Genomic DNA, 63,336 nt, shown 5'->3' on the forward strand with positions numbered 1-63,336 from the left:
AGTGTATCATTTCATAAATAATTCATTTCTTATATATTTATTTTTTTATTAATAACCGACTCACTTAATTATATCAAAATCTGTTTTAGAGTGAGTTTTGGATTTATATATCCTATAAAAATCTAATTACCCTATGAGGCATGCTAGGAAGCATCCGTGATTAGTTTAGGTAAAAATTTTAGAAAAATAATATAAAATTTAAAAAATAAAAAATAACAAACATTTTTGCTTGTAATTATATGGATAAAATGACAAAAAAAAAATTATTATTTATATTTAAAATAATATATATTATATTATTAATTCGTATTCATGCTTGATTTGTGTCCTATTGTTTTTAGATTTGTCGTATTGCCTTATTTGTATTATGTCACATTTGTATCTAGTATTCGTGCTGCTTATTATGAGGCATGTCATGGAAAAACACTTATTATATTATATATATATAGCAAGCATGGCAGGGCCAAAATTTCAAATCATGAAGACATAGTGTAAAAAATAAAAATAAAATTACTAATTTGTTGGGCGAAGAAGAAAAAAAAAATTGCAAAATATATGCAAATCAATGATTAGTAGTATAAGGAAGATAAACATTTGATCAATATAAAAACTAAAATATTATTGGATAATATTCCTACTAAATACAAATGTGGGTATTTGTATTTTGAAAGTCCTACATGAAATTACACCCAATTGACTTTATAAAATTACAGTGACAACAAAAGAATAAAAAGAGAGAAAAAAAAGTTATATACTATATACATCATACATAAGTACCAAAAAAAACAAAGGATTTTAAGAAGAAAAAAAAAAATTAGAGTTAAATAGAATAAGGAAAATTTAACTCTTTTATTTAAAAAGAAGTTAAAGAAATTTGAAGAGAAAAAATAAAAGAAGAAAAAAGTTAAGAGATTGCTTGGATTATAATTCTGAAAACAGTCTAAAAAAATTCAGAGAACAATCTTTTATAATTCTTTAAAAACAGAAATTTTATAATTGAGTTTTCAGAAAATAGTTTTCTAAAAACTGAACCAAACAGAGATTTTTGTCTTGTTTTCTCATAAAACTGTTTTTATAATTACAAACCAAGCAGATCCTAAAAGTTTTGAGGAAACATTATACAGAAAAATTTCATTTATATATTAAAAAAAAATTACCATATACATAGTGCCAAGTGAATCTAATGTAAGAGCTAATTTTAGCTATAAAGATAAATATTTCTTAAATTTTAATATTTAATTTTAGCTATAAAGATAAATATTTCTTAAATTTTAATATTTATTTTTGTTACAATTAAGGACAATCTCATCACAAAAGATTATTTTACCCTTTCTTATTAAATTTGTCATTTTTTCTTAAATTATTAATTATACCACTTACCTTAATTTTATAATTAGTATCTATCTATCATAAATTACTTTTTAAAGTTTTTAATTCATCATTCATTCAAAGACAATCCGAGCTAAATCTAATGTATTGACCAACTCCAATTCATTACTAGGATTAATTATTTGATTAACATTTATATACACTAATAGTGATACAAATCTGAGTACATGATAGCATTCATAAAAATCGTACTTTTGATTACATGTAATTCCAATATTGTGAATTGTCTACCTTAACACAATTTAGTGCAATAATTACTTTTTTGCAAATGCAACGTGGTTGCTAAAAATGTTCAATCAGTCTAGGAAATATTAACCATACCATTGTTATGAAATAGTTTAAACATGCATGTTGAGTTGAGTGATTTTATTTATGCTTATATTTTCTAATTTTAATAAGTTTTTGTTTCTTTTAGAGATTAGTGGTCAATGGGTGGTTGATCAAGCATTGAGGTAATGTGTTTATCAAGAAGTGTATCTAAGAATTTTATTATATGCTATTCGTGGCTTCATGCTTCAACCTTCACCTCCCACGTAGAAGGAAAAATTCTCCAGTCTTGGAAAGGAAAAAAAAAAGAAAGTATAATTTCTCATTTGTTACCTTTTTTTTCTTAGTTGATATTCTCACACGTATACTTCTATTAAGGTTTGAACCTTTGATCTTTTTTTGAAAGGTAGGAGTTTGGTACCGTAGGTCACTGTTGGTACTCATTTGTTACCTTAATTGATGGAATAGATACTTTTTATTGCATATGTATGAAAAACTTCAAAAAAGTAATATCCTTAACTTAGGTTATCATCAAAACAATAGATATTGAATTAGGAAATCTATCACCAAAAGCCTTGTGGCCAGGGGCAAAGTTAGGATTTAATTTCGTCCGAAGAGGGAGGAAATTCAAATAACATGATAAATGTAGTTTTATTTTGAAAGCTATGCATGAAATTAAACACAATTGAATTCATAAAATTACAATAACAAATGTAATTAAGAAGAGAAAAAAAAAAAAAAAAATGTTACATACATCATATATAAGTACAAAAAGAAGAATTTTAACAAGTGAAAAAAAAAAAAAAAAAAGAGAGAGAGAACTTTGAGAGGAAAAAAATTAGAATTTGATTGACAAAAGGGAAATAGGGATGTAACTTTTTTTTTAAAAAAAAAAAAAAAGGAAAAGAAATTATAAGAATTTGAAGAGTAAAAGAAGCAAAAAAAGAAAAGAAAAAAAATAAGATATAATTTTAATAAATAAGAATTTTAGGGGGGCATACTATAAAATTTCTCCTGCATATATGGTAAAAAAAAAAAAAAAAAAAAAAAAAAAAAAAAAAAAAAAAAAAAAAAATTATGCATATATAAGGGAAGGGCCAGGGCCGAGGGGCATGTGCCCCGAACATGCATTGGCTCCATCCATGCTTGTGGTTTAGTAATATATTTTTTACCTTTTAAAAATATTAAAAATGAATGGTGAGAGTTTGAATTTTCAAAAAAAACAAAATAGTATGTGTATCGGTGAGTTTGAATTTCCAAAAATACAATTATAGTTTTGGACGTAATATATTTAAAATGGATGGTAAGAGTTTGAATTTCCAAAATGACAAAGTGATTTGTCTCTTTCCTCATTGAAAAAAATAAAATAAAAAAATAATTGAGGGAAAGAATAGGGACACTGGTGTCCCAAAGAAAATAAATTAGGTTTGCTTCTAGATTTGAAGCATTGAAACAGTCAATAAATTATAAAGGTAGCTGCTTGGTCCGTTACTAGATTGTGTACAAGGAACAACTCAATCCATACTATTATTAACTTGCATTTGGTTGGACTTTGAATACATGATTTGGACTTTAAAGATACATGAAGAATTCTTGTCAACCACTGCATGGCCTCATGAGATGCCCCATCTCTCTCTCAGTTGACCCATTCAGAGATTGTTAATGGTTATTTTTTTAAATATGTAAAATTAAGTAGTGAGATTTTAATTTTTTTCTTTTTTAATTGCTATTTGTGACTTCATGCTTCAAAATTCACCAATCTTGGAAAAAGGAATACTTTTATTTGTTACCTTTATCTTATGGGAATAGATATTATTTAGTGGATATGGTTATTGTCAAAGGAAAAACAAGATATATAATTTAAGGATATTTCTTAATTAATTAACAATCTTGCTAAATATTCACTAGGATAGACAAGACTTGCCTAACTCACTAGCGAATAGCTCATTTCTACTTATTGTTGATGTAGTTCAATTACAAATAAAAGGGCAAAACTTACTTACTTACCGGTAAGTGGTCTAATCACAAATGCACAAATAATTCATAATTACAAAATCAAGAAAGTGATAAATAAGGAAATCAGGGAAGGTAACTAGATTTATTCAAAAAAAAAAAAAAAAGTTATTGTCCTTTTTTTTTATTACTTTTCTGATATTGTAATTATAGACATTTGTGCATTTGTGATTAGACCACATCAATAGTTAGTAGGGATACTCATCAGTGAGTAGGCAAGTCTTTGTCTATTTAAAAAATAGGAGGAAAGTGACAATAATTTTTTTTTGAAATAAATTCAGTCACCCTATTTGATTTCCTTTTTTATCATTTTTTTGATTTTATAATTGTAATTGGACCACATCAGCTGTCAGTAAAGATAATCTACTCACCGATAAATAGACAAATCTTGCCCATTGATTGAATACACCAATGCCATTGTTGACCAAAAGTTGGATCAATATAATTCTGATTTGAGATCATCAATGGCTATGATGTATTATAGATGTATTTAGATCAACAAAGTTCTGATTTGAGATCATCAATGGCTATGATGTATTATAGATGTATTTAATAAATGAGCTAAAAAAACATCTATATGTTTGGGTTAAAGAAAATTCTTATTAAAGGAAAAAAAAGTATGTGTGCTTTTAGTGAGAGTGTCCCAAAGAAATCAAGTTAGGTTTGCTTCTAGTTTTCTCTCCCTTTTGAAGCTCTGATTGAAAGGGTCAATAAAGGGTTGTTGCTTGATTCGGTTACAATATTTGTGTAAACAAGTCCGATAAATAGAATTATTAACTTGCATTTGGTTGGACTTTGAATATATACGTGATTGAACAACTCAATGCAATAGAATTATTAACTTGCATTTGATTGGACTTTCAATACCTCATTTGGACTTTAAAGATTCATCAACAATTCTGGTCAACCACTGAGATGACCTCATGTTAAGATGCCCCCTATCTCTTTCTCTCTAAGTTGACCCATTCAGATATTTTTATTGGGCAGTGGCCAAATATCTTTCTCAATGGACAAGTTGTTTTTTTTTCCTTGGGAAAGTTCTCAGTGGAGACGTTAAAGACACTATATTATTAGTATCTTCAAAGTCGCTATTTGTGACTCGAATGTCTAGTCATGAAACATCTATATATATATATATATATATATATATGAAGTACAGGCTTTATTTAATTTATTGAAAATTTGAGGACAATCTGCAGGGTCCATCACAGTTTATGAGCTAATCAAATTAATCACCAATTCTCTTCCTAATAAGTTTTCAGATAATGTTCGAGAGAGTAAGTCTTCGTTTGGAATTGGAAAAAAAAGAAAAAAAAAGAAAAAAAAAGAAGGAATATTGTTTTTTATATTTATTTTGTTAATAGGGAGAGAAAAGAAATAATTTGAAAAGATTTGAAGTAATAGCTTATACGATTTTTTTTTTTACCATCATTTTAATAAAAAAAAAAGATTTAGAGAGAAATGACAACCACTTTAAAATAGCCTTAATATTTTAGTAAGGACAATTTTAAAGACATTTAAGTCTCGCCTTTACATTAGGTATAATAATAGTTAATTGGTTAATATATATATATATTTTTATTTCTCTCCTTTACCCATTCCAAGAACTTTCGTAGGAATGGCATTAGACACGGTACAAAAATGTATATATATATATATATATATATATATATATATATATATATGGAATTTGTTGGAAATGAAACAGCATAGAACTTTCGTACGTATGGCATTAGACACGGTACATAATAAATGTCCAAATACATGGATATCTTGGTGCAAATGAAACAGCCTAGAACTTTCGTAGCAATGTTTCATAAAGCTATAAAATATATGTAACTTGGTGGAAGAAACAATAGTGGTCTTCTTATAGCCTTTTATTTAATATTAATCTTAATATATATTTATTTATGTCACTCTCTTCATCAATAAATAATAATAATAACCCTTACTGGTCTACTTAGAATTTGGTTTCCTATTCAACTGACGTCCATTTAGTCAACAAGTTTCTCTTTATCAATAAATAATTATAACAACCCTTACGCGGAGGACATGTATCGAATATGATGGAATATATTTTGTAATTTGTTTTTTAAAAATGAACTAAAATTTTGAAAAAATTAAAAAAATAACTACACAAATAATGAACTGATAAATGAAAAATGTTAAATATGTTGAAAATGTATTTGATCTTATTTGTCTAATTTTGTTAATAATTTTGCTTAGTTATTAATTGTTTAGATTATGAATTGAAATATTTCTTTTATTGTAATATTTTTTTGGGAGGTTAAATTTATCGTATTGTGGATTTTTAATATATAATTTCATAGGCGTATCCTTGCCATGTCCGTATTCAATTTTTTTAAAATTTGCCGTGTCGTATCGTATCCGTATTTTGTGTACGTGTCCATGTTTCATAAGAGAACACTTTTTTATGCTATGTTTGATTGGAGGGAATGAGGAAGGGATGAGAGAATGTATAAAATGATTTTTTTTTGATATTTGACTAAAGAGAAGGGAACAGAGGGAGTAAGCAATGAGAGGGATGAAGCATCACTTCTTTATTTGTATTTTTTTATCTCCAAAATTTGGAGGTTGAGGAGAGGGAAAAAAATAACCATTAACAAAGATGTGTATTTTCCATTTCTTACCTTTCTATAAACTTGGAATGGATATAGAATTTTTATATATATATTTTTTCTTTTTAAAAAATCATCTTTTCCTTCTTCCAATCAAACAAAAATAATGTGTTACTCTATCCAGCCTTTTTACTATTTATTTTATTCAACCAAACAAAATTTGAGGAAAACATATTTTCTTTCGGAATGCTTCATCCATCCTTTTTCCTTTACCTTTCATCTATTTTTTCATCCTTATCCTTCTAGCCAAACAGAACATCAATGTTACTCCAAACAAAAGATGTTAACAGTCATGTCTAAGTCTTTTAAAAATTGTTTTAGAAACGTTGGTTCGCCCTCCTTTATCTAAGTATCTGACAATCATTAATTAACAAATAAAGGACATTAGCGTGTGTCTAACAATGTTTTAGGAAGATGTAACAGGAGACAACCTAATTTTTGGTAATGCACATATTTTGCATAAAATGAGTGTTTTCAAACTCAAAACTCACAAGAAAATCAATCTTTTGGTGTCATTTTGTTCAAAGTGGACACTTATTTCACGCCCAAAGTTATATCTTCACATTTGTCTAATGACTTTTTAAGAAGGAATTCTCTCATCACACGCCAACAAATTTACTTAATTATATATACACACACACATATATTTGGTAGTAGGCTACTTGTACAAAATTAAGGTACTTAATACACATCGACTTATGTTCTCATTAATTTTTATTTTTTAGTTGACAGGACTATGGTTTGCTATATCGGTCGATACGGTTTGTAATCTTTTTTTAAGGATCCGATATCGATATATATCTCCATGAACTAACTAGTTCGGTAGGTATGAACTGATATTTATTCAAATCTATTACATCGCGACTGTAAGCGATATTGCGATCGCGACTGTAAGCGATATTGCGATTGCGAACTATGGGCATAACTAATGTTGTTATAAATTTTTATTTTCTAATTGACAAGAGCATTCAGTATAGAATAGTGGTGTGTAATTAGACATACATAAATGGGGTTTACCAGTTCAATTCTTACATTATTAATTGATGATAGTGATGATAAAAGTCCATAGAAAAACAACAAAGTTCAGACATTGTACACCAAATTAAATTAATTACCTTTGACGATGGAAATGTAAAAATGTTGGAAAAAATCAAAGTGATGATAAAAGTCCATATAACAACAAAGTTCAGACATCGTACACCAAATTAAATTAATTACCTTTGACAATGGAAACGTAAAAATGTTGGAAAACTTCAAAGTGACTGATAAAAGGTCAATATAAAAACAAGAAGTTCAGAAATCGTACACCAAATTAAATTAATTCTTTAAATGGAAACTTAAAAATGTTGGAAAACTTCAAATCATTGGAGAAGCAAGCAATTAAATTTTCATTTTCATAGATAACACTTGGATCTTCATAGGAGCCCGGCACCGACCTAAGGTAGGATTAGTGGGGACGGATGTCCCGACTAAATTTTTTATATTTTTATTTTATACTTTAAATTTTTTAAAATTTATGAAGATGTCCTCACTAAAATTATAATTCACCCCATTAAATTATTTTTTTTGCATTTTATACTTCAAATTTTTTAAGATGCCCCACTAATATAACAATTTGCACCCACTAATTTATTTATTTTATTTTTTGAATTTTACTTTAAATTTTTAAAAATTTATAAAGAAAATTTCATTGAAATTACAAAAATGGACCCACTATATAAATTTGCTCTCACAAATTAAAAGATCATCCCCTTCACAAAATTTTTTGGATCCATCACTGAAAGAAGGATGTACTTCATCCTAATCGCTAATGTAGACGAATAAGAAATGAATACATCCTCTTTATTTACAAAATCAAAAATAATGAGTTAATCATGTTTTTTATTTTATTTTATTTTTTTATTGCTTGATTTTATAATTAAAGAGAATGAGTCCATTTAATACCGCGATTAGAATGGAGTATCACCAATAAAGACCTGAGTATTGTCCAATTTTCATTTAAATGCTCAAATTACTGAGAAAATGTGATGCACATTTTTTATTCTTTAGTCAAAAGTAAAACATTGCCAAAAAATCTAACTAGATATCAATCAACAAATGAATATTGAGTGACAAACAAAATTTCAAAACTTTGGTGCACGTGGGGGGGGGGGGGGGGGGGGGGGGGGGGGGGTGGGTTTGGGGGAGGCAAGAAAGAGTGAAAAATGGATAATGCATGCCTTTGAACTGATGCCTTTTAAAATGAGGTGTCCATGTGATTCATGTCTGCAACTATACTACATGGAGAGAGAGAGAGAGAGAGATTTTCTTTAGAACTCATGAAAGGGTATGTATATTCACTATTCAAGGACTTGTAATGGACATTTGATTTGGACGCAAGTCTCTAAGTTTGGGATTGTTAATGGGGCAACCAAAGATTTGAGGCCTGATATGAGCCCAAGTCTCTAAGTTTGGGATTGTTAATGGAGCAACCAAAGATTTGAGGCCTGATATGAGCCCAAGTCTCTAAGTTTGGGATTGTTAATGGAGCAACTAAAGATTTGAGGCCTGATATGAGCCCAAGTCTCTAAGTTTGGGATTGTTAATGGAGCAACAAAAGATTTGAGGCCTGATATGAGCCCATAGGCCTTGACTGGCCAACAGCTAGTTTGGGCCACTTGAGAAGACAGTCAAGGCCCGTGGACGAGGTGGACTTCAAGCTATTGGACCAAGTTTAGAATTTTGGCCCAGGTAGATTTCCACCTACAAGCCCATTTTTCTTTTTCCTCTAAGAAAAATACTCTACAATGTGGCTCTCTAGTTTCCTACGTGCCTTGAAGAGATTTAAGGTTAGTGACAGGGACATGCCACCCTAATTACAACGAAATATTCAATTATTATTCTTTTCTGTTCTTTATATATATAGACTTTCCTTTAAAATTTCTTTAAGTTAAAATGTGTTACCTGAATTTAGGAAAAATGTGGATATATGTTTAAATGTAACATTTTTTGAATCATGAACACGGAAACAAGACCAAATAGTTTGTGGTTTTTTTTTTTAGTATTTTCACAGGGAAAAAAAATAAAAAATCATATTGCATATATAAATTGTTCAATGTGTGCACTTATTTTGAAACAATAAGGTAACAAAAGAAAATTAATAATGCTATGTTTGAGAGTATTAAATCAACATATTGGAGAAAATTTAATTAACAATTTAAACTAAAATTTTTCCAATTCAAAATTTAAGGCACCAATTCGGTGCTCACGAACGCAACATAAGAGTAATGACCAAATGTGAGGAAAAAAATAAAAAATAAAACTTAGTCCAGTGCACGAGACTCTCGCCATTACCATTACACGGTACGGGGAAGGTATGGGGAAGGTCACCAATTGTGAGAGCTGCTTACATTTTGTTAATTAAGCTTTTGGGCTAATTAGCCTAACATGGCATAACACATTCCCTTTTTCTTTTTCTTTTTTTATCAGTTTATTCAAGTTTAAATATCATACTAAAATTCTATTTTTTTTGGGCATAATTGGTGCTTAACACAAACTTGCTGAACCAAACATGTTGAATCACATATCTTAATATCCAATACATGAGTATTGTCTATGTAAAACACATCTTTAATTAGACATTTTTATATATCTATTACAAATGAATCAAAGAGAGACATCAATTTTCTTTTCAATAACAATGTCACACACATAATCTGTGGTTTAATTTCCACTTCTTGGTATAACAAATTGCAGACTCTTCATGTGTTCACAAATCTGCAACTCTTCCTAACCTCACCATCAACAAAAGTGTCTGGATTTGTAATGTTTCCCATTTTCACCATTGACTCAGAGAACTGCTCAAAGAAAGCAACGGCACTCTCTGCATACTTCTGCACAAGCTGCTTCGTCTCGATTCCAAGCACACTGGAGTACAGTCCTTGATCAGAGTCCAGTAATCCCTCCCCATTCAAAAGTAGATGGTAGAAAGAGTTGTCGAAAAGGTTAGGTGTGACGTAGTCCATGGCTGTTTCGTTGTTGTCTCCTCCTGCAGCTGGACAAATAGCTTTCAAGTTGCTCAGATGTGTCCCGGAAAGTGGATTCAACCCTGAAGTTGCTCCGAAATCTCCATAGATTCTTTCCCGGAAATTCACACACCGCGCCATGCCAATTGTGTGTGCCCCTGCGGATTATAAGCAGCACACTTTCTTTTAGTGAAGCTCGGAATTAAAGATAACATTTGAATTATCTGCAAATATGTGCACTACTGTGTTTAAGACCTCGAAAATGAAGAGGAAACTTAGGCTCGTTTGTTTGAGGGTAGAATATTTTCGGAAAATATTTTCTGTGTTTTTTGTGTTTGGTTGTAAGAAAAAAAAAATATTAAAACTTAATAAAAAATAGTTTATTCATCAATTTTCGGCAAGCTATTTTATACACCACACTCGATGGACTCGACCTAAACATTTGTCAAATATCGAAAAATAAAAATAAAAATAAAAATAAAAATAAAATATTTTACGTCGAAACAAACAGAAGTCTATTAGTTGAATTTACTCTCGAAAATCATTTTTCTTGGATTTCCTAGAACTCATAGACACATACTCTGGGCCTTCTTGGTTCAATTTTTTATAAATAGTTCTCAAGAATTCAGGTAATAATTTAGAGAACTATAAAAGACATTATATGAAAATAGACCTTTTTATAACAGAGTTTTTAACAAAACAAAATTCCCGAAAACAGAAAACTAATAGCATAATACTAACCAGTTTAAGCATAGTGTTCACTTTGGGAAGTATTCTGATTTTACAAACCCTATTGATGAAAGCACATTGCAGACATATTGGTTCATGTAGTTGAATTTATATATATATATATATATATATATTGCTAGTAGTTGAATTTATATCACGATCCCTATATGATTGATTAATGGTGCTTACCAGAAAGAGCTACCATATCAGTGACAGAGAGACCTTGATAAAGAAACTTGGAAATGATAGAGAGAAGGCTTTCATCTGAAGTGGGAAGATTTTGGCCGACAAGGGCGTAGCCTGCAGATTTAGAGTCCTTTCTTCCTAGAGGAACATCCCAATAAGGTCCACCAACCTGAAAACATTATAGAAAAAAAAAAAAAAAGGATAAGTAATTATCACAAATTAACACCTTTTTTTTCTTTAAGAAACTAACGCATCCATTTGCCCCTACGTGGACTTGAACCTCTGCCCCCGCCCTCCAACGGAACTTGAGTATATAGATATACATATATACAAACATACATAAGATATTAATAAGTTTAAACTTGTGTATTATAAATTTTGCATACCAGAATAACAGCATCTCTTGCAGCAACTGTGAGGATATCGGCACAAGAGACTATACCGGGGCACTCTGATTCGAGCTTGTTCTTGATCCTATCAATGATTCTGAACCCTTTCAAGGCATGTATGTTAATGGGGGCTTTCTTCTCTCCTAGTAGTGTAATTGTGTCATCTAACAAAACTGAGCCATCACAACCCTGTACCAACCACATCAACAAACTTCAGTACCATTGGCCATAAATTGATTCTAAAACCATATAATGTAGATTACTAAACTATGAAAAATGATATGTAGTCTGACAGTCAATGATGGATCCAGAAAATTGTTTGAGAGGGGGCGGACTTGAACAATAAGAATATATAGTGGGTTATTATAAAAAATTGAGCAGGGGCATTTTAAAAATTTTAACAAAAATTATAGGTAATTTTAGAAATAAAAAAAAAAAAAAATTTAGTGAGGACATCGGCTGCCCCCACTGAGTCCTTAATAGGTCCGTCCTTGCCAACAGTCAGACTAATCTGACTATTTTATATGAGTAGGGGCTAATGTTATGATGACATCAGTAATAGAGTTGACATCATGATAACGTCAACCTTACTCGTATAAAAACAGTCGGAATTGTCACTGCGTATGTTTCTAATGATAAGAGACATGTATGTTCACCTGAACAAAGCAATCATGGAAGTGTAAACGAAGGATCAAGGCGGCGTTTCGGGGATCAGAGAGCACTGCACACTCCATCTCTTTCCTCACAATCTCAAGAGCAGTTGGGCATGTAGATGAGTAGTAGTCTAGGGTCAAGGGAGGGTCAGTTGCACGCAAGGTGATGCAAAAGATGGAGAAAACCAAAAGCATGAGTTGCAGCAATGGAGGTGATGATCTTGAGTAGTGAAGTGAAGGTGCCATTTTTTTTTTTGCTGTTGTGCTTTCTTGGATGGCTTAGAGAGAGTTTAATTTGGAGGTGATGGTTGGACTATGAGATATATAAGTGAGAAGAGTGTTGGTTATTGCATGTTTGTAGTACTGGTCATTGTCTCTTGAGTATTTTTATGAAAGATGTTTGTAGTCAATAGAGGATGTAACTAATATTGGTCTGGTTGGTGATTATTTCCAAACCAAAAATCCCAAGTTTGTGTGTGTGTGTGTGTGTGTGTGTGAGAGAGAGAGAGAGAGAGAGAGAGAGAGGTGTTAAAAAACTTGTGTCCTTCCAATATATAATTCTTAAGATTTGGGCAATCGACCAAACCAAAACTAGGCTTCTCTCATTACAGCTAATATTTAACCCTTCTACTTTTCTCTCGAAACCAAGTTTCTCTCTCTCACACACACACATTTTTAGAACAGAAAATTGATTAGCCTAATGTGAGGCGAATTTTTTTAAATAAATCAACTATTAATTCAATGACTAGAATCATTACATAATCTAATTTTGTCTAACTGCTCATTAACACGGGGTTAATTGGTTGGACAGTTTGAGCTAAATGAATTATTAAAATAATTAACCACTTTATATAGTAGGTTAAGATCACAAGCTAAACTTTGTTTGCTGATTTTCTTCTGTGATGTGTTAAATTGATATTTTTTTAATGGTTTGATCGTTTGGTTGGCAAATTGTGGTTAAGATATGCAATTTCTAAACGTACCCATATAGATGAGTGCTAGCTTTAGTCAATTTTCATGCACATTAATAAAGGTCCAAAACCAACACGTCATTTATATATTTATCCTTCTTACAATTTCTTCATTTACAAGATTACATTTTGCTTGCAGAAAATCTAGAATTCTATGTTCAGTAAGTCATGATCTTGAGTCTTGAAACACAAGACTAACGATATCGATTCTTAGAAATAACAACAAAGTGGACTTTGGCTCCGAATAATCCTGCATCCTTGTTTGTACATTTCCATTCTTTTATTCATATATTTATTTATACATGTAGCATCCCAAGTCATCTCGGGAAGACGTTCCCGGGCATTTTGAGGAAAACTATGAGCACCTAGAAGAGAATTCTTGGTAAGAGAGTTTTGAGGAAAACTATGAGTACCTAGAAGAGAGTCCTTGGTACGAGGGTGGGATGCAAGTTCATGCGGGTCAGGCCAGTTTCCTCTGAGTGGGAGTGATTGAAACGTCCCCACATCAATATCTCACACGGGTGTGGGAGTGACCCAAATCAATCCGACATTGCATAGACAATTTCTCACGAGGGTGTGGGACGTACCTGAATCCTCTCCAGTGAAACAGTAGGACTTGTTCCGTCCAATTCAGGATGCACCTTACAAAAAAATTGAGATTTTTAACAAATATCCCAACCTTTTTGTAAAATACATTTCGAACCAGACGGAACAAGATATACTGTTCACGGAAGGGAATTTTCTTTCGGTGTGGGAGTGGGTCATGACAATATATATATGTGGGCTAGGGACTTGGGAGACTTCAAACGGTTTGATGGTGTTTGATGGTTCACAAGTTCAATGCTTCCAAGAGTGAAAAACATTCCTGTGGTTGAATCCATGCCGTTAATTACTCACCATCCTTCTGTTTCCTCTGGTGTATATCTCCCTGCCATTTTGTTGCTTTGAATCTGGTGAATAAATGATTGACATAACCTATTAATCAACAAACACACACACACACACACATTTATATATATATGTATATATCACCATTGATATTTCGAATGAATGCAATGCAACATGAAATTGTAGTGTGAAAAATTCAAGACAAGTTCCGAACAAGAGCTGAACAGAGTCATCCAACACATGCCCGAGCTTTCAGCTGCATAATAGCACACAGTGTCTCATAATATGATGGCTGCTCGGCCTTGGTACGAAGAGGGTTTGACAGAAAGCCACTGGCTGTAACTTAAATAACTTATTAACACTGCTTGGGAGTCCCAAAAAAAGTGTTCAGTAGAATAAAAACTGCCATTAAACATGCAGTGTCAATTCAAATAGAAGAAAAAGTACAAAAGTAAAAGTAGTAGAAATTTTCAACAAAATGTAGCATTGATATTAGAAGCGACTACTATCAGTGCCTGAAGTAGTTGTAACGGGGAAAAGACTATTTGGCCATGTGCGTAATCTAAGAAAGTGTCCGGAGAGAGATACTAGGTATATAATTCGGAATCAAGAAGATGGTTTTTTACTCCGCCAAGCCTTGAACATTCCTCCTCACTGTCACCATCACTATTACATTCCAAGCGGGGTAAGACATCCTTCAGCAGTAGAGATTTAACAAGTGACATCACAGAGCCACCGAATTCAGGCCATGAAACACACAGAGTTCCCTTGATCTTCTTCATCTGACATCGACCCAATAAAGCAGGAGCTAAGCCATCTACCACACTTCCCGATGGAAAATAGTCTAAACCTTTTAGAAGTGTTGGATCCTTTCTCTCTAATGATGTCTCCAGCTTGAAGGCAAATGTTTCATCTGGTGAGAGCTTACCCCGAAAGTTTCGGCTCTGAACTGAATCCAAGATCAAAACCCTCTCTGGAACAATCTGTTCACCAATTAGCAACTTTGCAACAGCATGAGATCTCTCTGCAGGAACTGGATACTGAATGGAGACAACATAAATCAAATTATCAGCATCATTGAGGGCATAAATGTTGCAGGATTTGTCTCTGAGAGATGGTTCGACAAAGTTGCCAGAGAAGGGGATCTCAGGGAGGACGAGGGTTCCTATTAAGGTTTTAGAGGACACATGGTGGAAGATATATAAAGATGGAGAAGACACGGTAATGATGAGGAGAGAGGGGCAGAGGGGATTTTTTGCATCAGGGGTAGATAACAACAGGAAGGGAGATGGAAGGGGCGGTGATGGAGCAGTGAAGTTGTTGAGATCTTCCGAAAAGAACCTTGAAGGCAGGGGAATGTCTGTCAGCACATCTTCCATGTCTTCCCTTTATCCGAGTTCCAAATCCTGCTGAATTCTGGAAAAAATAGGTTTCAGTATTCTAAATCTCATAGCTTGGCCACTGGCAATCTGTTAATCTGAGTGGACCAGGAGACTGCCAAGTTAACTCAGAAAATAACAAAATTAAGAGCATGTAGTAAAGATTTAGATTATAACCAATCGTTCTGCCCAATAGAAAGGGAATTATGGAAATTACTCAAGGAGCACAGTAATCAAAATTTCATTCCCTACCAAGACAAGGCATTGTTTAGTCTTATCATCCAATAAAATTATGGTTAATAACTTGGGACACTCTTCAATAGCAAAAATACTTTGAGATCCCTCATCTAAGAAGCACGGACACTCCAAAATGGACGAAGAATCCGTGTCCGACACGTGTCGGACACGGACACGCGTCGGACACGCCCCGACACGTGTCGGACACGCCAAAAAACGTGTCTGGAATTTTTTTTATTTTTTTTTATTTTCGGACACGGCTTGGACACGGCTCGGACACGGCTTGGACACGGCACAGACACGGCTCAGACAGCTCGGACACGGCTCGGACAGCTCGGACACGGCTCGGACACGGCTCGGACACACTTTTCTGGATTTTTTTTTTAAATTTTTAATGCTGATATGTTAATTTTTTTTTTTTTTTTTTTTTAATTTTTAATACTGATATGTTCTATTTTTTGTTTTGTACTACCCTAAAGATGGTGATATATATATATATACTAACCTAAAGATGCCACAATTTGCCGTGTCCGTGTCCTAAAGATGCTGATATATATATATACTAACATATCAGTGATATATATATATATATATATATTCCAACCTAAACATATCAGTGTTTTTTTTTTAAATTATTAATGCTGATATATATATATATATATACTATTTGCCGTGTCCGTGTCCTAATTTTTTTGGATTTGCCGTGTCGCTGTGTCCGTGTCGTGTCGTATCCGTGTCCCGTATCCGTGTCCGTGCTTCTTAGTCCCTCATGATACCAAGTGTACAACTGAATTTTATATTGTAGAAACTCATGTGGTTATGACAACATCACCTGTAAGAGTACTAAAAAAGGATAAAATTTGATACCATAATGCCAACCTATTTAATGAGAAAAATACCCTCCTGACATCTGCACTCATTCTCCAATGAGAAGATTGATGAGCTACTTTGAAAAGAGAGCTAGAAAATATAGGGGGAGGTCATACAATACAAAAAAGACATATACAAAGAAGGACATCTCCAATCTAAATATTGATGCCATATGTTGTCCAAGGTGTTATATAATAAAAATTCGACTACGTCATTATCGAAGAGGTGTTGAAACACCAGACAAAGAAAAGGTGGAGACTTCAGTATACTTCTGAAACATAGACGACACTCAAACTATATATGCCATTCATGAGGTGTAATGGGAAACCATCAAAACATGAAAAAGAAAGTATTACATCCTGTTACACACAATGTAACTAAAGGCCATTTCTTGGTACAATGGTAAAGCTCCAGCTGTCAAGTGTGATAATGATAATTTAAGTTTTAGAGCAGCTACTTTGTACATGTAAGAAAACCTTTTAGGCTCATATCCAATTCTCTCCCAGCACAACATCCCTCATTATCGGAAAAAATATATATATAATAGCCATGCACAAACAACAGAGATTAACAATATGTCATGGACTACACAAGAAAAATCATAAGCCTCGCAAATAAAATCCACATGTTCAAATTGTACTATCTAAATCCATGCATGTCTGTATCACAAATCAACCATGTACAAAGAGAAACAATGGATGGATTGGACATCAATTCAAGTCCCCTATTCAATGGCCCTTAGATATAAGATCAGAAAACTCTTTAACCAAGCAAGCAGAGCCCAATATTATAAACAGCATGATTTTCTTCAATAAAAATGCCTTGCGAAAATCATAAACCATTTTTTACACGATCCAAAGAACTTACCCAATGCCTACACGATCCCCGCGTATTGTTGGTTGTCAAAGAAAATGAGCACTCATTTCCCATACACACTCACCTTTATGCATCTTTACTAGATTTTAGAAGCATCTCTCTTTTTTTGGCAACAACATAGAGCAGATAGTTCTCAAACCTAAGACCTAACCACAAAGTTGAACATACAGTTTTTTGTTTTATTATCCATTATAAGAGCAAAGGAGGGCTATGTATAATTCGAAACTGAATTCGGTTTATAATTTAATTCAAAAAATTCGGTTTGTATTACTTTTCGATCTGTGTCATCAACAATAAGAGTAACCATAAACGATCATCTTGACCTCAACATCTTCTAAACCCATATAGTTCCATTGTTAGAACGATTCAAAACCCAAATTGTTTCTCCATGGAAAGAAGATTGCTTTCAGAAATTCTAATGATCAACGAAACTCAAGAGACCGTTCGATTCGCTATGTAAATAGTACAACATATATTTGTATGGTACTGCAATAATTGCAATTTGTGGTCCAATAGTATAAGGAACTAGCATTAAAAAATGAAAAACCCTAATTATGAGCACAAACAGTTACCAATCGCAACAATTGCCACATTCCTTGAAATGAAAGAAACGTCAAATGTCATGTCTGATAAAGAGAGGTATAAGAAAAAAGCATACCGGTAGTGGCAGCACGGCGGCGGCGGAAGCTGAAGCAGTGGCTGAAGGAACGATAGAGTCGGCGTCGGCGGCACGAGGGGCGGAGAGGAGAGAGTGAAAGCGCTGAAGCTCAATTTCAGATGCTAAAATGAGTAGCAAAAGTACACGCTTGGTTTAGTTTTAAGAATTAAGAAATATATATATATATATATATATTGAAAATTACAAAATACATGTATCGGAAAAGTTTTCTATTTAATCTGAATTTTTAGAAAATATTTTTCAAAAATCGTCAATGGAACAAATTTTTTTTACAGCTTTCAAATTTGAGTTTTGAACCCAAAAAAAAAAAAAATCCGTAGCTCATTTACAAAACTAAACTATCCAAATGTTTATTAAAACTATAAAGTTTTTGAATAATATTAAATTGAGGACCCTGGATATAAAATTGGATTGACAAAATATATATAAATTTGGAATTTTTTTGGTTTATTTTATCTAGTTTTATTTTGTTATTTATTTATTTTTTTTACAGTAACACTAGTCAAACCAAACCAAAACACCTCAAGGTAGGTAGCACATTAAATTTCTGTGATTCTAATTTCTAACCATGGTTCATGATTGTGCAAGCCTCATCTTATGATATTTTCTCTTTAATAATCAAACCCACATTTTAAACTAAATTTGATCTTTTATACCATTGAACAAATATGCCTCCAAAAATTGTTAGTTTATAAATGCTAAAATGTGAACCATATTTTAATGTAAAATTCTAAAATATCATGGATACCGTATCCTTGGATCTCCCATGCGATAGATGTGGCGGTGAAACTCATAACTCCAGAAATACAGTACCTCGGGTGTCGTAAAACTTCTGGTACGGTGGAATTTAACCTAATATGCATGTTTCAAATCTATAAGACAAACATGAGTTTTTTCGACTTTGTGCATGCATACATCTAATACACACACGTAAAATGAATTTATACTATCAACCAACCCAACATTTAAGGCCATAGTTAAATTTCCAGAAATGAATGAACCAAAACATGTGTTCTGAATAATGGTGAAATTTCTTAGAACAAGTATTTTGGCCAATGTAGTAAGTATTACAACACAAGCATTACAACCAACAACAACAAATGTCAACTTTCCTGCAAAAACCCACTCTTAACTTCTTAAGCCAGCAGGGTAGAACCAATGGGGTGAATAAAATGGACCTAAATTTCAGAATCACAAATCAAACCTCTGTCCACTAGCTAACTCCTACAATGACAAATTTAGGGCACTTTTGGAGGTTCAAAGAAAACTAAATAATCCGACACGTTTTATGCAGCATTTGAGACAACTCCCTTCAGATCTCCATAGCAATTAGATGTGTATGGTGGTTTTATGAGCCCAGAATGTAACCTCAACTTTAATTATATTATCGTATTGGTAACTATGATATGACTTCATTTCTTCCATACGGCGTCCAAATGCACACACGAATAAAGGAGTGATCGGAAATCTTGTACATGATCAATCTTCGTGTTCATCTTCACCTTCAGAATCTGCAAAAGGTTTAGATGAATAAACAAAAGATCACAAACAAATGGGTATCTAGTTTTTTTAATTACACTGGACCTAAACATTTTCATATGGGGAATAAACTCCTGTTAAACATGCTAGTTAAAGTGCACAACAGAATTCCCGATTGGGTCAGACAGCATATGCCTGACCTATCATCATCAGCCTCGCCCTGTAAAGGGTTGGGTTGAGTTTAGTTGACTAATACAGGCAAGTGCTAATATCCAGCAGAAGCAAATAATATGTACTCATATATAATAACTGCATATATTAGAAGTTATTGGGTTTAGGAATGCAAGTGCAACAACTCATCATATTGGAGTACACTCGAAATTCAGTCAGCCCCTTCTGTTTCTCACACACTGCATAATTACACGACTTTGACAAAGCCACTAAAGAAGCCAAAACATTCACGATGGTTCCCTTAAAGATGACTTGAAATTAATTGATTTCATGAAGCATTTTAATGCCCTTATTTTAGAAAATCATTAGGAATACTTGCCTAGAAAATAAAGGAAAACCAAATAAAGTCCTAACAAAAAGTGATGAAATAATTAAGAAGAGAAAAAGAAAAAAATTTCCTGATGGACTTGTTCTAATTTCTAAATGCTACGAATAACAAAATGGACAGATTCAATTTCCAGATTTTTGGGGTCATCAGAATGCTCATCTCTCCATTGGTTTGGATACCAATTTATCAGGACATTCAAATGCCTATCTTTTAAGAGAAGAAATACACTTTCCATCGGACACTCAAATCTTTGGTATATTACTGCTATGGTAGGCATCAAGTGACCCAACCCAGCATTTCACCACCCCAATCACCAATGTGGTGAACTCCTACAACAGTGTTTGAACTGGTCGACTTCATAGAGAAATTCTTTCTTATATATCTTTGAAATGTCTGATTGTCATTCATGCATTGTCACACATCAAAAGAGATTGATCCAGTTGATATCAAATTGCAAATAATGCACTTAAAAACTTCCTGACAGAAATAATTGTAAGAATTTGTTCCATTTTTTTCTGATATGCACAGCAGGCCCATGTATATATGTGGGTGTTCATTACCGAACTATCAGAGTTGTTATTGACTTACCAGATCGAACGTCTTCACTAAGTTTGCCTCTTGCTTGGACTTGTTTGACAAGCATCCGGTATATCAATACCCACCAATAGATATGAAGAACAAGCAAGCAAAAAAGAAGCGTGTTGAACACATAATAGTAGATTGGTCCATCAATCCTGTGCTTATCCTTGTCCAAGGAAAGGAGAACTTCATAACTGCCGTAGAGAGAAGAAAACAATGATATTAAAATATATAAGAATGGCATTTATAAAGGTTTTAAACACCCCAACATAATATTTATTATAAAATCTAAATCCTTATCTATTATACTATAACGAAAAGAAAAAAAAAATGGAATTGAATAAACCACATTGAGAAATAAGAACTTCACACAGTATAAGAAATCCTACTGAATTAACATGTAGTTCTGTTACTAATAAGAACTGTTAGTGTCCAAGATTGCAACAAAACTGTATATAACTAAAGAGAAGATGCAGAATTTCTTAAATAATCTTAGTTAAAACTTGTCATAACTAGTGTAATGAGAACAAGTAAATAATTGTACAGATCACAAACTAAGTCAAAGGAAAAGTAAGATATGTTCGCTTCTGGTACCTGGTTCAAGACCAAAGATATAGAAGATGTCATCAGCAAAAGGTGCAACTTTTTGAAGCAGGATACACAGACAAAAGTTTATTAACAAGAAGATAAAGGAAGATTTTATGATAAAACCTCGAATTCCATCATTATGGAAGCATAAATAAAGAAGAAATAGAAAAAATAGTGGGTTTATTCAATCAGTAATGTATTTAACCAACATAAGTAAAATAAGCAAACTTGATTCGTTGCTTGTTATTTGTTAGTAGAGTTCCAACAAAAGGAATTTCAAAAAAAATTATCACTCATTGGAATAAAAAGGTGCAGTTATAATTGGATTCAAACCCGCTATCATAGAGCCAATAAGCACCAGGACAGCAATAAAAAAATTTGATTATTTGGCCGACAGAATGGTTTGCTTGCCTTCAGCACCACAAAGAAACATTGAATTGCTAGTATGATAACAGTGACTTTATGCATCTACAGTTGAAGGCACATGCTTAATGAAATTAGGTTTTTTAAACTTGGTACTTGGCAGAAGTAAGGATGTCAATTATACATATATAAAAGTTTTCACTGTGTCAATAAGTACATGTCTTTCAACATATCACATCTGACTAGGCAGAAGACTGTGTCACCAGAACTCAAGAACAATTGATCTTTAGAGAGAGAAAAAAGTATCATTAAAAAAATTATATTAACCCCAAAATGTGTGGGTGTGTGAGTGTGTGTGTACACGTGTACAGACAATTAACAAAGAATAAATCATTGTTGTTGGCTAATCCATAAATCATACAGCATTTATAGAAAATAGGCTTCATCAAAACTATTGAGTACTTCTAAGGTTGATCATCTGGAGTTCAACGACATTATTGGATGATCTCAGTCTAATAAAAAACTTCATAACAATACCACTGTAAAGATTATAAATTATGAAACGGATTTTGAGATCAAATTCGGATCTCAACCTGAGCTATTTTATATTGGAACCAAGGATATCCCAAAGAATATCATGGCAAAAAAAGTATGTGTCAAAATTTACTCACCTTGTACTCCGAAGGACCCAGAATGGATAGTAAATGAGGCGAAGAAGGATCCAAGATAAAACAAAGAGAATAAATGAAAAGCTAGCAAGAGTTTCTACACCACCGTATTTGGACATCTTCCCTACTTCCAAAAATACATCACTAGCATCATGAAGAGCCAAAACAACAGAACCAGCACGGGCAAACCTGCAAGAAGCAGACACAGGAAGCAAATAAAGTTTTCTTTCAGTCCTTACTTTCTATAAGCCTGATACCAAATTTTCATAAATGCGCCAGGAGATATACCGTAACAAACTCTTCCAAATGAGCATTTATATTCATAGGAATGACAAATTAGTGATTTCATGTAAGGCCATTCGTTATACTTTATGTAGCTAAGTTGGTATTCAACCAGTTACATGTGATTGTAGTGTACAGAAGATAAACAAGCTACAAGCTGACCTCCATTAAAACATACCTCAATATGTAAGACATCACAATGAGCATGACAGTTGCAACATGATGACTCATTGACACCCCAAAGTCAGAACGCCTGGTTTCCCAAAAAATCAAAGCAAAGATGGAGTATGTATAAAATCCAGCAGCATACATATATGCTCCTTTCAATTTCAACCTGAATACACGCACAAAAGTTAACTGATTTGAGAGGGCTTGGATGCTCAATATTTTTAATCAAAGCATGGATAAAACTCAAGGACAGAGCATAACTAATATGGCTGCTGCATAAACAGTCTTTAATGCATAATGTTTTGAAATCTCACTTAATTTTCTGGTCAGGCCAGACCTGATCTCCAGGTCCAACCCAGAAATATTTTGTGTTTGTGAACCAAGACTCATCATAAGTTACAGAAAGCACAAGAATCTCTGCTGAGAGGAAATAAACACATTTCCATGCTGATTCTTTGAATTTCCTTATCTTCTTTTTTCTCTCATTTGTCTCAACGTCCACTAACTGCTGTCCTTTTCCAAATATCATTCGTCTTCCCAATTTCTGCAAAATGCACATTCACAAAGTTTGAACAGAGCCAAGGGAAAGAAGATCTGAGATTCATGGAATGTGATATGCACCACTTAAAAGAAAGATTCTTCACATTCATAACCATGTTAGAAAATCATCAGGAAAGGCTATACATTATGCCCTTTACTCAAGAAATATGGTACAGCTGGGATAGTTTTCTTTGACTCCGTAGTCAGAAGTTTGAATGAGATAAGCTAATTTGAATGTAACACTAGTTTTCCCATCGCAAAAGAAGGTGCACCAAGTTTTCAGTTCTGGAAGTGCGTAAGTTGTGAGTTAATCATGTAAGATTACGCACCACATTTTTCCTATTCGTAATGGTCTCAACACCAAGTGTGGCACTACCTAATTTTGTTTTCCATAAATTGTACATTATATAAGGTATATTTCACTACATATGAATCATATGGTATGAGCTTGAGAAAGTAAATGAAATAAGACATAGTAGGATTGATAAAAATTTGGGGTTCTAGAACAGAATGGACCACATTCCAGATAACATATACAAGGGTAACTGCATTTTCTTGTCCTGTTAATCAAGTGAAGACCAATGGTTCCGCTCAAAGAATAATTATGATTCAAGTTTAATGTCCTAAGAAAAAAGAAGAAAAAGATGAATGGGAGATCGAAGACCATGATAAAAGAACTTAAGGCTTTAAATGGTAAAAGCTTGGGCTATCAAGTGGGTCTCCAAAATAAAACTTTATGCAAATAATGGCATAAGCTAAATACAGTCCCGCATTGACTTGACTAGCACAGGCCTTTTCCTACTTTTTTCCCCTCAAATGTCCGAAATAGAGAAAAAGAGTTTTTTTTGTGTTAACTATTGTTTTTAAGTTAGATTAGAACCCTTAGACCGACCATCATTTTCATCAGCAGTAGTCAAATAGCTGAAGTTTTTAGGTCCCTGCACCAAGTCTAAATAATAACAATGAAATCTCCATTTGATACGTTTAAAGTTACAGTCTTGGTGAAATTTTTATGTGACCACTCTCTTTCTGTAGGAGTGAGAAAGGAGGAGGGGGGGAGGAAGCAAATAGCTGAAGTTTCTGTTTTATATATAATAGTTACTAATTATAAATATGAGGTCGCTTCTAATTATCAGCAAGTGAGAGCTTCATAGGAAGTTGAATTCTTAACTTCATTTGTGGAACACAACTGTTGATGTTGAGGAGACAAAAAATTTAAGGTTTAATAGGGTCCAGAGCACCAATAAAACAAGCAATTGAGTAATTGTCAGATAAAAGAACATCTAAAAGTTACTTATCAAAAAAAAAAAAAAAATGAAAAAAGAACATGTAAAAGTTACCAATAAAATTCTTCAATACAGAAAACTCACAAAATATTGGCCATCTAAAAAAGCCCATTAAATGCTTATTTCAACCAAATCTCTCTCTCTCTCTCTCTCATGAGAGAAATTCCATATAACAGGGGTTGCACTTTGCTTTGGCGCTGTAAGGAAGCATGTGATCAGTCAAATTAAATATCTAGCTTACAGCATGGATGCTTATTTCAATAATCAGAGTTTCTCATCTAATAAGTGGAATTTTAAATCCCTAATAAAATAATTAACATGACTAGAGGTGCAAATTTTTTTATTCATCCTATTTTTTAAAGCATTCTGCCATCAAAATGAGTTGAACATATTGGCTCAAATATTTCACTTCATCTCATAAATGAGAGTGTCATATGGTGGGTCCCAATCGTCAAATTTAACATTCCTTGCCGGCTTGGCGCATCAGATTGCTTGATGTCTGCCTTATATGAATAATCTTCTAAAAATAATATGGGAAGGGATATTTTAAACAGAAATAGATGGTTGGTAGGAAACAGATCTTTTAGTTATAATATTTCATGTTGCATAATTCTAGCAAGACAAACATATAGCAGCCTAGCAGGTATTCTGGATTGACAATTTTTGTATAGGTAAATTTACTCATGCGTTTCTTTTCAGATCAAATAACTTAATGGACTTCGCTATGCCTAATATATATCAAGAAGCATTTGGAACACCAAGGAAAATAAACAATAGATCTCAAGATAAAAGCATTAACTTTACACTTAAAGAAAGGAAAAGGAGGGTTAAAAAAGGAGGAAAAAAAAGGACATTTCATCTCTTGAATTGGCATTCGCTATGAATTTCAAGAAAATCTTGTCATAAATAAAAATAAATAAATAAAAAACCGTTGTAGCACAGTGATTAAGTTCTGATGTGGCATCTAAATGTGGATTGACGTTAGTGGTTCAATTCCTACTGTTGAGAAAGAATTTGTACATACGAGACCTAGACATAAATTATTTTCCCAAGATAATGGTGAAGAAAAATATCAGCACTATATAGCACCAAGAAGGTTATGAAAGAACACAAATTCACTCCCAAAAAATTTCATCATGGAACACAACTTCACTGAAACATCAAATATTACCCAAAATCATTATAGAAGAAGACACCTCCCATTCGGTATCTGCATGGAAACCATGCTGTTGGCTTAAGAACTTATTTGGAAATTGATTTTCCAAAATTATAGTTCACCATTATGCATGGCTTACTCCATGAGGTCATTACTATTAAGGAAACAGAAATACAAAATCATGTACTTCAAAAATAGAGGAAGAAACTATAGCTGTTTGTTCCAAAGGAAACTTAAACCAGGAAATAAATAAGTGCATGTGGGTTTAGGATCAGGCCACACATCAATGGAATTGTATGATTCCATGCTGGTTTATTAAAGAATTCTTAGTTGACAAGAACAAGTGTGGCTGGTAATATTAAGCCTGACACACCACGATGTTAGTGATTTTAGAAAATATATTATATTGCATTTATTCTTATGTTAATTACATTTAACATGATTTTATGGTAATTCATTTTGAGGTTTATTTTGTTCTTAATTTTGTAAATATAACTTGTAGTCTCGTACATTCTTGAACTACTATAAAAAGAAGCCGTCTCTATCTTTGTGTGGACGCTTTTTTCTCTCTAAGTTTGTGTCCTTTCTGTTTCATAAATTTCATTATTTTATATACTTTTTCGGGCAACCCGATGCAAGATTGGTACGAAGAAGACTACTGGCGGATATGAAGTGGTATACCATACGACTTTAGCACAGTACCTACCATGTCTCTCATTTATCCAAGCCAATTCTTTCCATATTATTCTATTATTATTGTGTTTCTTTCTTAATGTCTATTATTAGTATATTCTCTGTTGTTTAAATTATATGACTTACAATGATGTTCATATCTTGTTCAATTTCACATGCTTGATGTTGTTCTACAATATAAAAGTTAAATCTCATCTTTATACTTTATTTCCTTGTAAATTCATATTTGTTGTTATAATTGTATTCCTAAGATTTAAATTTATCCTGTCAATATATGTTTTTAATAGTTGTTCTCTTCTGTAAATTGTTGAATATTTTCAAAATGAGGGTTTTCCCTAATAATGGCATCCCAGAAATAGAGGAAGCAAGTTTCCATCATTTCAGAAAGCACAGCATTGATATTAAAAGAAACCTACGTCCTTCTGTTGGTTCAATACCTTTTCAGGTTCTGATTTTCCAAAGAAAGAACCAGAGTATAAAAAACAAACTACACATATACATGTGTTCTGTGGAACTAATATAAAAGTTCTACATCTAGCCAAATCCTAATGTGTTTTCTAGAAGTTAAAAAAAAAGGTACTACATCTAGTCAACAATTTCTGTTATTCTTAGGGATCAAATGGAATCCATAGTGAACCAAAAATCATTATAATCACATCTAACTTACTCCTTTTCATAACTCACCAAGTAAAGGTGTTTTTTTCCCCTGGGCAACATGCTTATATCACTCCTGACATGTATATGAATCACAATGTTCCTAGATGACCCCAACATTCAATTCAAAAATTAATATGGATTCACATAATACCTTCAAATGTTATTATGATTAAAATAAAGCTACTAGTATCAGGGAAACCAAGTACAAAAGGAAGGGAGCATACCCTATGTACAACCCAGGGGTGGAGCCAGAAATATTCATTTGGGGGCCAACTAGTAATATACAATTACATTTTAAAATAAAATATAGTAATAATTGTGAAGAAAAAATGGAGAAAACAACAATTGTCCAATAAATGATACTGCCAAGTGTCAACATTCTTTTTCTTCTCTCTTTAATTCATAAAAAATAATAATAATAATAATAATAATAATAATAATAATAATAATAATTATTATTATTATTATTATTATTATTATTATTATTACTTTTTTTACTAAATTTGATTTTTTAAAAGCAATACTAAAATGATTTATTGGAATTTGAATTATTTGCCAACCACCTTTAATGACCATAGATAGGTAGCCATAAATAGGAATTTAATTGTCCTATATAAAATCACAATTAATAACCATGAATAGGTACCATTAATAGATTTTGAAATAAAAGAAAAAATTAAAAATTGCTCCCCCTCCCCTCCCACCCCACCCTACCCCACCCTCCGGCCCTATGTACAAGTAACAGAAACTATAAAGACAGAATGAGGAAGATTCAGTAAAGCTCTAATTTTTTAGCAAAAAGAAATAATAATAATTCACATATAACAGATTTACAAAAACTTTACACAACCCATCAACTATATGTAAATTCTTTACTGGCCAACCATATATTCGAAACAACCATATATATATACACATACATATATTTGACCGATCTAAGTATCAAACTTGAGGAGAAAAAAACAAAAAATTTAATTAATTTCAATTAAATAAGTAAGGAACACAGTACCTCAAAGACAAATCTGTCAAGAAAGAAACGAAGTGTCGGAAAAAACACAGCGAAGAGGGGAAGAACTGCGAAATCTGCATACTCTGGATACGATTCGTGGTCCCAATCAATAGAACGCATATATTGAACCAAACCCATTATCGATTTCTCGTGAAATCGAACAAATCTATATACAGAACCAGAGCTGGTGGATTCAATATAGAAGCAGCAACATGTGCTCCCTCTCCCTGTACTTTCTCTCTCTAAAAACACTCTCTCTCTCTAGCTTTGGCTGGTGATACAACTGGAGAAAAGTTCGGTTGACTCTTATGAAGCGATGGGGTCAATTGTGAGCTCGAGATCGACAGAAATCTTTTTAATTGGTTGTTTTTGGAGAAAACAGTCTTTTGTGTTCGACGATTTCTCCGAAATGCCACTGTCTTTGATGATTGACTGACGAAATTACCCTTTACAGGTTAACGTGATTGGTTGTGAAATTTGAAGTCAGTTTACGAAATACATGTGAATCCGATAAATAAGGCGTGGGCAATAAAATTAGATGTCCTTGTATTTTAGTTAGCAGTTGGAGTCAATTAGGAGTTGAACTCTCAATAAAAATTAATGTCAGACTATTTAATTATTAGGATTTGTGAGTGTTGGAGTGGACAGCTAAAGATAAAAATAATAATTATCTCTATTGAATAAATTATTTGCTTTGATAAGCCTTTCAAAAAGAAAATTATTTTTATCTAATAAATTATTTTTTTTCACAGGTCCATAGAAAATTAACAAAAAAAAAAAAAACTTACTATTAAAAAAGAGTTAACTTTGTTGTATAAATATTCCTTTTATTGTACCAATATATATATATATATGTATATTATGGAATAAATTATATCTTTTTACTGCCAAAAATAAAATCATTAATATGCAATAAATTATTTTTTTTGAGAGGACCTTCTGAAAAAACAAATAGAAAGAAAAAAAAATTCGTAAAGAAAGTAAAGAAGGTAAAAAAATAAAAGTTAAAGTTGTATAAATAGTAGTTATGATATTATAAATTAAGGAATTATGTATTAATGAATTCAATAATTTTTTTTGTCATTTTCTTAAATAAAAAAAAAGGTAAATAAAGTGCAATTGGAAAAAATGAAATACAAATATCATCTCCTTTATTATTATTATTATTTTTTTAAGCAATAAAAATACAAGAAATCAAAACATATGTACCTATATATATATATATATATATATATATATATATGGATTTGGAAATTACATCGTTTTAAAATAAAAAGCTTTACCAAGAAGTAAATATCTCTCTCCCCTTTTCCTCAAAAAAAAAAAAAAAAAAAAAAAGGGATTGCTCCCTCACCTTTTTTTTTTGAAATAAGAGTATTGGCTTGGATGAAGAAGGTGATTTGATTAAAGAAACTTGAATATTAGGTTTTTAATTTAATAGTATACAGTGTCTGATTAGATGAATTTTATAAAATTTAAGTTTTGAGCATAGTTTGCCATGATGTTAGCAGAAACGTTCTTCATTATTTAGAAATACTAAATTTTTTGTTAGTAATATCTAGATGTATTTTAATGTAAATTCAGATTTAGATTTAAACTAAAATATAAATAGTTAAGATATTTTAAAACTTTTTAATCTTAAAACGGTATAATTTTTAACTTTTATTAAATTAGGTGCCATGATTTAATATAGGTTGCAGGTAAAAGAGTTTAGCATGCAAGGTTACACACTCGACTAATGAGTAGCTTTAATTAATTTAGTTGTGATGCAGCTGTCAAAAATTGAAAGTATCGAATTGTATTCAAAGAAAAAAAAGTCCAATCCGGCTCACTTTAGATAAAGACACTGTTGCGTGTTGTAGGGAGTGATGTTGAATTTGGTCGAGCAACCTGTCACGATCCGATTCCTAACGACGCCATGAGCATAGAAGATACGCATGTTGGTTGGCTAAGAACATTCATTGACTGAGAATGGTTCCAGGGAAGGGGCGTGCAGGACCACAGGATGGTACCTCTTCAGAGTTCAGGCAGGTCGACTCGGTTCAATTCGAGGTGCTTGTCGCTAGTCTTGGACTTGACTATGAAGAAGGGAGTTGGCCATCCCTGCACAAACTGGTCGGGAGCTGGAGCCGTTCCCCTGACGAGGCCATGGCAAGCCGAAACCAGTCAGCATGTATCCTTGGGAGGGCAGGTTGTGGTGGCTGACCAGGGCGATTGCGCGAGCTGAAGCAACGCCTTGGTGCCGCACGGGCCGTGCCGCTGCGCCAAATCTCTAGGCCCGTGACAAATGGTATCAGAGCAGGACTTGGGGAAAAGCACAGAGGTGTGCCCTCTTGTCGATCCGGGGGTCTTGAGAATGAAGACGGTGCACTGAAAAAGCGTCGGTGGGTAATCAATGCTGTTGGAGGAGAGCCTCTATCTCCCCATGAAGATGCGTCCTTTAAGCCGGAGGGCCGCGCGCACCAAAGTTCTTGCAAGTTCAAGAGGAGTGCAAACCGTTGTGAAGGGCGGGTATCAAGTCAGCCGGAGGGCGCTTGTTTGCTCGGGGTGTCGCGGAGGCGGCATAACGTGGGGTTGCGTCCCGAAGAAGTGGGCGTCCCTTTAGCCCGAAACCCTATCATTGGGCGAGTGCAGCCAGGGGTTGTACAAGGAAGCGATGGTGGGCAGGCGAGCATACCACTTGGAGGAGACAGGCTTTGGAATGTTAGACGCAGCGGAGTCAGCGCCGCACTGCGACGAGGGCGTCGCAGGATTTGGGTGGGGGAGAATGTCACGATCCGATTCCTAACGACGCCATGAGCATAGAAGATACGCATGTTGGTTGGCTAAGAACATTCATTGACTGGGAATGGTTCCAGGGAAGGGGCGTGCAGGACCACAGGATGGTACCTCTTCAGAGTTCAGGCAGGTCGACTCGGTTCAGTTCGAGGTGCTTGTCGCTAGTCTTGGACTTGACTATGAAGAAGGGAGTTGGCCATCCCTGCACAAACTGGTCGGGAGCTGGAGCCGTTCCCCTGACGAGGCCATGGCAGGCCGAAACCAGTCAGCATATATCCTTGGGAGGGCAGGTCGTGGTGGCTGACCAGGGCGCTTGCGCGAGCTGAAGCAACGCTTTGGTGCCGCACGGGCCGTGCCGCTGCGCCAAATCTCTAGGCCCGTGACAAACCGGTATAGATAGATTTTTGCTAGCAAATGAGTCATTATTGCGATAGTAAGGGACGATGTGGTGCTAGCTAATGGTGGGCCATCACATTTTGCTAGCAACCTTCATTCCCACAGTTAACAGCCTGGTTGCTACCCCAAAGTGCTAGCTAATGAAATTGTGTCATGCCAGAGTGATGTATGAAATTCTTTTGGTAAGTAACAATATGAAATTTCTATATGTTATATTTCGGAGTATCGAATTGATACTTTGAATTTGACATTAAAAAAAGTTTTTAATTAAACTTAACTTTTTTCAGTTTCAAATCTAAAATGCCCAGTTAGGTGCCGCCAAGCATACCGTACAATCACCTAATTTACAGTGATAGTAGTATATGATTGCAGTTGTTGATCTGATAAGCATTATTATGTGTCCCATCTGAAGAAAATTTAACATAAAGTCAGATTCTTACCCCAGTAACACAAAAGACACAAGTCTGCTTTATAGAGAGACAAACACCAGCCAACGAAGGACAGAAAACAGAATCAAAATTAATCAATGAATATAAAATGACAAAACACAGTTGGGTTCCTTGTATATTTTCACTGGAAAGGGCTGCTCCTTGTTGATGACAAGGCAGAGAATCAAATGTGTGTAGCGAAGCACCCTTTAATTTAAGATTTTGGCTCACATATTTTTTTCCTCTTTTTCTGTCTTTAAATTTTTTTTTTTTTTTTTTTTTTTCTAGTTAGTACTCACATACACATGCCTCCACTGAGGCTCGAACCCCTGACCTCTCTTGAGAAATAGGAGCTTGGTACCGCTAGGCCAGTTAGTGTCTTTAAAAGACAGAAAAAGAGGAAAAATTAGAGAAATTGGTTTTGCATCTCCCAGAAAAACCTGTGACGCTAGAGATTTATGGAGCTCGGAATGTCATCAGGTGGTCATATTCTGGCTAGTCAATCAACATGTTAATTATGGATCTCTTTGTTCTTTGTATAAAAGGGTCATTAAGATAGAAGATACCAGCGCGAATGCCTTCGTAGCCCAATCGGTAGGATTGCTCTTCATTGTCCTTGTGAGCCCGGCTTCGAGCCTTGAAGAGGATTGCAGGTTGTTCGGGAACAGCACTGAGATTACTAAAAGTACAGAAGAATGTAGTCCTTAAAAGTACAGAACAATGTACTATAATCATGGTGGTAACGACAACAATGACAATCACAAAACTGACAGAAATGGAGATCAAGGCAACGATGGTAATGAGAGTGATGACTCTTTGGTTTCAGATGCCTCACCAGGACCAAGTCATCCAAAAATTCCAAGCGAAAAGGAGGAAAGTCGTGTGACAAGAAAAAATTTGAAAGGAGTATTGAAGCAAAGAAAGAAGAGCCAAGACTTGATGCAAATACTGTTACTGGTTATTCTGCACATTGGAGCAAAGGTCAAAAAAAAAAAAAAAAACACAAACTAGATAGCACATCCATGGAATTATCATAATGTGCATGTACAACTATGATTTACGTGTTCTATATATAAAACATATATAAATTTCTGTGCCTTTCTGTTCTCTTCGGATGCATGCAAGTGATCATTCAGACGAGAATGTGTACATATGTATGTATGGCATAGAGAGAGCACAGGTACAGATGCAGGGTAGTTTAGTGAGGGATCACTTGGGAACTACACTATAATAAAAGGCATTCACCTTAAATATATATGCATAGAAACACACACACACACACACAACACATAAGACGTTTTATGTTTTACCTCTCCTTTTAATAAAACAAAGACACACACGCAACATATAAATATTCTTGAACTACATATCTATATAGTTCAAGAATATTTAATCTTTCCTAGCATTACTAAACAAGGGTATCACTAGGCTGGGAAGCATGCATTAGAAACAGATTATTTGCAAATAATGAATTCTTGCTTCAGTAACAACTTCCTGACATACAAAATACAAAGTAGATTTGAGTATCAAAGCAGAATATCCACATAAGAGGATTGAATAATCAACTTTGGTGATGGGTCACTTCGAATGACGCTAGTGGTGATAATTCCTTCATTTAGAGGGTGCCTAATTGCCCATCATTGGCCCTTCTTGCAGTGACGGGGTACCCACCAACCACGAGGCTATGAGGAAATGTCTAAGATTTCAATGATGAATTGTGCATATGTCAGGCAGCAAAAGCATTGAAAATGACTTAGTATCGACTATTTATAAACCCAGAATCACTTAATAGTTCAAAATAGCCAAAACGTAACTTATAATTATTGAGAAACGCCATCCTTCGGTTGCCTACATTAGGTTCCTTGAATAAGGCAAGCCGGACTTAACTTAAAAAAGCCTAAAAACCCAGTCGCTGCATTATTCTAGCTACTGTATGATATTTCACAACATTATAACCACCTAATGACTACAAGCATTCGCAAAACTGCTGGATGATAGGCAGCCAAGAAGCACTGATACACCCTGGAATTTCGGACACATCTTGTGCACGGAACCAAGGATATGGTTACTCTGGGTACGAAGGAAAATGCAGAGATTCGGATACCCTTGTAACCCAGAAAAGTGTGGTAAGCTGACAGGCTACAGAATGTTCCACTTTCTATGAATGATATGACAAGAACAAAAAAGAGTATAATATAAAAGACATACTATGTTTTGGAAAAGTAGTATTAGAGGAACAAAAGATGTTGATAGAATGATCAACCAAGTCAGCCACTATACTGAAAAGTGATTTAGAGCTAGAGAACCTAATAGCCATAAGATTGTATGACCTGAAAATTATACTTTAGATTGAAAAAAATTCAGTCTTCTTATCAAATTAGCCTTACCAAGGAAATTCAAGAAAACTGTGAACATTGTCTAACAACTTAAAAAGAATGAAGAATTAAAGGAAATTCAAGAAATCATATGTCAACAAGCATTCCGTGAACATTGTTAAGCTCCCTCAAAAGTCAATAGCAAAAGGCAAACATAAGTACTCTTATTTTAGAATATGGTTCATATGACTAAAAGGATTACATTCTTTAATACAGAATAACAGAGCCAGAAAATCTGCAACAGAACTCCACAACAATCAAAAAAAGGCATTATCACCAGACAATTTAACAGAAACAACCTAATCTCAGAGACATAGTAACATTCACAGTAGCAGAGGTAACTGCCCGGTTTTGAGTAACAAAAGGGCATTATTAGTTAAATGATGATGGCTCAATATGGCAGGACATAGGAGACAACTAAAAGAAGTTCAAATCTTTGACTGCTTAGCAATCTTGAACCATTCAGTGTGGAAAGAACCTGGTATATCAGTCCTCTCATAAGTATGAGCGCCAAAATAATCTCTTTGAGCTTGGACCAAATTAGCAGGCAGCCTCTCCCTCCTGTATGTGTCGAAATAAGCAAGACTAGAAGACATACCAGGTGTGCTGATGCCTGAGTTAATAGCAAGGCAAACAACTCTTCTCCAAGCAGACTGTCGCTCAATCATCTCCTTTGCAAACTCTGGATCCACAAGAAGGTTTGCAAGGTCTGGGTTTCTGTCGTACGCCTTCTTGATACGGTCCAAAAATATAGCCCGGATTATGCAACCTCCCTTCCAAATTCTAGCCAGCTCCCCCATTTTTAAGCCCCATCCCTTTTCAATGCTCTTTGCACGGATCAAATTCATTCCCTGGGCATAACTACATATTTTGGATGCATAAAGTGCTTTTCTCACATCATCAATCAACTTTTCCTTATCCACAGCTTGGTCAGTTAAGATTTCACCAACCCCACTTGATTTGAAAACCTTGGCAGCTTCAACCCTTTCGTCCTTCAATCCACTGAGGAATCGTGAATCCAAAGATGAAGCTATAGTGGGAGCCGCAACGGACAGCTCAGCAGCTTGCTGAACCGTCCATTTACCAGTACCCTTCATGCCAGTTTTATCAAGAACCTTGTCTACCAAATACCCATCTCCCTTGTCATCTTTAATTCCGAAGATATCTGCAGTAATCTCAATCAAGAAACTCAGGAGCTCCCCCTTGTTCCACTCTGAGAAAACATGTTGTAATTCCTTATTAGAGAGCTTCCCAACTGATTTCAGTACATCATAGGCCTCTGCAATAAGCTGCATATCACCATATTCAATTCCATTGTGAACCATCTTAACAAAATTGCCAGATCCACCTTTGCCGATGTAAGTAACACAAGGGCCACTGTCAGGAACTTGAGCAGCCACCTTAAGAAGAATATCTTCTATGTACTTGTAGGCTTCAAAGGAACCTCCAGGCATCAAAGAGGGCCCATGCCGAGCACCCTCTTCACCGCCAGAAACTCCCATTCCAAGATAAAGTAGACCCAGTTCAGCCATGGCTTTCTCTCTCCTCTCAGTGTTCTCATACCACTCATTACCACCATCAATAATACAATCTCCTTTCTCCAGGTAAACGGATAGCGTTTTGATGGTTTGATCGACAGGTGCACCGGCCTTAACAAGCATGATTATGACACGAGGTTTTTGGATCGAATGAACAAAGGATTCAGGATCATGGAAGCCATATACAGGAAGGTTTCCTTCCTTTTTAGCTCGTTCAACAGTCTCATCAACTTTTGAAGTGGTTCGATTGTAGACAGAAATAGGGAATCCTTTGTCAGCAATGTTGAGAGCGAGATTTTGGCCCATGACAGCAAGGCCTGCAAGGCCAATTCTTGTTGGGGTAGCCATTTTTCTCCCTGTTCAAAGTATCCGATTATTAGTCCCGCAGATTGTTCATTTTTATTAAAAAAAAAAAAAAAAACAAAACAAAAACAAAACCAAACCATGAATTTGAAAGGTAAAAAAAAAAAAAAAAACTACAAGGACTTCTGAGATAAACAAAAGAAAATTTCTTCAATAATTGCGTTGGAAAAGGCCACCATCTATAATTAAAGAAGTAATGGAAATCACAAACACTTTAATGATTATAACCCCACAACCTATAAAGTCTTGCATAAGAAGTTCCAAAGTGATTGATAACGCTGACCAAATTTGATTGAATAGCATAACAGATCTCATTGGGAATACTTAATAAAGATAATTCGTCATTATGATGCTACATTTAATAAAAATAAGACAATCCTAAAACTACTAATAAAGATATGATCTACATTTGGTTGCTTCCAATTGGATCATTTTCGGATTTGCAGTTTGGATGCTTAAAATACCTATGGATCTGAAAACAAATTAAAGTTCCACTTTTTCTTAATCCTTTTCTCATCAGTCGAAATAACTGAAATTAACTTTCAGATTCAAGGGACAGAGAAAGCTTTCAAATTCCACAAAATTGAAATTCCAAAATTCTACACTTCTCAAAACAACCCAGTAAATTAAATATTTATGGATTTGTAATTCTTAAGTTTTAACCCCAAAAGCAAAACTTGAACATTAAGGACTTACATAAAATGTAAGAGCTATATAGTATAAAGCAAAATCCAACAAATCAGAAAACAAAGTGGCATATTCCTGAAGGAAGACAAATTGGGTAGCACAAAAGAACGAAAAATGAAATAACTTTGTGATCAATCAAAAAATTGCCAGTAACAAACATATGTGCTGATAAAATTCAATCAAATCATATCACAACACTTGATATGAGCAATCCACAACAAAAATTGAAAAGACAAAGCCAACAAGGGACACATGCATGAAATTAATACTATATTGTATTGATCAAAGCCCAAGAAATTAATGAAATGAATCAAAACATGCTATACTACCTCTCAAAAGTGAAAAGAATTAAACTTTCTTGAAAATGATACGAACCCAGAAAATTTAAGATCTGGGTTTTGAAGAACGCGAATAATTTTAGCTGAAATTGATTATATATATATTCACCTACCTAAAAAGCTTTGGTGGAGACTGGTGAGCGTTGAGAGAGAGAGAGAGAGAGAGAGAGAGTCTGGCTCTGTTTCTCACGCTGCTGTCAGAAGCGGGTCAAGTTAGGCTAATCGTTCTTTTTTTCCAGTAAAATATGGTCCCTTGTTTATTAGTCGATTTGTTACGGACCAGAGGATCTTTCTGCATATTTTCGAATATACCCATTGACTTCTTTAAATGTCGTTCTCATGCGGATTTGTTCCGCCTTCCTGCATTTGTACCCTTGAAATTATTGCCTCTAATTTAATTCTCTCTTTCTTTTAAATGTTAGACCATGCCAACCACTTCCAATTATTTATCTGAGCTTAAATTTTCTATTCATTTGTCTCAAAATTTGTATTGAATTAGATTAAACTTATGACAATTAAACTAACCATTGATGTAAATCAGACAATTGAAACAACATAGTCTTTTAGCAATTTAAGATTTTTTTTTTTTTTTTTTTTTCGATAATCTAATTGCGGTTTGGAAGAGAGTTCTGATGAACAAATGAGCAAGTTTCTTCTAGTGCTTTTTATAAATTTGCAACTGAACCTTTAGATCAAATGTATGTTTAATATGTCATAGTGTGTTAGTAGGGGAGAGAGAAGATTGGGGTGGGATTCGAACCTGGGCCAAAGGCCCCAAAATGCAGTTGCCCGCTATCACCGCACCCCCTCGTACTTGTAATTAACGGTCAAATGTGGAATTTTTTATTTTTTCAAAAGTTTATTTAGATGAATTTTAATTTATCGAAATTAACATGTCATATCGAATTCTGAGTTGTTTAAATTGAAACTTAATCTGCTGAAAGAAATGAGAAGGTGGCTAACGCCTGAAATAACTATAAACCACCTTAACTTTAATAAAAATAAAATTCATTTTCAAACCATATTCTCTTCCAAATCAACTTGAGAAGCCTCTAAGCAAACTAACTTCTTATTTAACATGCTGATAACAAATCCCAAGCACTCAAGCCAAACCCAACCAACCCCCCCCCCCCCCCCCCCCCCAAAGAAAAAAAAAAGGAACATAATTTAAAAAGAAAAAGAAAAAAATGTTAAGAGAAAAAGCCAACCACTCCCAATGTTTTTTGTCTTCCCAATCCAAAGCTAAATAATGGGAAATTTAGATTACAGAAATAAACCAATGTAAAAGGCCTTAACTGCAAATAGAAGTACACCTAATTTATCACTATTTTCTATAATTCAGTCAACAAAATTGAATGAATAGTTTAGGCTCAAGTGCTCAACAACTTGTAAATAATTTTATATTATAATCGCGTGTAACATGCAACTCCTTCAAAAAGCACTCGTCGGTAGGTGGGTGATTAGGTGTATAAAATATGTAACTAGTACTCCTGGGACAAAGTCATATCAAAACTCTGCAAATTATATGACAAGAATTAGGATTTATATAGGAGTAAAACATTGAAAAAATTACATATAAATGGAGTTAAAGTTCTATATTTACTTAGAGATTGAGTCAAAGTCTCATATTTCTCTAAAATAGATTTCTGAGGTGGCACATGATTTTTTACTGTTTAGAAAATTATAGTGCCTAAAATGCCCTTCCCTAATAAAAAAGTAATACCTTCAGTGCAAAAAGTAGTACCTTCAGTTTAAAAAAGTAGTACCTTCAGAAAAAAAGTAGTACTTTCGCGAGTATTTAAAAAACATGGTACCTAGACGCCAAAAAGTAGTACCTTCAGTTCAAAAAAGTAGTACATTCGAAGAAAAAGTAGTACATTCGCGGAAGGGTATTTTAGGCACCACAATTTCTAAACAGTAAAAAACCATGTGCCACCTCAGCAATTAATTTTAAAAAAATATGAAATTTTGACTCAGCCTCTAAGTAAATATGGAACTTTGACTCCATTTGTATGTAATTTTCCCTAAAACATTTTTGGTCATCATTCATTAGCTGTCATTAAGTGAGTTTGTAAAGAGGGTTAATTTTGAATTTTTTTTTTACCTAAAAACAAAATTAAAAATTTTCCATTAAAACATAACAAAAATTTGAATTTAATTGAAAATTTGAAATAATAATAATAATAATAAAATTCCCCTCTCCAATACTTCTAGATTATCTTTATTTATATGTCCTATAAGCCTATTATGAGCAACTTTGTTTATGTCTATGATATGTTTGTTCATATTCCTTCTTTTTGTTTTCTTCCATGATATTACATAAAAAAAATAAAAAATAAAAGATTCTAGCTCTAGTGGTGATTGGATTGGTGTTGTTTTGCAGGCTCAATAAAATTTGTGGCCAGGCGAAAAAAATAAAGTGATTTTATAATAGAATCTACCTAATTGTTTATATTAGTAAAATGCTCATTAGTTGTTTTGTGATTTTTAAAGTTAAAAAATGATAGAAATATTTTAAGCCCACACTATATTAAAAGGAAATAAAATTTTTAAATTTTTTTTATGATATGCAAGGAAATGAAAATTTTTGGCATCTTTCTATTAGCTGGACCTGGACCTGGACCTTAGGCTAAGCGCCTAAGACTCCGGTCGGCACCCGGTGCTATGTTTGATATCCGGTCTAATGGCCTATGCATCCAACACTTAGTCAAATGTGAAATTTACAGTTGCTTTTGACCTTCATTGGATTAAATTTTCAAGCAAATACAACGAAAGTCTGAATAAGCTGCTAATAATTAATTACAACAACAGATCAATGATCAGTACATCTTAGTACTCTTTTCATGATAGATTGCTTGCTCACAAACAACTGATTCATTCAACACAATTTACAGTAAACAGAAAATTAGGCCATTCGAAGTTCAAAAGTCTTCATGTTCTTTAAGATTCATCTGGTGCTCCTCCTCCTGATCAAAGTGGCAGACTCTAGCATCAATGGTGGTTTCACCTTCAACGGAAGCTTGATGCAGCAGAGGTCACACCAGACGGTCTTTTCCAGCTCACCAGCGGATCATCCCAGTATGTTATCGGCCATGCTTTTTTCTACTCCCAGCCGTTAACCTTCGAGAATTCATCAAATGAAAAGTCATCAAACCATATAGTTGCTATCGAATTTGACACATATCAAAACTCAGAGGATGATGATATCAATGATAACCATGTTGGCATTGACATTAACAGCTTGGAATCAGTCAAATCCATTCCTGCAGCTTATTTTTCGAAAGGGGATGGTGAATTCAAGAGCCTAAACCTTAAGAGTGGTGATCTAATGCATGCTTGGGTGGATTATGATGGCGTAGATGAGCAATTTAATGTCACATTATCCCCCATCAACATAGATAAGCCCAGCCTCCCACTCTTGTCATTGAACATTGATATATCAATATTCATCCTGGACCAAATGTATGTGGGGTTTACCTCATCTACGGACAGTTTGTCACAGTATGCTTAAGTTTTCGAATGGAGTTTTCAGTTGAATGGAAAAGCCAAAGAGCTTGATCTTTCCAAACTTCCATCTCTTCCGCGCAGAAAACAATCCAAAACGAAAAAAATACTTCTAGCAATTGGATTGTCTGCAATTGGAGTAGTTTCAGTGTCAACAACAATTTTTATCATTATTTTCTTGAGGAAAAGAAAAGCTCAATTTGCCGATGTAGTAGAAGATTGGGAGGTTCAATACGGGCCTCACAGGTATCCTTACAAAGATCTATTTCTAGCCACCAAAGGTTTCAAAGTTGCAGAACTTCTCGGGAGTGGAGGTTTTGGTGAGGTCTATAGAGGAGTGCTACCCATGTCCAATACTCAAGCTGCTGTGAAGAGAATTTCACACAAAGCAAGACAAGGAATGAAGGAATTTGTAGCGGAAATCGCCACAATTGGGAGGGTGAGACACCCCAATTTGGTAAGACTCCTTGGTTATTGTCGACGAAAGGGTGAGCTTCTTTTGGTCTACGATTTCATGGCCAATGCCAGTCTTGACAAGTTCCTCTTTAATGATCCAGAGGCCACGCTTGACTGGAATCAAAGGTTCAGAATCATCAAAGACGTAGCTTCAGGACTCGCTTACTTGCACGAAGAATGGGTGGAAGTTATTATTCACAGAGATATCAAGGCAAGCAATGTGTTATTGGATGATGATCTAAACGCGAAATTAGGCGATTTTGGGCTGGCAAGGTGCATTGCTCGCGGAAAGGATCCTCAAACAACTCATGTAGCTGGCACGTTGGGCTACATTGCACCCGAGTTTGCTAGAAATGGCAAGGCAACAAAAGGAACCGATGTTTTTGCTTTCGGAGCATTTTGCTTGGAGGTTGCTTGTGGTAGGAGGCCGTTGGAGCAACGAGCACTACCCGAAGGGATAATTCTTGTGGACCGGGTAGCAGAATGTTTGAGAAAACAGGAAATCTTGAAGACTGTTGATCCCAAATTAAGGAACGATTTCGAGGAGGAAGAGATTGAATTGGTGTTGAAGCTTGGACTGTTTTGTTCACACCCTGTGGCAGCAATTAGGCCAAGCATGTCTCAAGTTTTGCGGTACTTAAAGGGTAATGTTTCACTACCTGAGAACTTGGATGCTCTTCTTTTGAATCAAGAGTACTGGGCAGCAGGGCTCAATGATAGTGACAAATCACAACACCATTCTGCTTCGCAGTCCAAGGATTCTGAGCCATCGGTGACCATCACAGAAATGTACATTTCTAGTGGTCGTTGATTGTATAAAGAAAAAACTCATAAAAACTTTAATTTTACTTGCTATATGTATAGTTATGATTGTCATATATGATATCAATAAGGAAAAATAACAACTTTGTTTATACAAGTGATTATTTCTGTTATGTGTACTTCAAATAACTTGTACATAAAAAAGGTAAAAAGGACACACACTTCTATGAAGGTGTCGAGTCTATTTCTGACACCATATTTAACATTGACACTTCATGAACACTTCTAGACATGCGCTGGACACTTCTAGACACGCGCTTGACACTTCATGGCCGTATCCATAATTTAGAAATATATATATTTTATTATTTTAGACACTTGGCCGATACATTCCGGTCCCCGGACACTCGGATTAACATATCTCACACTCTTAAGTCTTACCGAACACATATGATAATTGTGGAGGCAATATTATGAACATTCATCAAAGTGTCCAATTGTCCAACATCTTTTTCTTTATAAAAATAATTTAAATAAATTGTCATGGTATTAAATTATTAATGAATAAAAACGTAACTATAATGGACAAAAATCATAACAATACTGATAAAATAATAATATAATATTTTTTTTATTTTTTATATTCGAATAGGTTATGTTTTAAGAAACTTTAGTATATATGGAAATTATAAATCAATTAAAGTTCAATAAGTTTTTTATTCAAAAAATTTATATTAGCCGTGTCTAGCCGTATCCTACATTTTTAGAATTTGATGAGTCTAATTTATCTGTGTCGCATCATGTTTGTGTCTGTACCTATGCTTTTTTGCATCAAAGTTTTAGACTTTAATGGTAAAATTTATAAATTATATGATCCAAATATAGATGATTTAGCTTGGCTAAATTTGATGAAAGAAACAAGAGAATTAAAAATGAATTTAAATTCTAGTAAAAACATACAATTGTGTTGGACAATATTATACAACTGTCCGGAACCAATTGGATCAACTAATCCCAACCATTAAAATTTATGATAGTAACATAAAAAATAAAATAAAAATTAGTCGCACCACAACATGTAACATCAGGACTCATTAAAACGGTATACGAGAGCCACAAAACTTCAGAAGAATCAAAACCATATATACACACACTCACTGTATATATATACACACAAATACACATATACATTCATAGATAGAAAATGGATATAAGGTACCTTTTTATAATAATCTCATCACATTTGTTCTTGGTAGACTTAAGCTTCATCTTGGCTTTTTCTATTTCTTCTGTTTCTGGGTTGCCATCCAGGAAAAATGATTGACAAGTATTTAATGGATTATATGATGCAGCCTAATATATGTATATTGTGCTTAAGTGATGCACAGAGTCGTGAACACATTTTTCATCAATGTTCATACTCGAAATTTGTTTGAAATAGAATTCAACAAAAATGTGGGTTTGTTACAAACCCTAGTTCTTGGCAAAATTTCCTAATTTGGGCATCTTCAAATTGAAAGCAAAAAGCAAAGAATTGTAAAATACTTACTTAGAAGCTAATGCTAGCAGGTTTTGTCTACCACATATAGAGGGAATGCAACAACATAATCTTTCGCAATCTGAGTGGTGATCCATCTAAAACACTCAATGCAATTGTCAATTCGGTGAGATACAAATTGCTTTCAATCAAGAAATGTTCATGCCCACATGTTCAAGAAATTGCAAAGGATTGGAACCTACATAACTCCTTCTACGAACCAGGCCACTCGAACATCTTCTACTCCTTTTCACAATCTTTATCTACTCCCCAACTACAACCACAACTGCCATAACCAATTCCCAAACTTGTGATGAGACATTTTAGATCTTGTTGATGAATTCCTTTCTTTTTATTTTTAGTTGATGAATTCCTTTCTTTTTATTTTTTTATTTTTAGAGTATATTCAATACCGTTTCAAAACTTGTTTAGTAATGTAAATTTATTTCTTAAAAAGTGTTGCACGTTTGAAAATTTGAATGGCTAGTTAAATATGTTACTAATTTATAAAAAATATTTTATTCTTTTGATATTTCTAATTTTGGTCTCAAAATTAGAAGCGTTGGGTACTCTTCAAATAGCAGTAAACGTTACCAAACATGTTTCGTGCTTTTGCTTTGCTGCAGTATAATAGCAAAAGTTAAAAACACCAAACAAAAACATTAGACAAACAAGCCCTTAAGAACAATCAAAACCATGTACATAACACACTCTCACGGTATATATACACACACAAATACACACACATTCATAAATAGAAAGTGGATATAATGTACCTTTCATAATAATCTCATGCGAATACAATTATTGTGTGATAACATGTGAATACTACCTTGCACATTTAATTTTTTTATTTTATATTTTTTATTATGTGTCTTAGTGAGTGCCTGTTTAATATGACCTCTATAAATTAATGTTAGATAAATTACTACTTATCAAAAAAAAAAAAAAAAAAAATGTTAGATAAATTACTAAAGTTTTTTTTTAATAATAAATTATGGTCTCAACTTGGGTTAAGGTATTAAATTAATAATCTTGTTAAAATTTATAAGACAAATACATTTTAGAAATTTTCTTATAAGTTTTTATAAGTCTCACTTATTGCATAAATTAATAATTTAGTAAATACAAATAGGACTGACTATAATATTTTTTTGAAATATGAATAGAGTGTTGCTTGTCTTTCATAAATTTATGAAGTGCATTAGAGATGTTTTAGTACCATGCATCCGAATTTTCTCTGATAGTAAAAGCACGCTTTGACAATCAATCCGATTGGAAAGCAAGCAAAGAGAAATCGTTCACGTGAAAATCATCAGCGGAATAGGAAACATACCAAAATCGATTTTTTAGACCAAACAAATTGAGGCTTTTAACATATGTATGTTTTATTATACCAACAGAGATGAACAGATTTGAGTGAGGTGCACATAGATATTTTTATGTCCTTTTTGGTCATTTCAGTTGAAAGGTTTATATGTAATTTTCTTTAAAAAAATTCATAACAAGAGTTTTTTTTTTTTTGTGTGTGTGTGTGTGTAATAAATTTATATAATTTTACATAATAAATTAACAATCGTGCGTTACGGGCACAGACTTTTTTTTGTTTTTTCAGAAATTAAGCTGTATTGATTGTATAACTGTACAACATGTAGGCAGGGCAAGCCCATTACACCAGACGAGCCCAAAGCTGTCAAAACAAATGGCCCAAGTCCATCAAAGTTGAGACAAAGACAATAATAGTCTAACAAACCCTAGACTATGCAAGCTTGCCTAAGTCAACAAAAACAATCCGGTTACAAAGACTTGTGAGTCTGCGGTCTAATTTTCAATTCTTAGTAGTACAAATAAAACGATTCAAATTAAGCTTTAGACGTTTCCAATTGCTGTTTGGCTTTATGGACCGAATGAAATTATAGTAGCAACTTCATTTGGAGGGAATATTTAGAGAGTCCAAATCGGCTGCTAGGAATTTTCCACCTCCCAACTTAATTTTCTTTCATACTTTCATCCCATACAGCATCTTTAGGCTATTTGAAGTTTCAAGTCTTCGACCCAACTTGATTTTCGTTCATACTTTCATCACATGCAACAAACCATTAATCAAATACATCTTACTACTCTATCTATTCATGGCAGAATGCATGCTCACAAACAACTGATTCATTCAGCACAATTTCAGTAAACACAGGCCGGCCATTTGAAGTTCAAGTCTTCTGTCATGTTCTTTAAGATTCATCTGGTGCTCCTTCTCCTGATCAAAGTGGCAGACTCTTCTATGAATGGTGGTTTCACCTTCAATGGAAACTGGAAGCTAGATGGTTCAGCGGAGGTCAGGCCTGATGGTCTTTTCAAGCTCACCAACGTTACCACAAGGCGGACTATTGGCCATGCGTTCTACTCCCAGCCTTTTAGCTTCAAGAATTCGTCAAATGGTACTGCTCTCTCTTTCTCCACTTCATTTGTTTTTTCACTTGTCCCTGAGGATATCAAACTTAGTGGCCATGGAATGGCATTTGTCATCGCGCCCTCAAAAGAAATACCCGGAGCTTTACCTGCTCAATATCTTGGTTTATTCAATGAAGAAAATAATGGAAATTCATCAAACCATATTGTTGCCATCGAATTTGACACATTTCAAAACTTGGAGTTTGGTGATATCAGTGATAACCATGTTGGCATTGACATTAACAGCTTGACATCAGTCAAATCCATTACTGCAGCCTATTTTTCAAACGAGAGTGGTGAATTCAAGAGCCTAAACCTTGAAAAAGGGAATGTAATACGTGCTTGGGTGGATTATGATGGTGCGGAGAAGCAACTTAATGTCACAATATCTCCCGTCAACATAGATAAGCCCAGCCGTCCACTCTTGTCACTGAACATTGATATTGCATCATTCATCTTAGACCAAATGTATGTGGGGTTTTCTTCATCTACAGGCTTATTGACACAGAACACTTACATTTTGGGATGGAGTTTTCAGTTGAATGGAAAGGCCGAAGAGCTTGACCTTTCCCAACTTCCATCTCTTCCGCGCGTAAAACAATCCAAAAAGAAAAAACCAATTCTAGCGATTGGATTGTCTGCAATTGGAGTAGTTTCAGTGTCAATAACAATTTTTATCATTATTTTCTTGGGGAAAAGAAAAGCTAAATTTGCTGATATAGTGGAGGATTGGGAGGTTCAATATGGTCCTCACAGGTATCAATACGAGGATCTGTTTCTAGCCACCAAAGGTTTCAAAGATGCAGAACTTCTTGGGAGAGGAGGTTTTGGTGAGGTCTATAGAGGAGTGTTGCCCGTGTCCAGTACTCAAGTTGCTGTAAAGAGAATTTCGCACAAATCTAGACAAGGAATGAAGGAATTTGTAGCAGAAATTGCCACAATTGGGCGGGTGAGACACCCCAATTTGGTAAGACTCCTTGGTTATTGTCGACGAAAGGGTGAGCTGCTTTTGGTTTATGATTTCATGGCCAATGCCAGTCTTGACAAGTTCCTCTTTAATGATCCAAAGGCCACGCTTGACTGGAATCAAAGGTTCAAAATCATCAAAGACGTAGCTTCAGGACTCGCTTACTTGCATGAAGAATGGGTGGAAGTTATTATTCACAGAGATATCAAGGCAAGTAATGTCTTATTGGATGATGAACTAAATGCAAAATTAGGCGATTTTGGGCTGGCAAGGTGTATTGCTCGCGGAAAGGATCCTCAAACAACTCATGTAGCTGGCACGTTGGGCTACATTGCACCCGAGGTTGCTAGAAATGGCAAGGCAACAAAAGGAACCGATGTTTTTGCATTCGGAGCATTTTGCTTGGAGGTTGTTTGTGGTAGGAGGCCGGTGGAGCAACGAGCACTACCCGAAGAGGTGGTTCTAGTGGACTGGGTAGCAGAATGTTATAGCAAACAGGAAATCTTGCAGACTATTGATCTCAAACTAAAGAATGATTTGAAGGAGCCGGAGATGGAATTGGTGTTGAAGCTTGGACTGTTTTGTTCACACCCTGTGGCAGCAATTAGGCCAACCATGTCTCAAGTCTTGCATTACTTAAAGGGTGATGCTTCACTCCCTGAGAACTTGGATGCTCTTGTTTTGAATCAAGAGTACTGGGCAGGGCTAAATGATTGTGACAAATCACACAATCCTGCTTCCCAGTCCAAGGATTCTAAGCCATCGGTGACCATCACAGAAATGTTCATTACTAGTGGTCGTTGATTGTATAGAGAAAAACTCAAAAAAGCTTTAATTTTACTTGCTATGTACAGTTATGATTGTCATATATGATATAATTAAGGGAAAATAACAGACGTTATGAACCCTGAGCATTGTCGTTCTTTATACAACTGATTGTTTCTATTAATTATTTGTATTTCAAATTACTTATGAATGCTAAGGACAGACACTTCTACGAAGGTGTCGTGTCTATGTCTGACATTGTATCGAACATCGATACTTTATGGTCACTCCCAGATGTGTGTTTGACATTTTATGGCCGTTTCCATAATTAATTTTTTTTTTTTATTATTATTATTTTAGATGCTTAGTCTACACATTCCGGTCCCTGGACACTCAGACTAACATATCTCACATTAGGTGATGCTCGATAAAACTAAAAATGTTAAGAATTGAAATTTAAGTGCTGAAATTTTTTAAGTGATAATCTAAAAAAAATATTTTTTAATATATTTTTAAATTTTCAGTGTTTACGATTTTTAGATAAAATTATGCTGAAGAGATAATTCTTGTGGACTGGATAGCAGAATGTTTGAGAAAACAGGAAATCTTGAAGACTGTTGATCCCAAATTAAGGAACGATTTGGAGGAGGAAGAGATTGAATTGGTGTTGAAGCGTGGACTGTTTTGTTCACACCCTGTGGCAGCAATTAGGCCAGGCATGTCTCAAGTTTTGCAGTACTTGAAGGGTCATGTTTCACTACCTGAGAACTTGGATGCTCTTCTTTTGAATCAAGAGTACTGGGCAACAGGGCTCAATGATTGTGACAATCACAACACCATTCTGCTTCGCAGTCCAAGGATTCTGAGCCATCGGTGACCATTACAGAAATGTACATTTCTAGCGGTCGTTGATTGTATAAAGAAAAAACTTCATAAAAGCTTTAGTTTTACTTACTCTATGTATAGTTATGATTGTATATCATTAAGGAAAAATAACAACTTTGTTTATACCGGTGATTATTTCTATTGATTATTTGTACTTCAAATAAGTTATACATAAAAAGGTAAGCAGGACGGATACTTTTATAGGTGTCGTGTCTATGTCTAACACCATATTGAACACCAACACTTCATGAACACTCCTAAACACTTCATGGCCGTGTCCATGATTTAGAAGTGGTTTTTATTTTTTTTTAGACACTTAGCCGACACTTCATGGCCGTGTCCATGATTTAGAAGTGGTTTTTATTTTTTTTTAGACACTTAGCCGACACATTCCGATCTCCGGACAATCAAGATTAACATATCTCACACTCTTAACTCTTATAAAACACATACATATGACAGTTGTGGAGGCAATATTATGAACATTCATCAAAGTGTCCAATTGTCCAACATCTTTTTCTTTATAAAATTAACTTAAATAAAATGTCATGGTATTAAATTATTAATGAACAAAAACATAACTATAATTGACAAAAAGCATAACCATACTGATAAAATAATAATATAATATATATTTTGTTTATATTCGAATAGGTTATGTTCTAAGAAACTTTAGTATGTATGGAAATTATAAATCAATTAAAGTTCAATAAGTTTTTTATTCAAAAGATTTATATTAGCTGTGTCTAGCTATATCCTACGTTTTTAAAATATAATGGGTCTAATTAATCGGTATCGCATCTTGTCCGTGTTTGTACCTATGCTTCTTTGCATCAAAGATTTAGACTTTAATGGCAAAATTTATAAATTATATGATCCAAATATTGATGATTTAGCTTGGCTAAATTTGATGAAAGAAATAAGAGGATTAAAAATGAATTTAAATTCTCAGTAAAAGATACAATTGTTGTGCATGACCTTACCTTAAAAAACAGAGGACTCTATCCTCTAATGTATAGTTTTTACATATTCAATAAGCGGCCGTGTTGGACAATATTATACAACTGTTGGATCAACTAATCCCAACCATTAAAACTTATGATAGTAACATAAAAATAATAATAATAATGAGTCACACCATAACATGTAACATCAGGACTCATTAAAACGGTACACGAGAGCCACAAAGCTTCAGAAAAATCAAAACCACATATGGAGTGTGAATACACAGTACACACAGTATATACACACACAAATACACATATACATTTGTTCTTGGTAGACTTAAGCTTCATGTTGGCTTTTTCTATTCCTTCTGTTTCTGGGTTGCCATCCAGGAAAAATTATCAACTCTCAAGTCTTGACAAGAATTTAATGGATTATATGATGCAGCCTAATGTATGTATATTGTGCTTTAGTGATGCAGAGAGTCATGAACACATTTTCCATCACTGTTCATACTCAAAACTTATTTGGAATAGAATTCAACAGAAATGTGGGTTTACTACAAACCCTAGTTCTTGGCAAAATTTCATAATTTGGGCATCTTCAAATTGGAAGCAAAAAGTAAAGAATTGTAAAATACTTCCTTGGAAGCTAATGCTAGCAAGTTTTGTCTACCACATATGGAGGGAACGTAACAACATAATCTTCCGCAATTTGAGTGGTGATCCATCCAAGACACTCAATACAATTGTCAATTCGGTGACATACAAAATTGTTCTCCATCAAGAAATGTTTATGCCCACGTGCTTAAGAAATTGCAAAGGATTGGAACCTACATAACTCCTTCTACGAACCAGGCCACTCGAACATCTTCTACTCCTTTTCACAATCCTTATCTACTCCCCAACCACAACCAAAACCATCACCACAACTGCCATAGCCAATTCCCAAACCTCTGCTGAGATACTTTAGATCTTGTTGATGAATTCCCGCCCACGCTTATGGACTGGGTTTGTGATTTTGAGACTCTGAATACCATATTGGGCCAATTATTTGGACAATGGATTTTTTTTTTGGGGCTTGTTGCCTTTTCTTTTGTTGTTTGCTTTTGCTTTGGACTTATGGCCCAATGTTTTTTCTATGGGGAATGCCCCCATGTGCATTTGTAATGTTTTCTCTTTCAATGCATACTAATTTACCCGAATAATAATAATAATAATAAGCCGTGTTGGACAATATATACAATAGTCTGAAACTATTATTTATTTTTTTTTTTTACGAGGTAAGAAGGGTTAAAAGTTAGATTTGTAAATGTACAGTATTGAAGCTTGACACTCCAGAGTCCACCGAAACCACTAATTCACTGAACTATCGAAACATTTGCTATCTAGAACTAATTGAATGAACTAATCCCAACCATTCAAACTTATAATAGTAACTAAATAACATAAAATGATATAATGACTCACACCACAACATGTAAAATGAGACTGATTAAGACGTACATTATATCCATTTTCATTTTTCATAGATAGAAAATGGATATAATGTACTTTTCATAATAATCTCATACGAATACAATTATTGTGTGATAACATGGGAATACTATACTGCACATTTAAGGTTTTTTTTTTTATTTTTTTTTATATGTCTTACTGAGTGCCTGTTTAATATGAACTCTATAAATTAATGTTAGATAAATTAATAATTTTTTTTTGTAATAATAAATTTCATCCGTCTCGACTTAGGTCAAGGTATTAAATTAATAATTTCATTAAAATTTATGAGATAAATACATTTCAGAAATTTTCTTATAAGTTTTTAAAAGTCTCACTTATTACATAAATTAATAATTTGGTAAATAGAGGACTGATTATAATTTTATTTTGAAACATGAATACAGTCTTACTTGTCTTTCCTAATTTAAGTACATTATAGATGTTTTAGTACTATGCATCGGAATTTTCTCTGCTAGTAAAAGCACACAAAGACAATCGATCCGATTGGAAAGCAAGCAAAGAGAAATCGTTCACGTTAAAATCATCAGCTGAAGAGGAAACACACAGGAATCGATTTGGATGGAATATTCAAGCAAAATACAAAGAGAGTCCAACTCGGCTGCTAGGAATTTTCCATGTCCCAGCTTGATCTTCTTTCATACTTTAATCACATACAACAACAACAACAGATCATTAATCAATACATCTTTAGGCCATTTGAAGTTCAAGTCTTCGCCCCAACTTGATTTTCGTTCATACTTTCATCACATACAACAAACCATTAATCAAATACTACATCTTACTACTCTTTCTTTTCATGGCAGAATGCTTGCTCACAAACAACTGATTCATTCAACACGGTTTCAGTAAACACAAGGCCGGCCATTTGAAGTTCAAGTCTTCTGTCATGTTCTTTAAGATTCATCTGGTGCTCCTTCTCCTGATCAAAGTGGCACACTCTTCTATGAATGGTGGTTTCACCTTCAATGGAAACTGGAAGCTAGATGGTTCAACCAAGAGTACTGGATACTTCACTCCCTGAGAACTTGGACGCTCTTGTTTTGAACCAAGAGTACTGGGCAAGGCTCAATGATTGTGACAAATCACACAATCCTGCTTCCAGTCCAAGGATTCTAAGCCATCGGTGACCATCACAGAAATGTTCATTACTAGTGGTCGTTGATTGTATAGAGAAAAACTCATAAAAGCTTTAATTTTACTTGCTATGTACAATTATGATTGTCGTATATGATATAATTAAGGGAAAATAACAGGTTTTATGAACCTTAAGCATTGTCTTTGTTTATACAAGTGATTGTTTCTATTGATTATTTGTATTTCAAATTATTTATACATGAAAGCTAAGGACGGACGCTTCTACGAAGGTGTCGTGTCTATGTCTGACACCGTATCGAACATCGATACTACATAGTCACTCCGTAATGTTTGTGTTTATGTGTATATATATATATATATATATATATATATATATATATATATAAGTGTGGTAGTAAATTTTAAAAAAAAGAAAAAGAAAAGTCAAAAATAAATTTTGTGGTAAGACCCCCCACTAGTGTAATTTGTGTGGCCAAGAGGCCACTTAGCTTCAGAATTTCTCTCCCTCATTCTCTCTCCCCGGCACCATCTCTTTTTCCCCTTTCCATTTCAAATTTTTTTTTTTTCTTTCACTTTGTTTCAAGACTTCAAAGTTTGATTACTTCTCAACCAGTGGGAATTTTTAAGTGCTGTTTGCAGCAATTCGAAGAGCTCAGTAAGATCTTCAAGTCTATGTAAACAATTTCAACTTTTGGCCACTCTAAGAATTCCAAAAATTTGGACCCATTTGGGACTTTTCTACAATCAAGAGGTAGGGGTGCTCTAATTCATTTTTTCTTTGATCTTTTGTGAGTTTTCCCCTTTAATTTGTTTCTAAGCATGTTTGTGAAGGGAAACGTGCAAGTTTTAAAAACTTTTCGAGGGATTTTGATTCATAAATCTTGATTCATCACATAGAGACAAGTTTTATGCAAAAATAAAATATGATGTATCATTCAATTAATGGATTGAATACTTACATCAAAGGTTTGAGTAAATCTTTAAAACTTTCCTCTAAAGTGAATGTTCTCCCTTATTGTAAATCCCTTAGCAAGATACCTTCTCCTTGGATCCCCATCTTCTTGGTAATTGTTTTGCCTTTAGGAATCACTCATATGCCTCTATGAATGACCTTAGAAAATTAGGCTTGTGGGAGTCTCCATTAGATGAGAATATAAACCTTAATTTTCTACAGAGAGAAAATAAATTCATTTTTCCTTCTTCTAAAAATCACCCCTAAAATATATATAGACCATGTATATTTATAGGCAACATAAAGGTAAGAAAAGGAAACAACGAATCCTTCTCAATCTCTAATTTACATGTCTCAAATCTAATATGATTCCAATATCAAGTCGGGTTATGAGTGAGAATCCATTGGGCCTATTATTTTATTGGTTACAATGAATTAATAATTGGTCCGGTCCATGAACCCAATTCAATTAATTCATAAATTAATTTCTACTCCACTAAAAGGAATTAATTGAACTCCAATTAAATAATAAATAACCTCTAAGTCAATATTGTATTTTGACCCTTCTATGCATAATTAGTTATCGGATAAATAAAGCCATCAATTCGACTACTTAATTAATATATTTATTTTGGTACCTTTGATTATTTCTGGCTCAATCACAGCAAAACATTTGTTTAACAAAAATAATAATTTAAATAAATAAATATATAATAAATCATTTTGTCTAAAAACATACGAAGGCATTCGAATTTACTTTGTGATCAACCATAATCAATACAAAATAAATACAAGTAGTAATGATGCATATATTGAAAATATGACTCTCTAACTATTAATCACATAACTAGCCAAAGTATCGGTCTAAGGATCCCGAAAAATCCGCCGAACAAATCAAAGTAATTATTAATTAATAAAAGAGTCTATAATTTTCTCATGCTTAAGAATCAAATACCATGACGATGATAGGGAGCAATTGCATACGACGGCTCTCGCAATATATTTCAACCTAACGCGGATCCAGTTCAAGTCTTAATTAATTATGAGTCCATCCATAATTACTGACTATGAACAATTTATAATTACTATTTATATATCATGCATTGATTGCCATCACTTACATATATATATAAACATTTCTTGTAATCACAGGGACACTATCAATTCTATAATGAATCGAAATATAATACATTGAATTCACCAATTGTATAAAATATAAATATTTCAGAAACGTCAGGAACATATGTCACTTAATCCAAACAGGAATTTGCTATGACAGGGCATATAAATCCCAACAGCTCCCACTTGCCCTCATAGCCAATTCAAATTGCACCTAACTCTAATGTTATCCAGATGATGATCAAAATTATTGATCAATGACACCTTTGATAATGGATCAACAAAGTTGTGTTCCAATACAATGTTCTAGCTACAAGTACATTTTCCTGCCGGACAATATCATGTAGAACATGATACTTATTCTCAGTGTATCTTGTTCCTCTATAGAACCTTGGGTCATTGGTTTGGACTACTTCTGCACTATTGTCACAACATAGCTCAATAGGCAGGCTAGTATACTCCACAACCTCTAAATCAGTGAGATCAAACCAATAGGCTTCCTTTGTCGCCTTTAAGGCTGCAATATATTCCACTTGCAGGTTTGAGTCAACAGTTGAAATCTGCTTAACAATCTACCAACTGATTTCCCTTCCATTAAGTGAACATACACTAAGTCATGAACCTCATAGTATCTACTTCTGATTGAAAATCAGAACTAGCATACCTGACTAGGACCATATCATCACATCCATAAATGAGTATGATATCATTGATTCTTCTTAGGTACTTAATGATATTTTTCACAACAGATCAGTTGTCAAGTCCAGTATTAGACTGATCTTTACTGACTATCCCTACTATGTAGCGGATGTCCTGTTTGGTATAGACTATAACATATATGAGACTCTCATATGCCGAAGCATATTGTTCCAGTCTCATTTGCTCAATCTCCTTTGATAGTCTTGAAAAACTACTTACTAGATAGAACAATTCATATCAATAAAGTAAGAACTCATTCTTTGAGTTATGCATACCAAACCTGGTCAAAACTTTATCAATGTAGGATTATTAAGATAAGCCTATTTTCCTTTTAACCTGATCTTGCAAAAGCTTGATTCTAGGAATATAGCTTACATCTTGAAAATCCTTCATTTAAAAGTAATTGAACAACTACCTTTTTATTGATAACAAAACTTCCACGTCATTATAAATGAGTAGGATGTCATCAATATATAGAATTAAGAAAAATAATGACATTCCCTTGTACACTCATGATTTATTCACTAAGAAATCTTCTGGTATCTTTTTGTAGATTAACTTGCCTTCCATAAGTATCACCTTACTAGAAAGTTCTACAAGATCCCAAAATTTATTAGAATACATAGATTCCAACTCTGATTTCATAGTAACTCGCCAAAACGATCTGTATCCACATCGGTTCACGCTTCCGTGTAGCTTACTGGGTCCAACTCATGTTTAACAGGGATATCCATAATGGTCTCACCTAAAAACATGATTCTGTCGGTTGGATGATAATCCTCCCACTACATTAATGTACCGATGCAGGAATCTGTATACTAGATGATGCTGACGCATCAATAGGGAATTCATATATTATTCTCAATCTCTATAATAAGTGTGTTCACATGTGGTACATCTGGTACTCATACCATATTCTCTAACATTATGCTACTAGGTGTGTAATTCATAATATGATTCTCCTATAGATAAACAGTGAGTGTAAACAATCAACTTTTATCTTTGAGATCATAAAATAATCCATCCTAGTGACTTAAGAGTAGCTATCAAATCTAGTATGCCTATGATCTGCTTCCAACTTACTTGTCCATATCAAACGCACATATACAAAACTACCCCATACGTGCATGTGATTCAAACTAAGATTTAGTCAAAAACACAGCTCAACGGTATCCTTGAGACAGACTAAGATGGAATGCAGTTCATAATGCGCATCGATGTCATTAACGCTAAACTCTTAAATGAAAGAGATAATGTGGCATAACTGATCATAGATCTAACCATGTTAAGTGGAATTCTGTTATTCCTATTTGACACCTAAATACATTTAGCGTCAATTGCGGAAAACTGGTACATAATACCCTCATTGACCATATAGTCTTTGCACTATCCCAAGAAATACTCATATCCTCGATCAGATCGAAGTGTCTTGATAAGTTTACCTAATATGTGCTCCACATCAGTCTTAACCTTCTCAGAGTATACCAAGAGTTTAAGACTTGTGTTGCATCAGATAAACTTATCCAAAACGTGAGTAATCTTGCTTGGATGTTCATAAGACCACACGTGTTAGTGTGTACCAACTCCAATTGTCCTTTATGTCTATTTCATCTGGCTGATTAAGCCTTAAGAGTTATCTATCCTTCAAAACAGGGTTCACAAGTTTGGTTTAGGCTCCCCTACCTCACTAGGTAATTAACCTTCTTTAACCAATCTTTGAATCTCATTTTGATTGATAACAACCCAAAAATAGATATTAAAAATACAATGAGTCAGGAATAACAATTTTTCTCTTAACATTCAATCTAGAAGATGTAACATTAGTTTCTACATCCTGCAAATCTTAAGAGTTTGTGATTATAGTATATTAACCATCTTTCAATGCACCAGAAGCAATCGCATATCTATTCAATTTTATAAAACCAGTTTTACAAAATAACAACACAGTTTTTATAAACCACAAGTGAAACAAAAATTAGTTTGCGTCTAACTTCTGTGCATAAAGATAGTTCTCTAATACTAATATCCTCATACTCTCTAATTTCAGATGTAATACTCCCACTGACCAAACTACAACCTTGGCGTCAGGTCAAAAGATAAATATATATCTATATCATCAAGGCTTCTAGATTCCTGAAATCCTTACGATGAATTGCAAACATGTTTAGTGGCTCCAGAATCTATTCATCAGGAATTAATAGATGCAACCACATAACATGGCTCAATGATTAAATATATATTTTCCTATGCCACGTCATTGCTTAGACAGTTCGTCCTATAGTGTTTTAGTTAGCGGCAAAAGAAACAGTTTCATTCGCCCTCAACATACACTGCCTTATTCCCTTTAACCTTTTAGATACATATGTTTTGTGCTAGCCTAGTCCTATTATCATCTTTCTTCTTTGCTTTGCCCGTCCACTTGAGCCTAGAAGAAGATGGTATAGACTAGGTTAGATTAATAGAAACGCCCATACTCTTGATTATCCCTTCATCTGTTACCAATTCTATAAGAATATCAGCGAGTGTGAACTCAAACTGATTCCTTATTTAGTTCACTCTAACAGAATCGAATAAGTTTGGTAACAAGGCAATAATCATGTCAACTTGAAACTTACCACTCAAGTCAGCCCTTTTGATCTCCAGCTAATTTTTAAATAATAAACAATCATTTTCCAAAATTCGACTTCATACTGAAGTTCCTTAGGTTATCTTGATGCTATTCAAGTCTGATATAGTACTTTGGCATACTCTCTATCTAATCTCACCAAAACATCTTATTGACATTTAACATGATGCTTGAAGAAAATAAAATAATGTAAATGTTAGCTTTGGAGCGTATTCGAGGTAAACTCTAGAATATTGCACCAATTCATCTCATTTGCCTTATTTCACTTATTCAAAGCATTAATGTTCTCTTGGGTGTCTTAAAGTAAAAGGATTAGGTTTTAGGAGTAGTAAATACATTTGTACCCTTACGTTTTGAATAAAATATCTAAGTTCATTTCTCAGTCAATATTAATGAGGTCCAGTTACATTGAATATGTAAGCAAGCAGATAAATTGGATTAGACATAATTAATCTGAATATAAATACATTCATACAATATACAAGGTGAATTATTAATACTATCATGCATATTTAAAATTAAAATGAGTTTGTTAACCACATAATATAATAAATCTCAATTGAACAAGAGATCATTATTATTATTGGTGAACAATCCCTTTTAATTAATATGGGTCCCTCAACTCTGTAGCATAATAAATCAACCAATCAATATGTCAATAACTTATCCTGTTGGAGGAGTTCATTATTACTATTGTTGAGATTCATCTACTATTAGGTGAGCACTTCCATTAAAATAGTATGTGGGTCCCTTAACCACTGCATGAAAAATCGGATAACCAATACACCAATAACTTATTCGGTTGGCGAAATTCATTATTACTATTGGCGGGCAAATCACATCATCTCCATATCTCTTAAGACAATGCCTTGTCTATATATATGAAATGACTCCCGATTATGTTTAACCTTTCTAAAATCACCTAGTGTAGACCACTCCGTTGGGAAGCTAACACTATTGATTTTAGATTGAGTGTATAACGCTATTAATGCTCTAATGAAAAATAAAACATTAAATATCTTGTCATTATAATCTAGACTCTTTAAATTATGCGTAGGGTCTTATTTTTAAAGATCTAATTACAATGAACATTTAATATTATAATTTTCATGAGATAACCATTCTTGTAATATTAAGACTCTTCAAATCATGCGTGGGGCCTTATTTTTTAAGATCTAATTACAATGATTTTAATAACGAAGGCCATGGGGTAATGTATAAAAATCCCCGCTCCCACTCAATTTTAAATCATTCATAATTAGGGTTTTGAATTTATTTATTTACATGATATAATGCATGCAAAACGTCTTGATTTTAATCCAATTAAATTTATAAAATATTTGGACTTTAAACGATTCACTAATATTTAATTTGAAGCACACTTTAAAAATAATTTACAAAAATAATTTTGCGTTTCTCAATAGGTGCCCTCAAATTAATTAGTAATCAAATCCAATTAATTTTCATAACTTAATTAATATAAATCAAGCTATTTAAATAAATATCATGGATCCAATGCATGAATAATAATTAATTAACAATTATATATTCCATGCATTTCATACATCGCATAAATAAATAAATGATAAAGCAGATAAAATGGCCAATGGATTTAACTTTTAACATTAAAAACTAAATAAATATTAAAACAAGCCAGGAGGTCCACTGTAATGTCCTACGCACCTGTAGGAGTCAATAACACGGTCAAACGCACCCTGGATGAGCCCCCACGCACCTACCACGCGCTCACAACTTTCCCCACGCCCATGCACGCACTGGAGGGAGGTGGTAGGGCCTTTCACGCTCTCCCACGCACGTGTGGGAGTGAGCTGCGCGTGTGGTTGGAAGCAGGCGCGTGTCACGCGCCTGCACGCTCTTGGATCCGTGGCCTTTGTCTGGCGCGTGTTCCTCACGCGCCGGAATGCTTGTTCTTCTCTGACACGTGAATTACACGCGCCAGAATGCCAATTTTGCCATCAGCTTTGGCGCGTATACCTCACGCGCTTGTGAATTGGTTATCTTCTTCAGTGTACCATGGGCGCTGCTCCACTGGATTATTTTCCCTCGTCACCGGCAACTTTCCGGTCGTCGTAAAATCGCCAAAAAATTTCCAGAAATTAATTAAAAAATTCCAGAAATTAAATTAGGCCTTAAAAAATTCTAGAAAAATTCCGAAAAATTTCTAAAAAATCCCAGAAAATTCCTGAAGCCTAATTTAATCCTCTTGGACCTTCTTGAAGCTTCATAATATCCTTTGATGAATATCACATGGCTTTAAATAAATTTACAATTTGAAATACAATGGGAAAAATTAAATTACATCATTGAACTTTCAAACGGCTAAATCAAAGCCTTAATTACATTCATCCAAAGATAAAATTACATTCAATTATCCTATAAGCTTCATCCATGGCCCAAACACACATCATCATCTATTCACAATTATACACACATCATTATATATCAATATATTAATTCATACATCAATATACATTAATAAATAAATATATATGCATATCAAAATTAGATCCATGAATGATGAATTTTGATAAAAACGTGATCTCTAGTAATGAATCAAACCATGCTCTGATACGACTGAAGGGAAACGTGCAAGTTTTAAAAACTTTTCGAGGGATTTTGATTTATAGATCTTGATTCATCACATAGAGACAAGTTTTATGCAAAAATAAAATATAATGTATTATTCAATTAATGGATTGAATACTTACATCAAAGGTCTGAGTAAACCTTTAAAACTTTCCTCTAAAGTGATGTTCTCACTTATTGTAAATCCCTTAGCAAGATGCCTTCTCCTTGGATCCCCATCTTCTTGGTAATTGTTTTGCCTTTAGGAATCAATCATATGCCTCTATGAATGACCTTGGAAAACTAGGCTTGTGGGAGCCTCCATTAGATGAGAACATAAACCCTAATTTTCTAGAGAGAGAAAATAAATTCATTTTTCCTTCTTCTAAAAATCACCCCTAAAATATACATAGACCACGTATATTTATAGGCAACATAAAGGTAAAGAAAAAGAAACAACGAATCCTTCTCAATCTCTAATTTACATGTCTCAAATATAATATGATTCCAATATCAAGTCGGGCTATGAGTGAGAATCCATTGGGCCTATTATTTTATTGGCTACAATGAATTAATAATTGGCCCGGTCCATGGACCCAATTCCATTAATTCATAAATTAATTTCTACTCCACTAAAATAAATTAATTGAATTCCAATTAAATAATAAATAACCTCTAAATCAATATTGTACTTTGACCCTTCTATGCATAATTAGTTATCGGATAAATAAAGCCATCAATCCGACTACTTAATTAATATGTTTATTTTGGTACTTTTGATTATTTCTGACTCAATCACAACAAAACATTTGTTTGACAAAAATAATAATTTAAATAAATAAATATATAGTAAATCATTTTGTCTAAAAACATACAAAGGCCTTCGAATTTACTTTGTGATCAACCATAATCAATACAAAATAAATACAAGTAGCAATGATGCAAATATTGAAAATATGACCCTCTAACTATTAATCACATAACTACCCAAAGTGTCGGTCTAAGGATCCTGAAGAATCCGCCAAACAAATCAAAGTAATTATTAATTAATAAAAGAGTCTATAATTTTCTCATGCTTAAGAGTCAAATACCATGATGATGATAGGGAGCAATTGCATACGACGGCTCTCGCAATATATTTCAACCTAACGCGGATCCAGTTCAAGTCTTAATTAATTATGAGTCCATCCATAATTACCGACTATGAACAATTTATAATTACTATTTATATATCATGTATTGATTGCCATCACTTACATATATATATAAATATTTCTTGTAATCATAGGGACACTATCAATTCTATAATGAATCGAAATATAATACATTGAATTCACCAATTGTATAAAACATAAATATTTCAGAAACGTCAGGAACATATGTCACTTAATCCAAACAGGAATTTGCTAAGTCAGGGCATATAAATCCCAACAGTTTGCTATTAGTAATTTTGCTTATGTTGTTGTGGTTGTATGTAAATAAGGTGATGGATGTATTATACGTATTAATTGAACTAATGATTATGGTTATATATTTGGTGGTGAAGATACATGTTTAGTATTGACATTTTAGGTGCCCTATGATTTTTAATTGTTAAGAAAAGTGATGTTGAAATTATAAAAATAATTGTTAGGATTTCCCTTAATAACATGATCATGATGTAGATAGAATGTATGGAATTATTGTAAATTTTTTTGAGAATTTGCCATGATGCTAGATATATGATATGTATCTATATGGGTGTTATATGTAAATAATATATGTGTGTATAATTTATTGATTGGATATGGAAAGCATGTTTTTGTGATTATGTCCTTATTTAATATGAGTAATTGTAAAAATTTTGTTGAATTAAAGCATGTTATAAATTCATGAGAAAATTCTTCTTTAGTATGGAATGTTGTTAAAGTTTGATAATGTGAAAATTATGGTAAATTGTGAAGCATAAAGTATTCATGCATCCATTGAGAAAGAAAAAGGGGAAAAGTATTTTTTTAAAAAAAACCAATAAAAGTGTTTTGGGAAAAAGTTTTTGAAAAGTGTTTGTGAAAACCCGAACGCTTAGGAAGCGCCTAGTGGTCCGTGGTGTTAGTGTGGTCTAAAGAGAGGACTAGGGAGAAATCCTAGTGTAGTTGAGCTAACCAGGTCGGATGCAACGCCTTGGAGGTGCCTTGTGGTCGTGGATGGTTAGCTAATCCCCCCTTTCGTGACGCCTTGGAGGTGCCTTGGTTCGGATTACACTAAGGTTTGGAAGTTGAAACGGTATGGTTTCGAAAACGGGGAATGGCATGGCACATCATTTGCATACGTGGTGCATTTGGTAATTGGTTGAGATATGTATATTTGTTGATGATACAATAGTTTTACTTGACTCCCGAGATATGATCTCGTTCTCTTGTTTTCTTTTTTCTATGTGGTTTCACGGGGTCATAAGAGGTGTGTCTTAGACACTTCCTACTGAGCGTTTAGCTCACCCCATCATTTTAACATTTTTCAAGTCAAAAGAAGGAAGTGGCGAACGACGTTCCTCCATAGGTTTTGGTGGGTTAATGGACTGTTTGATATATTTTGTAACTATGATCTCATTTTAATAATAATAATAATATTATTATTATTATTATTATTTATAAACCCTGAGATGACACATATATTATGTATTGATATAGGAAAGGACGGTAACCTTTTTAATTGATCTCGAGTTCGGGTAAGGACCCGGTTAGCGATTCAGACCCTCGGGTTCGGATCGTTACACACTCCTAGATGCGAGTCTGACACTTTATGGCCGTTTGCACTAATAAATTTTTTTTTTTTTTAATTATTTTAGATGCTTAGCCTACACATTCCAGTCTCCGGACACTCAGACTAATTTAAGAACTGAAATTTAAGTGCTGAAGTTTTTAAATGATAATTAAAAAATAAATATTTTATAATATCTTTTAAAATTTTTATTTGTTTATGATTTTTACTGATATTTAAATAAATGTAAGTGGTAAGTGATTTATGTGCCACCAAATTTTAAGTGACATTTACGATTTTTTTTTTTTTTATATATTTAAATTAATGCTTAGTCCAATCAGCATTAAATGTTGATTTGAGTTATCAAACAACACCTTAGTCTTATAGAATGCAAACATATGACACTTGGGGAGACAATATTATATATCTCAAAGTGTCCAACATCTTTTTCTTTTTAAAATTGACTTAAATAAAATGTCATGGTATTAATGAACAAACACATAACTATAGTACTATACTGATAAATATAACTATATAATATTTATAATATAACTTTTTTTGATATATATTCTAATAGTTTCATGTTCTTAGAAACTTTAGTATGGAAATTATTAATTTATTAAAGTTCAATGAGT

General features: G+C 33.7%; 5 protein-coding genes and 1 pseudogene across 6 annotated transcripts; 2 read left to right on the forward strand and 4 right to left on the reverse strand.

Moving 5' to 3' along the window:
• Positions 1-9,910: 9,910 nt before the first annotated feature.
• Positions 9,911-12,793, reverse strand: LOC132302699 (peroxidase 11). Its single transcript, XM_059799620.1, has 4 exons — positions 12,273-12,793; positions 11,614-11,805; positions 11,231-11,396; positions 9,911-10,470 (listed from the first exon to the last, which is right to left on the reverse strand). The coding sequence occupies exons 1-4, from the start codon at positions 12,513-12,515 to the stop codon at positions 10,049-10,051; spliced, it is 1,023 nt and encodes a 340-aa protein (XP_059655603.1). The 5' UTR covers positions 12,516-12,793; the 3' UTR covers positions 9,911-10,048.
• A 1,652-nt stretch (positions 12,794-14,445) lies between these two features.
• Positions 14,446-18,313, reverse strand: LOC132302698 (uncharacterized). Its single transcript, XM_059799619.1, has 2 exons — positions 18,149-18,313; positions 14,446-15,544 (listed from the first exon to the last, which is right to left on the reverse strand). Exon 2 carries the CDS (start codon positions 15,505-15,507, stop codon positions 14,716-14,718), a length of 792 nt encoding a protein of 263 aa, XP_059655602.1. The 5' UTR covers positions 15,508-15,544; positions 18,149-18,313; the 3' UTR covers positions 14,446-14,715.
• Positions 18,314-19,179: 866 nt separating this feature from the next.
• LOC132302700 (ceramide synthase 1 LOH3-like) lies at positions 19,180-28,530 on the reverse strand. Its single transcript, XM_059799621.1, has 6 exons — positions 28,197-28,530; positions 23,170-23,399; positions 22,866-23,021; positions 22,409-22,594; positions 20,796-20,980; positions 19,180-19,680 (listed from the first exon to the last, which is right to left on the reverse strand). Exons 1-6 carry the CDS (start codon positions 28,332-28,334, stop codon positions 19,649-19,651), a joined length of 927 nt encoding a protein of 308 aa, XP_059655604.1. The 5' UTR covers positions 28,335-28,530; the 3' UTR covers positions 19,180-19,648.
• A 5,782-nt stretch (positions 28,531-34,312) lies between these two features.
• On the reverse strand, positions 34,313-37,341 carry LOC132302701 (6-phosphogluconate dehydrogenase, decarboxylating 2). 2 transcript variants are annotated; one of them, XM_059799622.1, is made up of 2 exons: positions 37,213-37,341; positions 34,313-36,067 (listed from the first exon to the last, which is right to left on the reverse strand). In XM_059799622.1, exon 2 carries the CDS (start codon positions 36,057-36,059, stop codon positions 34,602-34,604), a length of 1,458 nt encoding a protein of 485 aa, XP_059655605.1. In that variant the 5' UTR covers positions 36,060-36,067; positions 37,213-37,341; the 3' UTR covers positions 34,313-34,601. The 2 variants fall into 2 exon arrangements, with proteins under 2 accessions (XP_059655605.1, XP_059655606.1); XM_059799623.1 differs by having other exon boundaries at positions 37,091-37,213.
• Positions 37,342-39,959: 2,618 nt separating this feature from the next.
• Positions 39,960-41,870, forward strand: LOC132305580 (L-type lectin-domain containing receptor kinase V.9-like; annotated as a pseudogene).
• Positions 41,871-45,381: 3,511 nt separating this feature from the next.
• LOC132305581 (L-type lectin-domain containing receptor kinase V.9-like) lies at positions 45,382-47,750 on the forward strand. The gene has a single exon (XM_059803202.1). The coding sequence runs from the start codon at positions 45,580-45,582 to the stop codon at positions 47,575-47,577; it is 1,998 nt and encodes a 665-aa protein (XP_059659185.1). The 5' UTR covers positions 45,382-45,579; the 3' UTR covers positions 47,578-47,750.
• Positions 47,751-63,336: the final 15,586 nt, after the last annotated feature.

The sequence above is a fragment of the Cornus florida genome, unplaced genomic scaffold (genome assembly GCF_030987335.1).
Source record: "Cornus florida cultivar Cherokee Brave unplaced genomic scaffold, ASM3098733v1 CherokeeBrave_3.0.0_Hap2_Chr04, whole genome shotgun sequence".
Taxonomy (NCBI): Eukaryota; Viridiplantae; Streptophyta; class Magnoliopsida; order Cornales; family Cornaceae; genus Cornus; species Cornus florida.

What these genes read in the sequence shown, in the direction of transcription:
- LOC132302698 (XM_059799619.1), bottom strand. Translation starts at nt 15,507, where the DNA reads ATGGAAGATGTGCTGACAGACATTCCCCTGCCTTCAAGGTTCTTTTCG.
- LOC132302699 (XM_059799620.1), bottom strand. Translation starts at nt 12,515, where the DNA reads ATGGCACCTTCACTTCACTACTCAAGATCATCACCTCCATTGCTGCAA. An exon ending in TCCATGATTGCTTTGTTCAG is followed by an intron (nt 11,806 to 12,272) that starts GTGAACATACAT and finishes TGGTTGGTACAG; the next exon opens with GGTTGTGATGGCTCAGTTTT. An exon ending in TGATATGGTAGCTCTTTCTG is followed by an intron (nt 10,471 to 11,230) that starts GTAAGCACCATT and finishes TATAATCCGCAG; the next exon opens with GGGCACACACAATTGGCATG.
- LOC132305581 (XM_059803202.1), top strand. Translation starts at nt 45,580, where the DNA reads ATGTTCTTTAAGATTCATCTGGTGCTCCTTCTCCTGATCAAAGTGGCA.
- LOC132302700 (XM_059799621.1), bottom strand. Translation starts at nt 28,334, where the DNA reads ATGGGTTTGGTTCAATATATGCGTTCTATTGATTGGGACCACGAATCG. An exon ending in TTGACAGATTTGTCTTTGAG is followed by an intron (nt 23,400 to 28,196) that starts GTACTGTGTTCC and finishes TGCATTTTGCAG; the next exon opens with AAATTGGGAAGACGAATGAT. An exon ending in TAGTGAAGACGTTCGATCTG is followed by an intron (nt 19,681 to 20,795) that starts GTAAGTCAATAA and finishes AACCTTTTGCAG; the next exon opens with ATTCTGAAGGTGAAGATGAA.
- LOC132302701 (XM_059799622.1), bottom strand. Translation starts at nt 36,059, where the DNA reads ATGGCTACCCCAACAAGAATTGGCCTTGCAGGCCTTGCTGTCATGGGC.